Source organism: Colossoma macropomum, unplaced genomic scaffold (genome assembly GCF_904425465.1).
Source record: "Colossoma macropomum unplaced genomic scaffold, Colossoma_macropomum, whole genome shotgun sequence".
Lineage (NCBI taxonomy): Eukaryota > Metazoa > Chordata > Actinopteri > Characiformes > Serrasalmidae > Colossoma > Colossoma macropomum.
The window spans coordinates 5,285,965-5,348,106 of record NW_023494808.1 but is presented as its reverse complement, the minus strand read 5'-3'; the positions used below and the strand labels follow the sequence as shown (position 1 = coordinate 5,348,106).

Sequence of the window (62,142 nt, the reverse complement as noted above, 5' to 3'; positions counted from 1 at the left end):
ACAGAAAAGGTTCTTTCCCAAACTGTTCCCACAAAGTTGGAAGCATAGAATTGTCCAGAATGTCTTGATCTGCTGAAGCATTAAGATTTTCCTTCACTGGTTCTAGACCAACCCCTAAAAAAACAACCCCATAGCATTATTCCTCCTCCACCAAACTTTACAGTTGAGGTAACACACCTCAGTCATTTGGTGTAATATTTTGTTAGAGGCTTAATTAGAAGGCATTTACCCCATTCGCTCAGTGTTAGATATTCTGAAAGAAATGGCCGAACACGGCCATAGGAGAAAAGAACTGCGTCGTCAAAGAAACATTAAAAGTCTGAAAGCAAAGTTTAAAGAAACCAAGAATGCAACCAACTATGATGCTGGCAAAGATAAAACTGAAACCTCCACTGCACATAAACATGAGCATTAACTTTAGGCCATGGGTATCACTGCTGACTCCATTTTGATTGTTTACCTCTGGATGAGCGCGCCTTGTGAAGCATTATGATCTATTCAGGCCAATTCAGATGTAGGTCACATTTAAAAGGTACTGTGAACAGCCTAACAAAAAAAAATAGATTTGGTGAGAAAATTGAATTTGGGCCACTTTTACCTGCTGTGTGAAAGTAGTCTTAAAAAGGCTGTTCATGCTGAAAAGCCCTTTAATGTGGCTGAATTGAAGCAATTCCGCAGTGAAGAGTGGGTCTAGAGTCCTCCACAATGATTTGGCAGAGTGATCTTGTAGGAAGTGTTATTAAGTGACCAGTTATTAAGATTAAGGGGGGAATAACATTTTCACATGGGTGATATGTGTTGCAAAACTTTTTGTCCTTCAGTTAATAAAATTATCATTTACATGATTATTGTTTTGTGTTTCTTCATGTTACATTTCAGATATAATGTGACAACTACACAAAAATAGAGGGAAAATTGGGGAAATCTGGAGGTGAATAGTTTTTCACTGTACTGGTCATGGTGTCCACACCATACATCAAAGGGCTGACATCAGAAATAACACAGGAAAGGGCAAAAATGCCCTCATATTCAATATTTTTTGTCAATTCTTTGATTTACAATGTAGATGTCCTGGCTAGCACTGTCTAACATTCAGTACAGAATATACAAGCCATTATTCAGGTCTCATATAGTACACTATACAGAGAGTAAGGTGTCATGTTCAGAATTAGCCACAGGTTCTATTCCCTTTCTGCAGATTCCTTTATAGGTCAGAACAACTCAACCCAGCATGTTCCACTCAGCCTTGGTATAAGAGCAAAAAGACAGGACCTGTGTGCACAGTGCTGGGCTTAAATAGCCCACACCGGTCAGAACGCTGAGAGCATGGGCGGCCAACCTCATATGCCACCTTTTCTGTAATCCTCAGAGAGACTTAGACGTTTGTGTGCACAAACCATTCTTCTAGTCACCCGACAAGTAGGAGATAAAAACTTTTTATTTATCGTTTTATTCACTTATTGTTCATAAAATTCTTGAAATACTGAATAAAACATATACAAATACATTTTGGTGAATAGTTATATAATTTAGTTAAAACTGTTATATATACAGTGCTGTGAATTTTTTCTGTATTTGCTGTATCACATTTACGTTTCAGATCATTCAACTAATATAAATAAAAAATAAAGACAACACAAGTAAACACAAGATGCAACTTTTAAATGATCATTCCACGTATTGAGGATTAACATTTATATAAAATCTATATCACCCAAGTGAAAAAATAATTGCGGCCCTAAATGTAATAACAGGTTGCAACAACTGCAATCAAACGTCTGCAATAACTTGCTTTAACCTGTGATAACTTGAGTCTTTTAGATTGCTTTGGATGAACTGTGGAGGAACTCACTGTTCCATCAATTATGCCAAGTCGTCCATGTCGTCCAGGTCCTGCAGTAGCCCAGACCATCACACTACCATCACAATGTTTGACTGTTGGTATGATGTTCTTGGTGGAACGCAGTGGTGGAATGCATTATGTTGGAATGCAGTCCACAGAATATTCTCCTGGGGGTCATCTAGACATTTTTTTGGCAAATGCAAGAGCAGTGGTTTGCACCTTGAAACTCTCCCATGGATGCCATTTTCATCCTTTGTTTCGTCTTTCTTACTGTGGAATCGTGTACATTGATCTTAACTTAGTCAAGTGAGGCCTTCAGCTCTTTAGATGTTCATCTGGATTCTTTTGTGACCACCTGGATGAGATGTCAATGCACTCTTAGTGATTTTTTTGGTAGCCTGGCCACCTGAGAAGGTTCACTGCTGTTCCAAGTTTTCTCCATTTGTGCATAATGGCCCTCACTTCGGTTCTCTGGAGTCCCCAAAGCTTAGCAATGGCTTTGTAACAGAAGGTAGATTTCAATGACTGTTTCGCATCTGTACTTGAATCTCCAGAATGTCACACCATGTGCTGCTTTTTGAGACTCTCTAGCCGCTTCACATTGCCGGACAGGTTCTATTTAAGTGTAGTTTACATTCAGCAGGTCTGGCAGTGATCATACCTGGGTGTGGCTGGTGGAATTGAACCCTATAATCAATTGAATTTGGTTAACTGATTGATTTAGTAGCTAAGCGGGCAGTTACTTTTGCACATAGGGCCAGCTAGGGCTGACCAGCATTTCTTTAATACATGAAATCATCTTTTAAAAACAGCTGTATTTACTTGGGTTATCTTTCACTAATATTAAAATGAGTTTGATGATCTGAAACATACAAGTGTGACAAATATGCAAAAAATATAATAAACTGGGAAGGGGGAAATACTTTCTCACAGCACTGTATATAATATATACATTCTTAAGTGTGCAGTCGTGTATGTAAGAAATGTATTAAACATGTAAATGAATAAATATATGTACATGTGTACATAAAGCAATTCCAAATAATTGCAATTAAATTTATAGTAAAAATGTACCTCAGACTTCTATGGGTTAAGTTGGACTAGACCAGTTTGCACAGAGTCACAGTGGTATCAATCACCATAAAGCCTGTGTAGAGTGGCTCGGTGAACGTGGCGAAGAAAGTGTGAAGGTGACTGAGTTTCTGCTTTTGTGTGTCAGACGAGACGTCGTAGAAGGACAGCCTCCCTGCTGGCCAGTCCAGATACACTCCGATCTTATAGGAGCAGCGACCAGTGGCTGAAATAATGGTCTTATTACTGCTGTGCCTGGCCGTGTATTTCTCCTTCGTGCAGTCCAGACTCCAGGACTTATCATTTTGACCAAACCAGCACTCGTTACCTTTACCTTTCCTGCTGATTCCTTTATAGGTCACTCCGATATGAACTCCCATGTCGCTCCATGCCACCTCCCAGTAACAGCGCCCAGACAGGCGTTCTCTGCACAGCACTTGGGACCAGCCATCGAATCTGTCAGGATTATCAGGACTCGGGGGCTTTTCTTTCAGCCATTTCACCGTTCTGTTCTCGTCAGACACTGACAGATCTGTGTGTGCAGTGTCTGCGTCCAGTGTGAGCTCACAGGCATCTAAAGATCGAGGAGGAAAAAACATCAGAAATTACATTGATTCCACTGTTTTTTTTTCTTTTAATTTCTACATAATTTTACGGTTGAGTTACAAACTTACAGACTCAAATTTCTTTAGAGTGCCGTATTACAGAAACATCCAAACTCCGATATCTTATCTTACCTATTTAATCACCACTTCAGTTAGGATTAAAATGAGCTACTACACACTAATAGTTCCTAACTTCATAATCTTATTCTAATTCCAGATAAGAAAACAGTATTACACAGACATCCTAACTAGACTAAACCTCCTAAATACTGTCCTAACTTTAGGATGAACCCCAACAGTGTCCTAACTTCTGTTTAAGCGTCCATTTCTATGGTTTTTAGGCTGCTGTGTCATGCAGCATAGTTCACTACCAGTATAATGAGCTACATTTATTTCTACTGTAAAACGCTGCTTTCACTGTGAGATGTTTTTCTTTTCTAACTCTACATTTTAAAGATCTCAGACGCTGCAGACTCGATCTCCACCGTCCCTCTGATTACCTTTGTGTGTTAATGTTGATGATGAAATATTACAGTGATGGTGGTGAATAATGAGGAGACGGAGCTGAACGTGTGTCTGTTTATTAGGAGAAATAATGTTAGCGCGCTCGGCTAAAGTGTTTGGGAAATGGAGACTGAAACTGGGGAGCGGTGACGCTCTGATAAACAGCAGGGGGCGCTCTCACAGTATTCACAACTTATAGTTAATCACACTTTAGTTCTGTTTTGTCCTTTTTTACATCAGTAACTGTAGGTGTCTGGCTGACTAACATATTTTTAACATTATTTAACATTTTGATTACATGTTTATGTTTGAGCTGTGCGCATATCATCAGTTGCTACATAACAGAAATGACAGTTGATTGAACTTCGATTGAGTAGGTTAAGATTTCCTTACTTGAGATAAGATGCTGTGAGACAAGAAATTTACTACACTCAGATAAGATTTGCATCTGTAACACAAATTTGTGAAAAATCTTATCTTGACCTTCTTAGACTAAATCTTAGGACAAAAGACAGGAATTTGTAATACGGCGCCAGGGGTCATGATGTCTACAACGCAAATATAGCTCTTTTATTTACTATGACAATGAATGAGCTTTATAAATAATACTGATATGGGTCCTGTAAGGGGGATTTTGGACATCTGGTTCCTATTACCACCACGGTGAACAACTGTGACTCTCATTTGTTTCTCATTTACTCATGTTCCAGAAAGCACATTTAATGTTTAATGTGTCTTTTTCCTACATTTCTGCAGTCCTGGTTTGACCCTCTCTTCTCCTCCATGGTCAGTGCTGAATCAAAAAGAAAAAATAAACAAAACAAAGCAAAAAAAGTCAGAAGAGTGCACTCTCAAAAATATGCTGTGTTAGTTAACAACACTTGGGAACTGTGGACTGATGCTGACAAAATGTTTATAAAATGCAGAACTGAGACTAAATCTATCTGGATTAGCATTATAGAACACAGTATTTACATTACCATTTATTTGCTGAGTCTTACAAGCACAGTAAAATGAAAAAAATAATACATTTTAGAGCAGTAATGCAGCATCACCTAAACATTCTGCTCTTCCAGAGTATAACAAATACATCATTAGATATCACTTTCAAATATCAGTCAAGTCTAAACATCTGTCCAATGCCATCATTCTGTTTTTAAAGTAAATATCTGACAATAAAGATAAGATTCTAATATTGTGCAAACCTAAGAAACAGTACATGAAATAATCATTATTTCAGACACACTTCCCATATAGGTGCACATTAACTCAAAACTGTTGTAAAACAATGTCTTAGACATCAAGCAGCGTAAACATTTCATATAATGACTCTATTGTAGTTTTTAGAAGCACTGAATCGTTCAGACTTCTGGGTCCTATCACCACAACTGTGAACAATTTGGACTTGGCAAGTTTCTTTAGAACGGAGCATTTCACATGAACCCTCTTTATATGACCTTGTTTACATCTTAACTATTGAATAATCTGAGCCATTCCCCTTTTACCTTAGTAACAAAGAGTTTTTTTTTGGCTATTTCAAAAATAGAAAATCAAATCAAGACAGCAAAATTAGGATTAGACAAATATCTCTTAAATCATGGAGACATTTATGAAAAAAAAAGGAAAGTACACACAGACTTTACGTACTTGAGTATCTCCAATTTAAAATTTGGATCATTCCGTCTCTCGTTTAGCTGTCTCACTCCTGACTCTCCTGGGTGATTATAGCTCAGATCTAGCTCTGTCAGGTGGGAGGGGTTTGAATCCAGAGCTGAAGCCAGAGATGAACAGCCTTCCTCTGTGATCATACAACCAGACAACCTACAGAGAGAATTAAAAAAAACCCATAAATTGTATTGAAATTCCATGACAGGAAAAGAAACTGAACAATCCAACCTATAAAAATGTGACCTTTTACAAACATACAAAGTCACAATTTTGAGATCAGGTGTGACTCGTTTAATTTTGCTAGCTAATTAACTAGTGTCTTAGCCTATATGTGGCTGAAGATTTGGCATTTTCCCTGTCAGACTTGCTATATATACCAATGTGACAGTAGAAACAGATAGCTTGCAAGCAGGGATGCACAATGAGACTGGAATCAGTATTGGTGGATAATTGCTCATTAAATCTCATTAAAAATATCACTGAGCTCTATTAGTTAAGCTATGAGTATATAACAAAACACTACATCCAACTGACACTCAGCACTACACCCAACTGACCTTACTGTTCTGAGTATGTATTACCACAAACAAACTCTTAATGGTCTTCTAAAGAGAATGTTTTGTTAAGATAACACTTAATTATTATTTGAATGTGAATCTAATTTATTATGTAACTATGTCATTGATTATGCCACTATTTAATCACATTTATATTATGGTGCCATGTAAATAAAGTATATGGAATAAGGACAAAAACTTCAGAATTCTAAAAGTTAATAAAAAATGAATGTTACAAGTTAATAAAACTGAAGTAAATTAATTGCATTTTATTGAATACTTTGTATCCAACTTATGAAGAGATTCAATACTAAATATCCATAATAAAGCACTGCCAATGTACTGACGGTACAGCTACGTACTTTAGTGTCTTCAGTTTACATTGTGAACTCCTGAGCCCCTCCGAGAGCTGCCCCACTCCTGAATCCTGCAGGTCATTATTACTGAGGTCCAGCTCTATAAGATATGAAGAATTTGAGCTGAGGACTGAGGCCAGTAATCCACAGCTCACTTCAGTGAGATGGCAGCAGTCAAGCCTGTGTAGAAGAAGACTTTTCATTAAGAACTTTTAAAGACATATGCATGTGCAGCTACTATATGCTTTTGTACATTTAAAAGGTGTGGCATTGAGTTTCGGCAGGGTGGCAGTGTGAATGTGCAAGGGGGAGGGTGGAGAGAGGTTGGATAGTTGTTCCGCAGATCACCAATAATGAAACAATTCTCCTCTTAAAGGCACAAACACCTGCCCCACAGCAAGGGGAAAGCCAAAGATGTGGCAGGTATTTTATGGTGGCAGCTGGGGTAGCCAATCAGATTTCAGGGATGGTACTGGACACCCCAGCCACCCCTATGCTTTTGTGGCATCAATTTTGTAAAAAATATATAGCTTTTCAGTTGAGAAAACAAAAGTATTATATAGAGAAGAAGAATACAAAGCAATTTTACTCCAGCAAGCCCTACCTTGACGGCATTGGCAGTGTTGCTGTTTACTGTTATAAATGCATTATTTTTACTACTGTTTTTCATTTATGTAGTATGATTGTTCCTGCTTTGTAACAAAAATCCAGTCAACTCCTCTTTGTTCTTATGTAACTGGCTGTTTGTCATCACCACCATGTGCACATACATGAAGATTAATCACACCCACTTTGTATCTAAACCTGAGTTAACAGACAAAGTTGTAAAATGAGTCAACCATGACTGCATTTGTTTGGTTTTGTGAAGCTGAAACTTAGTAAGATGTCTATCTAAGTTTAATATGTTTCAGGAGATAAATCAAAACAGGTGTTTGCAAACTAAATAAATGGTAGAAACAAAAAAAAAAACAAAATAAATGGTAGAAATTCAGGACTCACTAATAAAAAATGAACAAGTATGAAAGCTGCTACGTATACAGTATTTTTATTATAAAGTATTATTATTTGGGCAAGACTTTATTTTGATAGTCCCTTGTGGATTACCTACAGATACATTAATTGTTAACAAACATATCTATTATAGTACAGAGGTCAGATTTAAGATACGACTTAGATTCTGGGTTGAAGTTATGGTTAGGGTTAAATATAATATATATTTACATCAAGTTCAGTTGCATTTGACAGATATTTTGTTGAACGTTAGTTAAAGGGAATGTGAGCATCTAATAAACATCTACATGGTGTTAACAGTACTGCATTGTTAATAATAAAATGATCATTATTATTATTGCATCCCACAGAGGAATACTATATGCTTGCTATGTACTTACAATCCATTTTTTGTGTTTTTTACCACTGGCAGTAGTTTCCTCAATCCTTCGTCTGATTCTCCGTATTTATTCAGCTCAAACTTCTCCTGCATCTCATCTGACATCAGCAGCACAAACACCAGAGCTGACCACTGTGTGGATGAGAGATCCTTTATGGCAAGATCTCCTGACTTCAGGAAGTTCTGGATCTCACTCACAAGAGAATCATCTTCCAGTTCACTCAGACAGTGGAAGAGATTGAAGCTCCTCTCTGATGATTCAGACATTCTGATTTTCTTCTTGATGTAGTTGACTGTGTTCTTCATGCTCGCTGATCTGATCCTCATTCCAGGTAGAAGTTCTTCCAGGTTTGTCTCGTTGGACTTCACAGAGAGACCCAGGAGAAAACGGAGGAAAAGGTCCAAGTGTCCGTTCTCACTCTGCAAAGCCCTCTTAACTGCACCTTTGTGAAGTTCATAGCTGGAATGTTTGAACCACCATTTCAATCCTGCTTTCAGAGTCTGGACAAATGGGCTTTTTTTATGAAATCTGTGTGAATGAAACACATGGACAGCGGCGAGTGCTTCCTGAACACTCAGATGTACAAAGCTGTACACCATTTGTTCAGAAGACCTCTTTTCCATCTTGAAGATTTGAGTGCATACTCCCGAGTACACTGAACCTCCACTGATGTCGATCCCACATGCTTCAAGGTCCTTCTTGTAGAATACCAGGTTTCCCTTTTCAAGCTGGCAAAATGCTAGTTCGCCAAGCTTTAGGATGATGTCTTTGTGAGAGCCAGGGTATTTATTCTTCATTTGGTTTGCCTGCTGAACTAAGAAGTGTATGTACATACCAGTCAGAGTGGTAGGTGTTTTCAGATTACTGTCTTGGGTCAGTGGCTGAAGGACTGTGGCCGAGATCCAACAGAAGACTGGAATGTGGCACATGATGTAAAGGCTCCTGGATTTTTTGATGTGCATCATTATTTTATTTGCAAGGTCTTCACCACAATACCTCTTAAAATATTCTTCCTTTTGCTTTTCGCTGAACCCTCGCACCTCCGTCACCTGGTCAATGTGGTCTCGGGGTATCAGATGGGCTGCAGCAGGCCGGGAAGTTATCCAAACCAGAGAAGATGGAAGAAGGTTTCTTTTAAGGAGGTTTGTAATTATTGAGCCCACTGATGCTTTCTTCTTGACATCCTTTAGTTTCTCACTGTCGTTAAAGTTCAAATGGAAGCGGCATTCGTCAAGCCCATCGAAAATGAACATGACTTTACCATCACCCAGTGGAAGAGAGTCAAATTCTGTAGAACCTGGGAGACAATCCTGGAGCAGGTCCATCAAACTGACGTTTGTGTCTTTCCTTAGGTTCAGATCGCGGAAGGGAAGGGGGAAAATTAAGACAATGTCTTGGTTCTCCTTTTTCTCAGCCCAGTCCAGTATGAATTTGTTGACTGAGACAGTTTTGCCCACTCCTGCAATCCCCATTGTCAGAACTTTTCTGTTACGTTTACCATCAGCTTGAATTTTGAAAATGTCATTGCAGTGGATTGGAACTTCCTCCCCAGCAGGTCTGCTGGAAAATGCTTCCATTTGCCTCACTTCATGCCCCTGAATAACTCCTCCTGTCTCATTCTCCACTATGTAGAGATCAGTGTAAACTTCGTTCAGGTATCTTCTGTGGCCAGTCAGGGAATTCCCATCGAGTATGCGCTCATATTCCACTTTCAGGCTGCCTTTCAGGTTGGTGCTGACATCTGTGTAATTTTGACAGTTGTCACCACCTTATTATTAGAAATAAAAAAAATATATGAATGGATGGTAACATTAATTAAAGATATAAATAAAGGTACAAGTGTTTACAGCAGAACATGATAGAATAGATTGGAACAGCAGAAGTTGTAGGCACAACTAGCATAATTCTAATTAAAATTGAACATTAACAGTAACATCAGTGATTGAATGAATAATAATAACAATATAAAAATAAATACTACTACTATTACTTCCACTACTATTATTACTACTAATAATAAAAGTTATTTATTCATCATCTAAACCACTTAATCTTCCTGGGCTGTGGGGGTGCTGGAGCCTATCCCAGCGCTCATGGAAACTCCATGAGTGTTTCTTTTTATGTCTGTAAAAACCCTGACTCAATGTAAGGCTTTGTCGTCCCCCATTGGCACAAATGGGAACTGTTCTAGATATACTGAACTTGTTACTGTAAAATATTCATAGATTTAAACAAGAAAAAAATTAAATTTATCAAGACTTTTTTCCCAATTTAGCAATTTTACAAACTGTTTATTGTCCAAGACTAATAATAATCATAATGAAAATCATCATCATCATCATCATCATCTTCATCATCATCATCATCATCATCATTTAGTCATATAAGACACATAAGTTCTGTTCGCATTGGATTACTTGTAGAAGTCTGATGCAGCGGAGCAGCCTGGACTGGAGTGAAAGTAGCTCCCTCAGTGATTACTGTGTGTAAAAGAGAAAGATTAGATTTGACAACTTAAATACAGAGGTTAAAAATTCAAAAAGATGATCACTAACTGAAAAAGAACCATGACATGCTTAATTTCACTGAATGACAAACGGCTTATCAAACATCTGATGAAGAGTCCACGCTTGTTACCTTTGTGTTTGCTGGAGTCAGAGCTGATGATGCACAGACTGTTAAACACATTTCCAACAATCATGGGAGCAAAAACTTTTCCTTCATCCTGAACAGTGATGTTAGCCCGGACGGGGCCAGATATGGAGGCCATCCTCTCATTATCTTATGACTACCTTCCTGCTAAAAGAGAAAGAAAGAGACAGAGTTTTCATAATTTGATTTATATTTGATCTATTCATTGAAAAGTGCCAGTAGATGATTCTAAAACAACTGAGAAAAGCTGTATATATATCACATTCCAAAAGTAGAGATCAACTCATAAGGTAGAAAATTTAAATACATAAACACAAAAATACAGTATATGATTCATCATTTACATTTTATTAATTCTGTGTTCAGGTATCTCTTAAATTTTTAAGTAAAAAGTCTAAAATAAATGTTGAGGAACAGTGCATAACACTTACTTAAATTCACATGGTATAAGACACAGTATAAGAATAATTATCACTGCATTATAATTATTATAGCAAGTTATTCCGAGCTTAACTGCACGTGATCAGTTCTGTCAGTATATGAAAAATGACAGGAGGAGTGAACAGAGACAGCAGATCATAATAAAACACACTTTAATACTAATATGACTTTTTAACTCTTATACTGTATGAATTGCATCTATTAGTTTGAGCTTACCTTCACTCACATGAGCGTTTACTTTCACTTTGCTTTGCCAGCCGCTCCGAACTCGAGCTGATGTTATAAAGTCCAAAGTGAAGTTTTAACTGTTAATATTTTGTTTTCAGTCACGGAGCTTCTTTCGATACAGCTCTGATAGAACCGTCACACCAGCACGTTTATTAGATCTTCTTGTTCACCTTCAGTGTAAACATCGCGAGTTCATGTGCATACTGCCCTCTATTGGTTAGGAAGAGTACAGGACTAGCGTTCAGCACAAGTAATGCTTTAAAAGCACTTTATATAATAACCTCTGCGATTTTTCTGTTCTGCTGTATTATAGTCATCTATAATATTTGTAGCTATATTAATATTCCCAGTTTACTGTAAGAATCTTAAGAATCCTGTTATGATTTCTGCCTCATCCATATGGAAAAGAATATATAGATATATATTGTATATATATTTGAAATACTTGTCAAATAGATTGCAGTCCATGCTAAAAACATTCCAAACACTAAAATGTATTTCAGAATATATGGCCATATTAACTAAATATATTTTAAAATACATTTATTTTAAAAATGTTTGTGGAAATATTACACATAGAAATGTACCATACAGACATAAATGTATGTAAATGTGTTTATCAAAGCCGTTTATAAATGTATGAAAATATCCAAAATCCTGTCTGATGCACTTCACTGTCTGATACCTTTAGAAATGAATTTGTATTCCAGTATCTTCATTTCAAATATGATCAAATGATCCTTTAACAGGACAGAAGCAAGTGTTGTGGGTATGGATACTCTGTGAAAATGCAGTTATGATCTGATATCTTGTTTATGTGAAATATATTGTGTCTGAGAGTCTCACTGCAGACATACATGGTTAATGTAAAGTACAATGCAGATCACAGAAGTCAGTGCTGTTCATTTAGCTCATGAATATTCAGTTATACATGGAATCTTTATTAAAACTACACGCAATTGAAAAATACAAATATAACTAAATGCATGTAAAAAAAATCTATTTAATGATTACATTTCTTTTGGTTATTTTCATATATTGCAAAATAAATTTAATACAAATATCTGGAAGATAAATTTGAAATGCATTTAAAAGAATATATTTAACAAATATTTTGGCCATTTTCATACATTGCAAAAATATACATCATAAATACATATGGAATATTAATATCATTGAAAAGTTTCTATTGGTTCCTGGAGGTATTCAATAGTCAGTGATGTTTTCCTGAAGGATGGATATCACAGTGTGAAGGATTCTAATGGTCTAACAAGATGCATTTGATGTTTTTTCAGGATCTAAAGCTGCTCCTACAGGAAAATAGTGGTGTCTATAAGTAACCATTAGGGCAATTCCCATTAGGGAGCAAACCCATCAGGTTTTTATTTTAATGGTTCTAATGGTCTTTTTTTCAGCAGGGCACCTATACAGTAAATTTAAAAGGGAACTGAAATAATCCAATCAATAAAAAATAAATTATTGTCATAAAGATTTAAAAGCAATGAAATATTTCATCTGAATCAAAGGAAGTGAGAATCGAGATCAGTGCTAATGTGGTTGAGCTTTGTGGCCCCTTGGAGGCAGCACTGATCTTCAGATTAAATGTGCATTCCACTCATCTTTCACTTAGTACTTCCGCTCACTGGCTACTTTATTAGAAACACCTACCTTGTGCTTCCACTCACTGTCCACATTATGAGCTCACCTACTTTATAGATCCATTTTATCTGTGTACGGTTACTGATTTCAGCAGGAAAAATGAAATCAGTTTTGTGCTCATAACTACACTTCTGCTAATTTTAAGGGCTATCTTAATTTTAAAAAACTCATATTTTGCTTTTTCATCTACAGAAGAAAAAGGCAAACGATTTGAACATAAACAAGAATAGCAGCAGAATTACCATGGGGATTGAGTTATAAGGAGTTATGATATAACTTTAACTGCAATATAACTCTTTTTGTGTTTGTTTTGTGTTAAAAAACAGAAAATCAAAAGTTTTTTTTTTGAGTTACAATGATGTACAATGAGTTATGATATAATATTATAATGTAATATAAAGCAGATAATTTCTTCAAATATTAGTCTAGTGGAATATGTACTAGACCAGATAAAAGAATGAACCAGCAATGTAAAAGCTTACTTCATTCAGTTCAAATGACTCAAAATTTAAATATGACTGTTTCTACAAAATGTGACTTTATTAATATTTCTTAAACTCAAATGAACTAACTTGCTGCATGCTGCCTAAAAAGGCAGAAGAAGGGTTTATTTTTGTGTTCAGTGCTAAAAATTCTTTAGTATATCTAGTTGGTTGGTGTTGTTTTTTAGACTTTGATGGACTAAATTTAATTGGCTGGTGTTTGTGTTTAGACTCTAGTGGACTGAATAGAATAGGTCGGTGTTGGGGTTTAGATTCTTGTAGATTGAATATGATTGGTTGGTGTTGGGGTTTAGATTCAGGTGGACTCAATATGATTAGTTGGTGATGACATTTACACTCTGGTAGATTGATTCTAATTGGTTGGTGTTTGGGTTTAGACTCTGGTAGACTGAATCTGATTGGTTGGTGTTGAGGTTTAGGGTCTGGGAGACTGAATTTGATTGGTTGGTGTTGGGTTGTAGACTCTGTTATAATGAATCTGGTTGTTCTTTAGTGTTGTTCTTTAGAGTCTGGTAGACTGACTCTGGTTCTCTGGTTTTGGGGTCCAGGCTCTGGTAGACTGAATCTGATTGGTTGGTGTTGGGGTTTAGGGTCTGAGAGACTGAATCTGATTGGTTGGTGATGCGGTTTAGGGTCTGGGAGACTGAATTTGATTGGTTGGTGTTGGGTTGTAGACTCTGTGATACTGAATCTGGTTGTTTCCTCAGTGTTGTTCTTTAGAGTCTGGTAGACTGACTCTGGTTCTCTGGTTTTGGGGTCCAGGCTCTGGTAGACTGATTCTGATTGGCGGGTGTTGGATGCCCTGTTCTGGTAGACTGGACCCATCCTGATGCTGCTCTGCTTTCCTGGCGGATCATTTTCATAATCATCATCATTCTGCTATCGGAAACACAGTACAGACTGGTAAAGCATAGAGATAAAATCCATGATCATCATTTCACATAATTTTCTGCTAAATGGGTCATTGATATGATGTGCATTTTTATGTGTCCATGTCCATTATTTTCCCAAAAATAATTTCAATAAAAACGTCACATATATCATATTATTCAACATTATCTCTTTTATGTCAAATGATTTTCAGTGTGTTTATATATAAAATTCATTTTGGTTTCTTTTCGCCTTCAAAATCTAAAAAGGTCAGGTGGTGCAGCCGTCCAACCATATATGATGATTAAGGCAAACAAAAAATTAATTTAATGATATAAAATTCTAAATAAAATAGTTTGGCATGATTCTATGTTTAAAAACTTTTAAATAAAACCCATGTTATAAAGTATGGCAACTTTAAAAGTGCTCAACTCACTGAAAAACTTCTTAGTATGTACTTCCCAAACTTTCGGGCAGCACAACCAAAAACAGGACTTTTATTCTCACACGCTTTTATAAAAGAGAGGCCAGGATTTGCATCATAAAGAAGACCCCAAGTGACCTTCATGGTGCAATGCCAACATTAGAATGGCTCAGTTTATCCAGTCAGGTGGTCTGACCTCAGGAAATCCATGAAAATGTGCAATTATTACAATGTTTATTCATTAGAAAAAATTTAATTATAAACTAAACTTCAGGGACAATTTCTATGGATGTCTAAGTAGATACCTTAGTTTAATTTGAAATTAGTATATAAAGTCAGGTGGCTGAAACTGTAGGTCAAATCGAGCAACCAGAGAAGCACAGCTTTGATAAATGAAATAAGCAATTAAAAGCTTTGATAACACTCATTATATTTAAGATGATGTAAAGCATATAGGTCTAAAAGCATATATATATATATATATATATATATATATATATATATGCAGATATAAAAATCTACATCATGTTTTTTTCAATGTGATGTTTAAAACTTGCGATTTTTGCAAACCTTATTTGTCACTGACCCAAATACAGTTAGAATGTAGGCATATGAGAGAAATTTGAACTCTCTATAGTGTTAATCATCAAAACCTCTGACACCTCTGACCTCTGACAACTGCCCACACTCTTAAAAAAGATGGTACTTTAAAGGTTCTTTAGTCAAGAAAATGGTTCTATATAGAACCATGAACACTCAAAGAACCCTTTGCATGATTTAAGGGTTTTCTGAATCATGAAAGTGTTCTTCAGTTTGATGGAGAATTGATGTACATTTTTTTGGTACTATATAGAACCCTTTTTTTCTAAGAGTGTAGATCAGACTCCTACATGCTACACTCTTAGCAAGAAGAGTTCTATATAGTACAAAAAGGGTTCTTTGGTAGGTAACAATAGTGCAACCCTCTTTTCTACAGCTCATTCTCCATCAATCTGAAGTTTCACAATGCAAAGAATCCTTTAATCATAAACACTCAAAGATGAAAGAATAATTTTCTTTACTATAGAATAATTTTCTTTCCTAAAGAACTCCTGAAAACACATCTTTTTTAAGAGTGTACAATAGAAGAGACAACTGTCTATTTCACTGTTCATCACTGCAGTCTATTAATAGTGGAAAATGTTTTTTATAGTTATTCAGGTGTTTTACTTTATCAACCCCAATCACTTACTGTATCTTGTGTTTCTGATTGTCTGCTGTTAAAGGCAGAGTCTGCAGAAAGAAACAAATATGAGTCATACAAAATATTCTATTCATTTTCTCTCCACTAGAGGGAGTCAGTGGCATTAAGAAGGTAAGAAAGGGTTATGCCGGGATCAGACTACATGACATTTTTGTTTTTCACAATCATGACTGTGTCAGATTAGGCAGTCATAGTGCCATAAATCTGTTCTGGTTCTTGGTCCAGGGACTGACAACACTATAAGTTTGGCACCGACCAATCATCTTTCACATTCTTGCACAAGTTTATAGGTCATCAGGGAGGAGGGTCAAGACCTATCAGTCAGAAGCACTATGTGTGATGCTGGCAGTTTTGTGTTCTGAAGAGAAGTAGAAATAAAAGAAAAAATGATTAGCTGTTCCTGAGTGTCACAAAGAGGACAGTATGGGCTGTCCATCCTTCAGAGAGAGCTTGAAGTAATGAACATTTTAACATATTAAGAACATTACATAAATGTAACTAGCTACCAGGTTCTCTGTCTGTAAACAGATGCTATTAATGCTATTTCTCACCGACATTTATCTTTTTGGACTCTTATTTCTCCTTGAAGGAGATGTCAAATAGGCAGGGATATTATAGGCAGAGAACCTTTCTTCTGTTTCGTTGTTCCTCATGACAGCTGCAACAGCAGCATCCCTCTTTCTCTTTGCTGTGTTGACACTTGCCAGATGGTGCTCTGTTATCCCATTGGATAATGTGTAGGCACATGTCATAAGAGATATAACTAGGCAGAAAAATACAAAACAGTCTGACATGCTAGACTTTTTGTTGGGAGGTCATGGGGTGTCCCAGACTCCACATCACTGTTCTTTAATTAAGTCACACTATGGCCCAATGCCATTTCTTCTTTTTAACCCTACCCCTTGTTTTCGAGTGTCACCCTAACCCCTTGGAATTGAGTCACAAGGGGTAGTGGTTGAAATCTTGCCCTATGAAATAGGACCCTCAAATAACAAAAAAAAAAAAAAATCATAGCTTCATTAACAGGCTACTAGCAGTGCTCTGTAGATGACGCAACCAGTCTGCAGTGATAGCAGAGGAGGGTAAAGTTCAGCTCCTCACTGCTGGGCTTTAGTTACATTTAGGGAATCATATGACTTCAAAGAGGGGGGCAATTATTTATTATTGCCCACCGCTAATTCATTGGTGATACGAAGTAGAATCAGATATTCACCAGCTTCTTGTTGGAATTTTCCCATTCCACCTTAAATGGAGCAGCAGTTACATTTTGGCGCTTCAGGTGTCAGAACTGCTGGACTATTTAAGGTGGAAGGGGAAAGCTAGCTAGCTAGCTACCAAGACATTAGCATGATATTAGCAATTTTTTATGCTTGTTATGAAGAAAACGACCATAATACATTGAAACAACATTAAACTAAGATAATACAATGGTTATCGTAATTTTTTAACAGAGAAATTCTCACATTTGTGTGTTTCTTTGGTCTCTTGTTCAGCCATCTTGCCAGTTTTTCTTTTTTCTCATATCACTCTGTTTGGAGTCTCTGAAAAACCTCCATTTGAAGGGTCATGTAGCCCAAACACTTTGCCCTACCCCTCTATCTCAACAAGAATCAGGACACCCTAACCCTAGATGTGAACACGCAAACCAAAGGGCTAAGGTCTAAGTGGTAGGGGCAAGGGGTGAAATGGGATTGGGCCTATAAGACCCATCCATCGCTCCTGATGCTCATATTCAGGCTCCGCATTGGACAAAATCATGTCAAAATCGGGCTGAATTTGTGTAGTCTGATTCCGGCATTAAAGGGTTTCTGCTACTATCATGAAATCAATGCAGTTCTGGTCCTAGAGGGACAGAGTCCAGAACAGTTAACTGATTTCCCTGTTCAGACACACCTCATTCATATATACCTGTTGGACACCAATCTTCCAGGACCAGAATTCATTACCCCAATCTACTGTGTCTCAGGCCAACAGGTGGTCTGTATCATCAATAGTTGTATGTGTATATGATTGTATGTGTATGTATGAACAGTACTTTGTGTCTTCCTGCATCTCAGTTTGTAGACAGTCAGTGTTAAACCTCCAATCAGTAGCAGTGCCACACAAACACACACAGTGATGAAGATAAGGAGAGAGAAACCTGGAGATGAAACACAGAGAAAATACTGAAAAAAAAACACAGCATTTTAAAATAAGACAACAAACATTTCTCTATTTTTTATAAACAGCACTGCAACTGGCCAGTCTCTGCTCTATTTCAAGGCCTGTATGCAGGTGTAGTGGTCATGTACATGTCAGGTAAAGTCATAGACCACAGTTCATTCATTTAATTTCCTTTTAAAACCATCATTAATTACAGGTTATTCATTTTTAAGCATCAGAAAAAAATGAGTAAACATATTTCCAGTGCAGCTATTTACATGAAATTTAGACCAGACGTTGGTGTTAAATTAGTAAAACTACACAGCTAAAGAAATTGTAATATCACAACTAATAAAAAGTAATGTGTAATAAAGTGGAATGACACAGAAAGAAAATATTTAACATGCTAAGAGAAAGCACTAAACCAGCTGATTCCAATAAGTTGTACTCCTATCTGTGCTTATTAGAATTAGCTGGGATATTGAATGTTGGTATGTTAGTTAGTCTTTGAAAATAGGGGTAAATCATTTGTCACCAAGCTGTCACACAAGAAACATCTTATGATCGGTAGAAGCAAAGAGCTCTCCCAAGACTTGTGCAACAAAATAGTTGAGCAATTTAGCCATGGCACTGGTTGACAACAGATTGCTTAACTCCTAAATGTTAGTATAAGGATTGGGGCCATTATCTGCAAGTGGAAAGAACATGACTTGACCATCAACCGGCCACACATAGGAACTCCTCGCAAGATTTTCTGGCTGGTCAGTCAGAAAGTTAGTGAGATTAGTAGCCCAGTAGCCAAGGACCACTTGAAAAGAACTCTAGAAAGAGCAAAGCCAATATGACTTCACAGTCATAGTCACTCCAAATCAAAATTACTGAAGTGAAGATGAATTGATGGCTTGCCCCCTGCAGGTAAGGGGAAAGGACCTGCCTCAGGTGGAGGAGTTTAAGTATCTCAGGGTCTTGTTCACAAGCGATACATAGAGGGATTGTGAGATCGCCTGCAGGCTGGGACAGGTGGCAGCAGTAATGCAGTCACTGTACCTGACTGTAGTGGTGAAGAGGGAGCTGAGCCATAAGGCAAAGTTCTCTGTTTACCGGTCGGTCTACATCCCAAACCTCACTTGTGGTTATGAGTTATGGGTAATGACCAGAAGAATGAGATTGCAGATAGAAGTAGTGGAAGGCAACAGTCTATTTGATAGTAAAGAGGATCCAGTTGAGATGGTTTCGGCATCTGATTAGGATGCCCCACTGGCTGCCTCTCATTGGAGGTTCACCAGGCATGGGAATGAGACTTCAAGGTTGTCCTAGGACCCGCTGGATGGATGAATAAATAAAAAAGATCAATGATTGAATGAATGAAGGAAGGAACCCATGTACCAGCAAATTCGTAAGAAGAATCTGTTGCCATCCACAAGGACAATTACAATGACACAGGGCTGGACCTTCCAGCAGGACAATGATCCAGAAGATACTGCAAAAGGTACTCTCAATTAGTTCCATAGGAAGAAGTTAAAGGCTTTGTAAAGGCCCAGTCAATCACCAGACATTTCCAATAGAAAATTTGTGGAAAGAACTGAAGATCAAGATTCACCATTGGGCCTCCTGGAATCTTCAAGATTTAAAGACTGCCTGTGTAAAAGAAGAGGCCCAAATCCCACGTGAATACTGTGAGAGATTAGTTTCTTTGTACTGGAAGCATCTTGAAGCTTTTATTGCAAACAAAGGCATCTCCACCAAGTATTACAAACATTTCAGTTAGAATGTTCAATACATTTTTTCATGTGTCATTGGATACATCTTATTGGAAGGTTATGATTTCTTTAGCTGTGTAGTTTTTAAGTGTTTATATCAATGTTTGGTCTACATTTCATGTGAATAGCTACATTGGAAATAAGTTTCATTAAAAAAAATGTTGACATGTTAAATTCTTATTTCCCACATTGTAGTGTGTATTTTGTTTGTATTTATTGCAGCTTCCATTTTTTGGGAAGGGATATATTTTTCCAAGCCTCCAAAGTTTAGTCTTAGGTCGTGGTTGAATTTTCTGCTTTTGACAATTGAAGTAATCCCAAACACATTTAATGAGCTGAAGCAAAATTTTCTCTGCTTTCTCAAAGATGAAAGCTTTAAGTACTATGTATCCAAATGTTGACAGTTTAAGTGGTCTACCAGATCTTTCACATTTGTTTGGAATTCAGTATTCTCTGTATCTTTTAGTCAGTCAACTCCAAAAAAACATAGAGCCTAAACCATTGAACCCTGTCCTGTACACATTAACACGAATATAGAATTAAAGAGAGAGTTGTGAATAAATACTGAGTTCTTACTGAAATGTTTTTCATCAGATGTAAATACTGTTGGTGCTGTTGATGTGGTCCTGTAGGTTATTGGTGCTGTTGATGTGGTCCTGTAGGTTATTGGTGCTGATGCAGTCCTATAGGTTGATGTTGGTGCTGTCACCGAATTATAAAAGAATGGGTTCAGATTACTTTCTACCTTTTGGTAACAAGGTCAGCAGATTTACTGAAAAAGATGCTAATCATAAACAGCCTCCTAAGACACCTGTGGTGGGTGGCCAATTTAGCAGGTTATCAACAAAGAACATGAACACTGCAACTTTATACTTAACATATAAACAGAGTTATATAAACTCCTGCTGACTGACATGCTTTTTTTATGATAGAACATTTTTTGCTAGGTAGAAAAAGAAAACAATCATTCTTTTAACGTTCTGTTTCGAAACATGTCAATCTTTGCCTGGTGGGATAAGCACACTTTGCATGATTTTGGTGCCAAGTGCATTTGGAGCTTGCACTGCTGTAAATTCTCTGCTTAATTTCACAACTCAAGTTCTTGCCATTCTTGCATCATAGGTAGTAACATTTCTGAAAGGACTTACAGCAACATTATGCAACAACTTTAGCTTAAAATAACAGCTTCAGAATCATTCTGATGGTACACTGACTAAATAGAAAGAATGGCATCTCTGTCATTGCCACTCCCGGCCTGGAACACCTCCTATAGTGCTATGAAACTTTGGAGGAGCAGGCGCAAGACCTCGAGAGAACTGCGTAACGCTTAACAGCACCACATCACACACCAACAACTATGGCTCCTCAGCTAGCTATGAGAAGAAGCTAGCTTGGTATTTTCAGTGTGGACATCATGGCAGAGGCTGCCATGCCAGAAAGTTTGGTCAGTCTTTGTCAAATTTACATGTTTCTTTTTTTTCTGATGTCATCTTCTGACACAGAAGATTTTGAGCATTAAGGAGGGCCTGCCAGGAATTTTACAAGATTGATTCGGCAATTGAAGTTAGAAATGTTTACAAGCATGAAAATTAAAAAAAGCTAAACTTACATTTTTGTCTTATTATGTAAAAAACAATTTGCCCCAGTAGTTACTAATAACTTGTCAATTACCATTCTCCCAGTAACTACAAAAGCTACATGAGCAGTGGCAATACATGAACTGAAAAAGTTATAAAATGTATCTCACCGGTGACCTGTAGCTGAATCTCTGTGTAGAGGGAGGAATAGCTGACTGACTCTCCTTCATTCCACACTCCACAGAAATAAACTCCTCTATCATCTTCTCCCACATCACTGATTCTCACTCTGAAAGCTTTAGAGCTTCTGTTATCAGAAATGGAGAATCTGCCTCTCTGAGTCTCTCTGGTATGAACAACTACAGCAAAATGTTGACCGTCCAGTTTATAGAAACGCTTGTCACTTGTTTTAAACTCCTCTGGATATGAACAGCTGATGGTGACAGTCTCTCCGAAATGACGAGCGACAGTCTTTGGCCTCAAACAACACGGACCTGTCAATCACCAAATGAATGAACATTTCATTTAATTTTTGGTGGAGAATCTCAAGTACCTCAAGTTCTTAGTCATTCAGAAAGAACTCAATAAATATTAAATAGCATCATGTATTTTACAGATCAATAATAAGTGGGTAACAATATGGCAATATTATGGTAACAAGAGGTTCTAACTTAAATATTCCATCCTAATGTTCTAGTTGTCAAAAAATTATTTTAGTAATTGTAGTAGTAACAAAGCAGTTATCAATTGGCAAGTAATGGTAAATACTTGTTCTACTAACATATATATATATATATATATATATATATATATATATATATATATATATAGTTATATATATATAAATATATATATAGTTATATATATAGTTATTAAGTTAAAATAATAGTTATTAAAAAATAAAACTATATAAGATATATGTGTTGTGGTGTGAGTTTCTTTGCATCAGTGAACTCGAGTCTTATATGAGATCTGATCTGGCCTTTATAATGCTGTCACATTTTGTCATTTGCTAATAACAGATAATACAATGCAATGTTGCATTTTCTAGCTCAAATTCCGTGTAATCTCAGTACATTTACCTCATCTGTTCCTGGTAATAATGCTTGTCTTTAGGCAAAATTAGTAGAGTGATTATAATGCAATTATTTAGTCATAACTTCAGTGCAGTTACCCACGCTGATGACAAAACCTGATGCTAACATGTGAGACGCAGTAACTGAGGAACTGAGATGGAATGAAATATGTTTGTATTTAACAGCACTAGTAGCAAGATGCGAAATACATGAGGTCATAGGGGATCCCCTACTTAACCTCTTAACCTCTTGGACTTGTAACGTCTCAAAATCTAAATTCTAGGGGGTCCTTGACCATGAATGGGGAACTCTGTGTTTAACCCATTAACATTCCAGGTTTATTTTATACAAAGGCTTATCCTTTAGTAGATACGGGCACTTCAAAACTATGCAAACTAATTGAGCTATTCTTAGGTTATAGAATTGTGTAATAAAACTTTGGGCCTGCTCATGGCTTATTAAGGGGTTAATGTTCTCTACTACCTTCATAGCCTAGCAAGTATGCTCAGGATTCCACTGAAAAACATTACAATGTGCCGCAGCATATTAGTACATCTGAAAACTCGCCCAGTTTCCCAAGAGTTTGGTGTAAAGAGTGACTGTTCCTCATTTCTCATGCTAAAGACAGAAGAGGAGATGAGGAAGATCTCAGTAAATGTCATGGGAACCATACTAGAACAGAGCATTTCCAAACAAAGAATTGATGAGCTAAACATTTTGGTGCCACTAAAGCATCAGTGTCACTATGGTGAGTGAGTTAGCAGTGAGACAACATGGGGCACCCTGAATATCAGTGGATATTTCACACACTGACTAGTTGCATTTAGTTTTACTGTAATTACAGCCTGTAACTGAGTCTGTACATCATACTACACCTGACCATTTAAAAACATGACAGGTAGTAGACAAAGAACAAAGTCAATTACTATTTTACAGCACGAATGTCATGTAATTTTAGGAAAACTACTTCATTGTTTATGGAGTGACAATTCTAATTTTATACAACCCTAAAATGATTTAAAATAATTGAGCTGATATGTTGATTAAGTAGATATTGCTGTAAGAGCTGGACTGCACTGACTGACTACTTGTTTAGTACCTACTGTAATAGTTACTAATTGATTATACTGCTTCAACCAAATAAATTAATATTTTATTTATGGGTAATTAGACATTATTGCCATTATTTGTCCATTTTATTACCAACTATTTACTGCTACAATCACTGACTTCATTATTTTTTTCCCAAGTGGAAAATTAGCACGTAATTTTAGATAGATACATCTTATTACCATACTATTACCATGTCATTACCCACTTATTATTGCTCTCTAAAATGCTACCATTATAATTTCACAGTTCCTCACCTGTGTTCACTTTCAGGTTCACAGTATGATTCCATATTCCAGTTGATCCACACTGATAGGCTCTAGAATCCTCTAAAGCCAGTCGCCTGAAGATCACTGTAAGATTTCCAGGAATGTTATGGATGGAAACTTTGTTTTTATATTTCCATGTTGTCTGCAGTAGAGCAGGTGGTATACGGACACACTGCTTTGATGCCTTCTCACAAAAATAATTCTTAAATTGTTCAGGCTGATGGTACAAGCAGGTGATTATGACGCTTCCTCCTGGGTAGCCAATCACGTCAAAGCAGCCCACTGGACCTGCCAAACAAATGAAACATCCTCACTCATCTCTCTGAAATTGTACCAAATTCTGACACTGAAATAACTGCAGCACAAAACCTTTTTATCCTAAATAGAATATCTGACCTGAGATCAGGCAGAGGGTGAAGATGAGGAGGATCTTCATCCTGAACTGAACTTCAGTCCATTCTTCAAAATTCTGTACGTTTGCTTTTGGTCTCCTCAAGGTGACATCCTACTTTTGTTGTTTAACACTCTCTTGTGCATTTGTCTTTTGCCATGCCCTCTTTCCTGATTTTTTGGTTCCTCTTTCAGTAGTAGGGTTGCTTACAGCTCCTCCCACCAGCTTCATTGAACACATATCAAAATAGATACCAAGGATATGAGATCATTTCTGTGTTGTGATTTTTATACATGACAACATTGCCACAGGACCATAGTTACCAGTAGATTTAACACCTTAAATGGCCACCAGCAGACCCAAAGTTTCATTACACACTTCTATAACCTAAGAATAGCTTAGCCAGTTTGCATGGATGTCCCTGTAATTACTTAATAATAAGCCTTAATATACAGGTTAAACAGCAATAATACATATTTCACATTTACTGTGACCAACTCTTATCATATTCATTAATAATCTCATATTTCTTACTAATTCCTCAATAATTAAAAGATTTGCAGTCAGTTGTTGAGTCATTGTTGATTGTGTTTATCCCCCCTCTTCCAGTTTCTGCTATCGTATTTGCTGTCACATAAAAACATCACATAACTAAACACATGATGGTGTTTTTTCAAGCCAAAACAACATCTAATGGACCTATCCAAAAATTTCAAGTTATTTTTTTGCTACTGAAGAAATGCAAATGTAAGTTGCAGTGAAAAAAAACAAAAACAAAAAACAAAAACAAAAACATTTGTTTGGCTTTGAAATTGCCAAATCTATAAAATTTGACAGAAAAGTCTGATGCCATTCAAAAATGTGCTGGAGGACAACAGTAAGGCTTGTTGTAATAGCAGACTACAATGACTGGCTTAGATATCGAGATTGCCAGTGCAAGTTCTTCATATTCTTAATTTATTTTTGAATCTAATGAAGATTATGAATCATCAGTGGTTGCTGGGGATGAGAGTGGACCCTAATAAATCAAAAGAGCCCTTTAAGTTTGAGCCCGAGGAGACAAAGCTGCACCAGAGAACTACGCTCAACCACCTGACCCTGTAACGTTAGTAATTAGCAATAGAGATTTCTGAAACCATTATGTTAAGCTACCCTTATTAGTCCCACAACAGGGAAATTTCACTTACACATTTTAACCCATCCATGCAGTGAAACACCACATACACACTAGAGAATGTACACACACTAGGGGGCAGTGAGCACACTTGCCCAGAGCGGTGGGCAGCCCTAGCCACAGAGCCTGGGAGAGCGGGTGGAGGTTAGGTGTCTTGCTCAAGGGCAATTCAGTCACGTACTGTCGGCTCAGTGGATCAAACCAGCGATGTTCCGGTCACAAGGCTGGTTTTCTGACCTCTGGCCCATGACTGCCCCCATCTCAGGCAACACTGGAGTACACTACATTGGTTAAGACGTTTAGTTGAGAACTTCAATTTTTAATATTGCAGCCATAACATCTCACTTGCCTCAAAATGGGTGGTAAGAGATCATCGTATATTAGATACATTAGACATCATATATTATTAGTACTGCAGCATTGAGGGACATTTGAAACAGCTGCATTCAGTACAACCAATGACGATTGTCTTCAAGATCTAATTTAAAAATAATACAATCTCTTACACTATTCATTCTGCTTCATCATTCAAGCCTGAAATTGTAGACATTTGCAAGTGCTAGCAGATACTGTAAACATAATCTTTTTTAGGAATGCAATGAGATTGTGTTTAAGCTATAATGCACATGACAAGCAGGAAAACAAAGCTCACAAGCTTCAAATGGGTGGTGCCAGAGAGCCTTCTTGGGGGAGAATTGTGGAGAAAATTCATTGCAAAGGAACCATGTATATATTGCAAACTGTTATCTAATCCACATGCCAAAGCTGACTGCACACCATGGTTATTCTCCTGATTGCCAATATGGGCCCTAATGAAGGAAAGTGACTGGTGATGTCTGTGGTCACGACTAAAAATGACTACAATCATATAAGGCTCTAAAATTGAACTCATGGACAGTTCTAAATATTGTGGCACATTTATAGATAAAAAACCTTGCTTTGAACAGAATGCAGATTTTATTTGTAAGAAAGCACAGCAGCACCTCCTCTTTCTCAGCAAGATAAATTCTTGTAATGCTTGTACCTGCATGTTGACATGTTGACACTTGAAAAGTTTTATTCAGCTGTTTTAACCTTTTGTATTGTGGCTTAGTATGGCAACCTCAACATGACTACAAAGAATACAGTCAACAGCCTTATCTAGGTAGATTGGTTAAATTATGGGGATACCAGTCAATGTTTTGTAGCCTTCACCTGACGAAGTTATATCAGGGGGCACTACATTTTTGTCCATTCATCCAGAAGAGCATTTGTGAGGTCACTGATGTTGGATGAGAGGGCCTGGTTCGTAATCTTCGTTCTAGTTCAGTTAAAGGTGTTTGGTGGGGTTGAGGTCAGGTCTCTGTGAGGGCCACTGAAGCTCTTCCAGACCAAACTCACCCAGCCAGGCCATTATGGACCCTGCTTTGTGCACTGGGGCTCAGTCATGCTGGAACAGAAAAGGTTCTTCCCCAAACTGTTCCCACAAAGTTGGAAGTGTACAATTGTCCAAAATGTCTTGTTCTGCTGAAGCATTAAGATTTAAGATAGAACTAAGGGTTCTAGGCCAACTCCTGAAAAACTGCCCCATATCATCATCTCTCCTCCACCAAACTTTACAGCTGGCACAGTGCAGTCAGGCAGGTAACGTTCTCCTGGCATTCGCCAAACCCAGACTCATCCATCAGACTGACAGATAGAGAAGCTGATTATCACTCCACAGAATACGTTTCCACTGCTCCAGAATCCAGTGGTGGTACTTTACACCACTCCACCCTGATGCTTGGCATTGTGCATAGTGATCTAAGGCTTGTTTGTAGTTGCTCAGCCAAAAAAAAATAAATAAATAAAATAAAATACTGTCCTGCTGAAGGTTAAAGTATAGAAAAGTGAAGAAAATAACAATAACAACTAGCATTACCCACATTATCACATGAGTATTAAAAGTCATCAGGTCACAAAATATGAGAAGATACAAACAGAAGTTGTATATAAAGAAATGTGAGATAAAAAAGGACTTCTTAATAAAATTAAACAAGTTAGATTTTCAAAAGAACGGTACATAAAAGCTATTCCTCGTCAATGGCCTATGGTGCCCAATGCTGGGGCATATAACTAGAACCAGAGGAATTATTTGGTTTAACTGTGACTCAAAAACTTATCCGAATCTGGCTGCTTGTTTAAAACCTAGTCTCTAGTAGTGTCAATCCTAAGACAGATTCGGACTATGTTTCCCAGAAGGACCTGGGAAATCACGTGGATGAGAGCGGACTCCATTGCCCATACTCCTTTGAGTAATCACCTGACTCATGACAATCGTTCATGCACCTGTCAGCGTTCCCAATCACCTGAATATTGACTTAGAACACCTGTGTTTTGAATCATATGACTCTCAGAGAATAGTATATCAGCCCGGGCTTTAGTTAGGGTATTTGCAAGGTCTTGCTTCTCCGGAACTTACTGAGCATTTTTTCTGATCTGTTTATGAGTGCTTGTTTTCGACCCACGTTTGTTATATTGACCTTGATTTTTGCCTACTCCTTTTGTACCTCTGCTGATTCTGTATTGGATTTGTGTTTTTGACGTTTCTGTCTGCCTTTTTGACGACAATTTCGACTTTCCCCTTTGTTTTTGTCTGCCCTGTGTTATGATCACTTCGGTGATCTTCTGCTGCCTTTTGATCAAGACACACACTTGTTTTTCGACCACGCTTTTGTCACCTGATAATAAAACACTGTTTGCATTTTTCATCCATGAGCGTCTGAATTCTGTTGCCGCGTCACAAGTAGTAGGTGTTGAGGTTTAGTCTCTTGGTGATCTTAATCTGCATGATTGGTGGTAGACTGTATGTTTTGGCAGAATGAATCTGATTGGTCATAGGGTTTAGACTCTAATGTATTAAATTTGATTGGTTTTAGAGTTAAAGCTGAATTAGAATGAATCTAAATGGTTAGTATTGGGGTTAAAACTGCATTGAACTGTATGTAATTTGTTGGTGGTTTAGGCTCTGGTAGACTGAACCTGATTAGTTGGTGTTGGGGTTTAGGCTCTAGACTGAATGTTTTTGTTGGTAATGGGGTGTAGCATCGGAAGAAGGAATCTAATTGGTTAATGTTGTGGTTTAGGCTTTGTAAGACTGAAATCTCATAGGCTTTGTTAGACTAAATTTGATTGGTTGGTTGTGGGGTTTAGGCTCTGGTAGACTGAATCAGACTGACTAATATTAGGGCCTAAACTTTGATAGATTAAATCTGATTGGTCGGTATTGGAGTTTTGGCTCTCATAGACTGAATCTGATTGGTTGGTGTTATAATACAGGAGCTGGGGGACTGCATTTGACTCGTTGTTGGGCTCCAGGTTGTTATAGATTTGATCCATCCTGATGTTGTCCTGGTTCCTTGTTGAATCATTTTCACAATCACCATTAGCCTGAAATTAGAGCAACACATGTAAAGTACAGATTTGCAATGCATAGTAATCATGATCACCAGTTCACAATTATCTGCTACATACAGTTACAGTATATATTACAATAAGTTTTACTACACACTTCTGTAACCTAAGAATAGCTCAGCCAGTTTGCACTTAATCTGATTAGTTGCTGAAAATCATAAGCCTTAGTACACAACAAACCTGGGATTTTAAACTTTCGGTTAAAACTCAGCTTGTCTCCGAATTAAAAAAAAAAAAGTTTAATATCTAACTGCTATTCTTTTTTGTGCTTATTCTATATAATGTACATATGGTAATTTAGCTGTCAATTAAGAAAAAAAAAGCACTGGATGTAAGACTGTATATTGAGTGGGACGAAGGCACAGCAGTCTCTTTACTCCTCATGTACGGTGTCTGTTTATAGTGAAAATGCTTTGTTTAACAAAACAAAAACTCTAACAATCTTACTCTAACAATCCCACTCACTCACTTACTGGGACATTTGTTCCTGATGGGTTTCTAATAAAGTCTGCAGAAAGAGAGAAAACATCAATCATTTAAATGTTCTATTCACTTATTCTCCACTAGAGGGAGTGTTTGTCATTATCCCTCCAAGCCAGAAACTATGACAAGGTTTTCAATGCATACTTACATACTATATATATATATATATATATATATACATATATATATATATATATATATATATATATATATGAATAGCACCTTGTATCATCTTGTAAAAGATCAGTGTTGAACCTCCAATCAGTAGCACAGCCAAACAGACACATACAGTGATGATGATCACAGAGGAACCTGGAGAGATGGAACAGACCATGATCAACTTTATCGCATCAAATGACTACAAACACCTCCTCAATCAAATCAGGAACCCTCCGGTTCCACATCTGTTCCAGTTGATCAATGAATAATGCCATGGTTCTTACTGAAATGTTCTTCATCAGTTGTGGTTGCTCTAGGTAATAAGGTGGTCTCGTAGGTTTGTCCTTTCATAGCTGGTTGCAGGTAGTTTGGTGTAGTTGATGTTTGTTTTGCTTATTTAAAAAAAAATATATATATAAAAAACACAATAAAACATGAAACCCTTATGAGACAAATATTAATTTCACATGGCTTTGTCAGCAGCCACAATTTTGACAAATATGAAAAACAGAACATACAAGGCAAACTTTAACAGAAGACAGCTTGGGATCACCAGCAGTGACTCTACATCATTAAACAAGAAATACATGAACACAAGAAAACTGCCCAAAATTGTGTCTCACCAGTGACCTGTAGCTGAACCTCTGTGAAGGAGGAGAAATAGCTGACCAACTTCCCTCCTTTCCCCACCACACAGAAATAAACTCCTCCATCATCTCCTCTCGCATCACTGATGTTCACACTGAGAACTTTAGAGCTTCTGTCATCAGAGATGGAGAATCTGCTGTTCTGAGACTCTGTGGTTCTGATGATTTCAGTAAAATGTTGTCCATCTTGTTTGAACAAGAGCTTGATGTTTGTCTCAAACTCCTCTGGATATGAACAGCTGATGGTCACAGTCTCTCCCAGATAGACAGTCATATTCTTTGGCTCCAAACAACATGGATCTGTCGATTAGTACAAAACATATCCAGCATTTTAGATGGAGTACCTGAAGAACCTCACAGAACCTATAGTCAGTCGAACATGACTAATCCTCACCTCTGTTCACTGTCAGTTTCACAGCATGATTCCACACTCCGGTCTCTCCACACTGATATGATCCAGTGTCCTGTAAACTCAGTTGTCTAACGTTCACCAGAAGACCTCCAGGAGATCCACGTAAAGAATATCTGTCTTTATGAACCCATGTACTCTGTGTTTCATTGGATTGTAGATAAACACACTCGTTGGGTGTTGTCTTACAAAAGTATTTGTCACGCAGTCCATACTCTTCATGTTCACAGTAGATCATCACACTGCCCCCTATTTGACCAAGCACATCAAAGCAGCTGACTGGACCTGCCAAACAGATTAAAGACTCTTATTCATCCTAGCTATAGTTCTGCATTACGATAATGGCAGAACAAACACTGACGGTATCAAACACATATAACAGTATTTTGATTTGGCCAAAGGGCTGTGCGATGGCACGGTGGGTAGGGCTGTTGCCTCACAGCAAGAAGGACCTGGGTTCAGTTTCCCTGGCCAGGTGACCACGGTCCTTTCTGTGTGGAGTTTGCATGTTCTCCCCTCGTCAGTCCAAAGACATGCACTCAGGCTAATTAGACATACTAAAATGCCCCTCGGTGTGATTGACTGGTGACCTGTCCAGGGTGTTTCCTGCTTTCTGCCCAATGACCCCCCCCCCAGAAGGATAAGCTGCTTAGAAAATATGTATGTGTGATTTGGTTGTAAACATTTTGTCCATCCAGTTCACATTTTCAAAAGAGAGGTGGGAACTCAAGTCAATGAACCCATTTACATGCACTTAGTAATCCGATGACTGCCGAAAATCAGATTTTGTCAGTTATCCAATCAATGCATTCACATGTGCCTGAATAATCAGATAATGGGGAAACTTCAGGTCTACACGAGTCAGACAGTAATCAGATTTCTGCTTTACAACCAGCCAATAAACTCACAGAAGAAGACCTGATGTAAATGTAAAATTCAAACTTCATGCCGTGGCTTTTTTTTTTCAAAACACCGCATCACTTTACCTGAAAATATGAACATACATCATCTAGAAAATTTCAAAGAAGAAAAAAATTTCAAAGAAGAAAATATAAGTCCTTCATTTCGTCAAGCATGTAGTCTTTTTCAACATCGCTCCGAAAGTGTTTTGCTGTGTCTTGCGGAAACACTGCTCACTTTTACACACATGCACAGACTGAGAAATCCGAAAGAAATCAGAGTAAGAGTTTACATGCACTGAGAAATCTGATTACTGAGCTAAAATCCAGCCTCTTTATCAGATTTCTTAATCATATTTCTAGAACTTTCTCCGATCTAAGAAATCAGAGTGTGTTTACATGATAATTTGAATAATCAGATAACTGCAGAAATCTGATTATGATTATTAAGTGCATGTAAATGCATTCATTGACTCATACACAAAAGTGCATGTTGACTGACTTGTGCTGAATTCTGGCTGCCCGCATTATTGCTGTAAATGAAGAAAACCTGCCCAGCTTTACGGGTGACACTGTTTCCTGTTTCAATCTGAAAAATAATGTGAAACCAGCATAGTACCAAAAGACAAAAGCAGGCTAATGAAATCGTGGCTGGCTGACCAACACATGACTCATTTCTGTGACTGACACAAGACAAAAACTCACTTTCAGCACTATTGCGTAAGTCATGGTTTAAAAACTGCCTCTCAGACAGGCAACAATGTGTGGCACAGGGTAACTACAAACTAATGCCAGACACTACAGGGCTCCCACAGGGTTCAGTCTATGGTCCAGGTTAATTTAATATCTTAATCTGCGTGCCAACTGCAAAGTGCACCTGAATGCAGATGACACTGTTCTGTATTGTTTAGCTGACTGTTCATGCAGCTGTAGAAGCTGTGCCTTTGTTTTCTTGTACCATGTGCCTTTGTTGTTGTTTTGGTCTGTCTCTTCCCTGGTCCTGCCCCCTTGTCACCCACTCCACCTGTCTGTGGTCTGTAGCCCCACCCTCTTATTAGTCTCAGGTGTTTCTTGTTTCCCCTCAATGTATTTATACCCCTATGTTTGCTCAGTCCCTTTGTCTTGCATTGTCTATATACCCTGTTGCTTGTTTTCTCTAGTCTTAGGTTTTGTTTCTGGTTTAGTTCTGTTTTCCTTTGTTTTGTCTCACCATGGATTTATCTGTTCTATGTACCTTTGCTGCTGATTTTCTGGACTCTTCACCTCATACGTTACAGCTGTAGTGACTGGAGCACCTGTCAGGGTCCTAGAGGGTCCTGAACTGGAAAAATCTGCTTGCTGGTGTCATTCAACTGTATTAAAAAATTTAAATCTCTAACCACCGTCACTCAGCCTGAAGCTGTTTATTGTGTATAGCTCTTCTGTATTCAATTTAATTTTACTATAGTATTGTATAATTGCATTTGTTGGAGCAGATTTTTAGTTTATCTTATTGTCTGTCATTTTAGTAAGTTATTTTACTTCTTTTTGTGTTTTCATTACATATTTATTGCTAATTTATATCTGTCTTATTTAAGCTTTTATTTTGTTAATTTATTTTTGGTGGTTTGCATGGTTTGTTTGATTTTAGTTTTTCATTGATTTTTTCAATCCCTGTTTAACTTGTTTGGCTACACTGAAAATGAGGGTCACCCTCAATGTATTTCCGATTTTAAATAAAAATGTACTTTTCTTTGTAATTTGAAGTTCTCTGTCTGTTTCTTTTTCTGTTGAGGGTCAGAGTCGCTCAAACTCACAGATCCTCCCACCAGCATCACTGATCACAAACCAAATTAAACACAATGGATATTATGGCGTTGCTTCATTATAACATGACCAGTTGACCTCTGTTATCTATTGGTTTAATCAGCAGTTACATGTACTTTTAATCACTCGTTATATTCATAAAAAATTTGCCATTTGAACTAAAGATAGTAATTTTGTGCTGGTAGTGGTAGCTGGTTTGGTAGTAGTTGGTATAGTGTAGTGGGTAACGTCTCTGCTGTAGACTGGGGTTCAATCCTCTGTCTGGGTAAGCACCCTACACTATACTAGTAAGAGTGCTTGGGCAAGACTCCGAACACTACCTGTGTAAAATGACCAAATTCTAAGTCCGTCTGGATAAGAGTGTCTGCCGAATGCGGTAATTGTGTTTTATTCTTTTTTGGAGTTCTTTTTTTCTTTTTAGGTGTTGTCACAAAGCAGTTTTACAGAAAAATCCAGGTCTTAGCCCCCATGAGCATCGCCAACGGCAACAGTGGCAAGGAAAAACTCCCTAAGACTAAGAGGAAGAAAACTTGAGAGGAACCAAGGGGAACCCATGTTTCTCTGGTCAACACTAGATAGCAAAAAATAACAAAAAAGCAATACAAACAGAGAATAAGGTATTATAGTCCACCTTTGCTGCTGGCTTGGTGTAGTATAGCCTTATTCCCAGTGTTAATTACTCAATGTTCTCAACACTGAACAGTTTTGACTTTTTGATTGCATTGTGTCTTATAAATCAATCTTGTTAGCCTGTTACATGTTTATGCTATTGATGCTGCTTATCTGGATATTTTCTGTTCATTTATTGTCAAGTCAAGTCACATCAAGAGGCTTTTGTCATTCCACATATGTACAAGTACACAATGGAGTGAAATTACATTCCTCCAGGACCAACATGGTGCAACATGGAACAAAATAGACAGTAGAGACAAAGTGCAAACGTGCAGACATAAGTGTGCAAAACATTAAACTACAGACAATACAATAAATACGATTAAAACAGATATTAGACACACTAAACAGACAGGACAGTGCAGCGCCAACACAGCACTCATTTCTGAACATGAGGTAGTGAGCATAAGGTGCAGAGATGTTTACCATGCTGTGATATGTAGGCAGCCAGATTATAACAAACGTGAGCACAACAGTAAGTGAGGTAGAAATATACAGTACTTGAGTGGAATACACTATTAGTAGCAATGTTCCAGACGGTACAAGTAGATCTCTTTCTTCTGCTTCACTAAAACCCGTTTATGGTGAATGTTGTGCAATATTCTATTATCCTCCCTTTTCTGGAAACCAAAGCATCATCTAGACGTGGTTTTCCAGTTGTCTGTGTTTCTCCCTTCAATCCTCTTGTTACATCCTTGGTACATTTAAAGGGGAACGTAACAACACTAAACACACAGAGGTTTTCATGACAAAAATAAAACAGAAAATACAATGTGGGATGCTTTTTGGAGGCTGCCCAATAAATTTTAATTATGGCAATGACTAAAATAATGATGCAGAGCTTACGATGATAAATGCTAAATGATAAGCACCCTTCTTGTGATTATTGAAGATAGTTACATTTTATTGTTTTCTGTCACTCAAAGAGCAAAACAGCATGAAACATGTTATTGGAATAATATTTTTGGAGGTACAAGGTTTTTTTGTTCCGACAGCAGCCATATATACTTTTCATGGTTGTTTTATTATATTCTACTTTATATATGCATCTGTGTAATAATGTATGGTAATACTTTGCTTTTTACTGTACTTTATGATGCTGTAATACATGACTTTCCCTCAAGATTAATAAAGTGATCTATCTATCTATCTATCTATCTCATTTTACAATGTTCCATTTCTGCTATACTCACTCTACTAGTATGAATGTGTTCAAAGCTTATTTGTTGGTATGTTTATGTTGTACTATCAGCTGATACTTTACTGTAAGTGTTCCTAGTATGTTCTTAAGTGTAAGAATAGATTAGACTAGCTAAGATGTCTTTTGGCAAATATTTTTCAATACTCACAAAAACTATAAACCTGAATCTTATGCTGCCATGTAGAAGAACCTCTATGTTAAACATATCAGATTTTTAATATGAACAGAATATCTGACCTGAGATCAGGTAGAGGGTGAACATGAGAAAGATCTTCATCCTGAACTGAACTTCAGCTTTAGAGTAGTTTAAACAAACTCTCGCTCTCACTCTATTTATGTCTGGCACCCTGGTTGGTTCCTGTTTCTCTGGTAAGTGTCAGAGTTGCTCAAATTCACAAATCCTCCCACCAGCATCACTGACCACAGACCAAATTAAACACAGGGGATATTATGGCGTTTCTTCATTATAACATGACCAGTTGACTTCTGTTATCTATTATGTTTAATCAGCAGTTATTACATGTACTTTTCATCACTCATCAGACATATATAAAAAAATCTTCAGGTGACAGTTTAACTAAATATAGTATGTTTGCACAAAATTCAAAGCTGTTTTTAGAGTTTTTTCTGTTGTGAGTCAGTGTATGTGATACACAATTAAACACTTTAAGAAAATGTTAATATTAAATTACAAAGTATAATTACATTAACTAAAAAGTTACCGTGGTCAGTTTTCTGCTGTTTTGCCAAAGTGTCTCGTTTGAGGGTCTAGTAGTAGTCTAGTTGGCAAGTATACTAGGCTGCTATTTCTTGTTTACTGCTTTTCCGTGTTGGAAAAGTTGATGAAATCACTGGCCATGCTCGTCATTTCCAGCACTGAGTCTCTTAGGGGAAAAATGCAAAGTCCAGAAAATGTATTTTTTAAGCTCTGTATGATGCAAATTGCTTACTCAACCTTTCACAGTGACTTCTTTCAAATTTCTCACTAAGTCAGTAGTAATATTCTTAAACGATGGTCAGTCTGTTTTTTATTTTCATTCTTTCAAGTGATCTAAATACAAATATCAGTTGGAAGCTATTTAGTATTCACTTGTGGTTTATGTTCAGCTTTATTCTCTGCTGAACCTTTATAGTAAATTAGGAGTAAAATATTCATGCACATCACATGACACAAAATCTAGAATTTTGGCAAATAAAACTTAATCAGGTGAGTTAATTCAATGACAAAAATAAAACAGAAAACACAATGTTGAATACTTTTGCATGTATTTTTAAAGCTCTGTATGATGCAAATAGCTGACTCAATATTTCTCAGTAATTTCTTTAGAATTTCTCAAAAAGTCACTCGTAATGCTTCTTGAATGACAGCCAGTCTGCATTCTGTGATTGACTCAACTTGAAACTCCTCATCTTGTACCACTTCTCTAATATGAGGACCTACAAAAATCCTTTCTTTGATCCTTGGAATTCAGAGACCAAGTATAAGTTATCCACTTTTCAGTTTTTAGTGTGTCCAAGCTTTGCCTTTATGGCAGCTTCCATTCTTTAAGAAGATTTTCAGTTTTAAGAAAAATTGTAGAGATATTTTTCCACACGTCCAAAGTTTTAGAAGTTGGTTTAGCATTTTATGCTCCTCACAACCAAGTTGTCATGCATCCCTCCCACAGGGACTCCAATTCCCATAACCCCTTGGATGATCACGTGACTGTCTCCTCAACACACAATCTGTCTGAGATCAGCCTCACCTGAATACTGATAATGTTCACCTGTTCTGTCTGTCATGTGGTCTCTTTAGCTTAGACACTTTGCAAGGTATTGCTGCCAGAGCTACTGAGCATTTCATTGTTTATTTCAATTTTTTTCCTGTTTATGGACATATTGCCTGTTTATTACAACTCTGCCTTTTTGGCTTTTCCCCTTGACTTTGTTATGATAGTGTTTTCCTTGTTTTGGATTGGTTTGGACTTGACCGTGGTCTGTATTTTGGCCTTCTTACTAGTAAAAGCTCTTCATTTTTTATAGTCCGCATCGTCTGTCCTGTTACAAAAGTAATCTCAAGAACATTCAGTGATGTTGATGTCTGGACTCTGGGGTGGCCAGTCATGTCTGTAAAGAATAATAGCAAATAACAGTGGAATTAATCTTAATATGGCATTGATACCATTGTATGAGTCCACTCCCACCAATGTATATCATGGATCTACATACTGCATGCATATTGGTGAATGCTCTTTTATTCTGAACAACAGCTTCAAAAAGCAGCTAGAAATGCCCAGCCCAGTGCTATGCCCAACCCGAAACCCAGGAGGTGGGTAATGTGGAAGGACACAACATTCAAAGAGAGTGGACACTTCTAACCACAAGAACTAAAATCACTACTACACTACAGAGCCCACCCTCCTCCGACACAGTTTACTCTAAGCAACACAACTACACTTAAACAAAAACAACAGCAGCAACTTTTCGAGAGCCCTCCTATATATATATATATATATATATATATATATATATATATATAAAACCCCATTTCCGAAAAAGTTGGGATGCTGTGCAAAATGTAAATATATAAACATTTAATTGAAAATAGTACAAAAATCACATTTCAAATGTTGAAACTGAGAATTGTTATTGTTTTTGGAAAATATTTGCCCATTTTGAATTTGATGCCAACTACAAGGCTGGTAAAGTTGTGTAATGCTAATAAAAACACCTTGTGGCTGATTGGCAACAGGTCAGTAACATGGTTGGCTATAAAAAGCATCTCAGAGAGGCTGGGTCTTTCAGAAGTAAAGATGAGGAGGGGTTCACCACCAGACTGCATGATCAAATAGTGCAACAATTCAAGAACAAAGTTTCACAATGCAAAATAAGAGTCAAGAAGCTTTTATTGTCCTTCCATCTATGTACAAGTACACAGTGGAGTGAAATTATGTTCCTCCAGGAACAACACGGTGCAACAAGGAACAAAAAGTACAAAGTGCAAACGTGCAGACGTGTGTGTGTGTGTGTGTGGAGTATGTGTGTGTGTATAGCAAAGAACGTTTGCTTTTCATCATCTACAGTACATAATAACATTAAAAGATTCAGAGAATCTGGAGAAAACTCTGTATGCAAGAGACAAGGCCAAAAAGTAGTATTTTCTGGCTGTTATCTTTGGGCCCTGCATTAAAAACAGACAAGATTCTGTAGTGGAAATCACTACATGGGCTCAGAAACACTTCTGAAAAACAATCTCTATGAAAACAGTTTGTCACTGCATCCACAAATGGAAGTTAAAACTTTAAAACAAAAGAAAAAAACATATATAAACAGGATCCAGAAACACTGCCACCTTCTCTTGGCCTGAGCTCATTTAAAATGGACTGAGGGGAAGGGGAAAAGTGTCCTGTGGTCTGACAAATCAACATTTGAAATTCTTTTTGGAAATCATGGACAATGTGTCCTCTGGGCTAAAAAACACTCAGCATGTTATCAGTGCACAGTTCAAAAGCCAGTATTCATGATGGTATAAGGGTGCATTAGTGCACATGGCGTGGGTGACATGCACATCTGTGAAGGCACCATTAATGCTGAACGATATATACATGTTTTGGCAACCATCTGTTCTACTACTGTTCGATCTCAGTGCTGCCTTTGATACCATTGACCAGACTTAAGAACTTTGTTAGTCTATCAGGAACTGTGCTAAAATAGTTTAGTTCATACCTGCAAGGAAGGGACTACTTTGATGAAATAGAAGATAATATTTCTGAGAGAGTGCCAGTGACCCAGGGTTCAATTCTTAGGTCACTCTTATTTAATTTATACATGACTATGGGATATCTTACCACAGCTATGCAGATGATACTCAGATCTGCTCGGCTCTCTCCCCAAACAACTAAGGTTCCCTTAACTCACTTTGCAGGTGCCTTGAGCACATCACTAACTGGATGTGACAGAACTTTCTGCAGTTGAATAAAGATAAAACGAAGATTATTTTATTCGGCAATAGCAATGAGAGGCACAGAGTAGCTGCCTATCTGCATGCAAGAGCCCTAAAATCTGTTGCACTAATGGACTCTGATCTCAGTTTTAGCAGTTGTGTCAAAGCAGTTACTAAATCAGCTTTTTATCACAGTATGGACATGAACAAGGTCTGAGATGTTCTGACTAAAGCAGACCTGCAGAAACTCATCCACACCATTATTTCTAGCTGGATTGATCACTGTAATGGTCTTCTAATTGGACTCCCCAAAAAGACAATCAAACAGCTTCAGCTGATTCAGAATGCAGCTGCCAGAGTTTCACTTGGAGTAAAAGAAGGGAACACATCACAGCAGCTGCTCTGATTGTAGAGACTAAGGTCTGGAAGACTGAATCTGATCGGATGTTCCTGAGCTGCAGTTTCTGCAGTAAATTGGTCTTGACTCATTCATGTTGGGGTTTAATTCCTTAAATCTGATTGGTTGGTGGTGGGCTTTGGACTATGGTAAACTGAACCTGGTTCTCTGGTTTCAGGGGTTTAGAGTCTGGTACACTGAATCTGATTGGTTGGTGTTGTTCTTTGGTCTCTGGTAGACTGAATCTGATCAGTTGGAGTCGGGGCTTAGACTCTGGTAGACCGAATTTGATTAGTTGGTGTTGGGGTTTAGGCTCTGGTAGACTGAACCTGATTGGTTGGTGTTGGAGTTTAATCCCTGCCGAACTTAATCAGATTGGTTGGTGTTGTGTTCATGTAAATGTAAACATGTAAATACAAACCCATTTAAATACAAGCATCCCAGAGAGGTTGAGTCTTTCAGAAATAAAGATGAGGAGGGGTTCACCACTCTGTGAAAGACTGCACAAGCAAATAGTGCTTCTCAACATAAAATAGCAAAGAACTTTTGCTTTTCATCATCTACGGTACATAATATCATTAAAAGATACAGAGAATCTGGAGAAATCTCTGTATGTAATGGACAAGGCCAAAAACCAGTATTTGCTGGCTGTGATCTTTGGGCCCTCAGGCAGCACTGCATTAAAAACAGACATGATTCTGCAGTGGAAATCACTACATGGGCTCAGAAACACTTCTGAAAACCACTGTCTGTGAAAACAGTTTGGTGCTGTATCCACAAATGCTAATTAACACTCTAAAACACAAAGAAGAAACCATATATAAACAGGGTCCAGAAACGCTGCCACCTTCTTTGAGCCAGGGCTCATTTAAAATGGGCTGAGGGGAAGTGGAAAAGTGTCCTGTGGTCTGACAAATCAACGTTTGAAATTCTTTTTGGAAATCATGGACACTGCATCCTCTGGGCAGAAGTGTTTCTGAGTTTCTGAGCTTGTTATCAGTGCACAGTTCAAAAGCCAGTATTCATGATGGTATAGGGGGGCATTAGTGCACATGGCATGGGCGATGTGCACATCTGTGAAGGCCCCATTAATGCTGAATGATATATACATGTTTTGGCAACATATGCTGCCATCTAGACAACGCCTTTTTCAGGGAAGGCTTTGATTATTTCAGCAAGACAGTGTCAAACCACATTCTGCATGCATTACAGCAGCATTGCTCTGTATTAAAAGAGTGCAGGTGCTAAACTGGCCTGCCTGCAGTGCAGTGTATTCTGTAAAGAATGGCTTCAAGTAAGTTTTATTCAAGTAAATTTTATTCAACCTAAATAAATACTTTAAATGCACCTTTTGAACCAAATGAACCAAAGTATTCTTCTTTAGTTGAATAAAACTAGTGTAATTGCTTTTTAACACATGAAGTCATTTTTAGGTTGAACAGAATTTTCACATACAGATTGTGATTCTCATAAAGATGACCTCTTTGTTTTATTCTATAAATATTAAGTGCTGTCCTCCCTTCTGCCCAATGACTGCTGGGATAGGCCTAAGCTTCCTCCGCGACCCAGAAGGTTAAGCTACTTAGAAGTAGAAGATGTATGTGTGCGTGTGTGTGTGTGTGTGTGTGGGTATTAAGTGCTGTCATCATTGAAACCTCTTATAAGAACCAAGAACAATACACAAAAAAACTGTATCTTCATTATTCAAAATATTTTACGTTCATTTTAACAGATTAAAAATCAGTTTAGAATCTGCTCTGAGAAAACATATTAGACTCACCAGTAACCTGTAGCGGAATCTCTGTGTAGAGGGAGTAATAACTGACTGACTCTCCTTCATTCCACACTCCACAGAAATAAACTCCTCCATCATCTTCACTCACATCACTGATTCTCACACTGACAATTTTAGAGCTTCTGTCATCAGAGATGGAGAATCTGCCAATTTGAGTCTCTATTGTATGAATCACGTCAGTGAAATGAAGACCATCCAGTTTAAAGAGAACCTTGGTGTGTCTCCCAAACTGCTCTGGATATGAACAGCTGATGGTGACAGTCTCTCCCAGAAAACCAGACACAGTCTTTAGCCTCAAACAACCTGGATCTGGCAACCATAGCAAATAAATGAACTCCTCCATTTATGTGAGATGGAGAAAGACTTTAAAGCAACAGAAGTCAGAGAGGCCATGAGGTAGTTATAATTTTCTGGATTGGTATCTTGAGATAACGAATTAATTTTCTTGTGATCTCAAGATACCAGAAGTTATCATGAGATAACAAGTTCATTATCTTGTGCTTCAAGATAACAATCCAGAGCCCATGATGTAGTTATAATTTTCTGGATTGTTATCTTGAGATAACGAGTTAATTATCTTGTTTTCTCAAGATAACAAAAGTTATTATCTTGAGATAACAAATTAAATTTCTTGTGATCTCATAATAACAAAGTTGTTGTCTTGAAATAACAAGTTAATTATCTTGTGATCTCAAGATAACAATCCAGAAAACTATAGCAACAGTTTATGGCCAGATGTCTGTAGGCACAGGTACACATTCAGATGTAGCTCTTATCAGTAATTTTTGACAAAAATAATTTCTTAAGTGTTTCTCACCTGTTTTCACTGTCAGATTCACCTCACGTTTCCACACTCCAGCTTCTCCACACTGATATAATCCTGAATCCTGTAAACTCAGTTTTCTGTAGATCACTGTAATAACTCCAGCAGAGTTTTGTAGAGAAAGTCTTTCTTTATGAATCCATGTGTTCTGTATTTGACTAGATTTCATATGAACACATTAATTTGTTGTCATCTTACAAAAATATATATCCGATGGTCTGTACTGTTGGTGTTTGCAGTAAATTATGACACTACCTCCTGGATATCCAATCACATTGAAGCATCTCACTGGACCTGCCAATCAAATTGAAGATGCTCACTCATCTCTCTAATCTCATTGCTTTCCTCCAAATTTTCTCACTTCTACAGTTTTGCATTGAAGAAACTGATTCATAAATATGTAAATGCTCATACACACACACAGCTGTCAGGGAAAAAAAAATAAACATATAACTTTTTTTTTTTATTTGAAGTAGAATAACTGACCTGAGATCAGGACGACGATGAAGATGATCTTCATCCTGTACTGAACTTCAGCTTCATAGATGTTCATCTAAATTAAGTCCAATATCTACAACACTTTTTTTTTATGTGTAGGTCTTCCTGTGTGTCTGTCACTGTTTGGTTGGTTCCTCTTTATCTGGTGTCAGAGTTGCTTAACCTCACAGCTCCTCCCACCAAATAAAACACTAAGGACTTCATATCATTTTATGATATTCCTACATAACAACATAGCAGTGGGACCACTGTGGGCAGTAAGATTAAACAGCAATACCACATTGCTTACATGATGGTGTGCTGTTACAGCCCCAATTAAATTAATAAATAACTGAAAAATGTTGCAATCAGTCTTGGTTCAGTTTGGCAATCCCCCTTCCACCATCTCTGCTGTTTTGTATAGGCCTAGTTCTATAAATGTCTGATGATTCAGATTTAAAAGTTTTTTCCCTTCCACACTGATCCAGGACCTGCTTGTGCTAAAATGACCTAATCCCTAATTCAGCTTTTCACAACTCTGGTCCTGGAGACACTGCTTTACACAATTTAGTGCTTTTCCTGTTTTAACACTCTCAGTACAACTCTAAGCAGTTAGATCAGGTGTGTTGGGAGCAGTGAAAGTGTGCAAAATCCACATACAATCATACCAAAATAACTTCAGCTGGTCTCAGATCATTAAAAGGAGACCCTCAACCATCAGACTGGAGAACAAAATCTGAGAGAAAGTGAGCATGAAAAAGATATTACTCTGTTTTTCTAGGGCTGGCCAATATATACGTCATTATCTTTGCCTTTCTGTTTTTCTTTTTGTACTTATCCTTCTCTCCCTTCCTGTAGTAAGTATTAAAGTAATGGGTTGACTACTGGTTTGGTCGTGAGGATATTTGTTTAGGGAATAATCTGTTAATGTAGGTCATGCCTCACCAGCAAATTTTCTGGAGTTAGACCTTAGTTTGGATAAATTACTCACACACAGTATTTTGTGTCATTACTAAATGTCATTTATTGGCATAATTTTTAGGTGTCATGGGTTGAAATAAAAAACAGTTTGGGTAGCTGTGGTGTTCTGGAGGTGTCCTGGACAAGAGAGTTTGGGGTAAGCTGGTGGTAGCTCCAGTGTGTGAACAGGGTCTTCTCTTTAATCTCATCCTAGTTACTCTCAGAGCTGGAAATTTGAAGACAGCAAGAAATTATCAGAAGAAACACATAGATACACAGAGACACATGAATGAATACAGTCATGTGCAAAAGTTATAACACCCCTGGTCTTATAGCATGCTTTGCTGATTTTCACAATTTCTGTTTATTTGCTGACTTAAATATGCTGGAAAAATTAAAACTTTTTTATGCGACATGGTTGATTTTTTATTTCTACGTGTTTGATGCTTGATCTGCCCCGGTCAACTGTAAGTGCTGTTATTGTGAATTGGAACAACATCTCACGAAGCAGTAGACTCAGAGCAGGGCCACTGAGTGCTGAAGTGTGTAGCACATAAAAGTCTCCTATGATCTGATTCATCACTCACTGCAGAGCTCCAAACTACCTCTGGAAGCAATGTCAGCACAAGAACTGTGCATCAGGAGCTTCATGAAATGAGTTTCCATGGCCAAGCATCTGCACACAAGCCTAAGATCACTATGGGCAATGCCAAGCATTAACTGGAGTGGTGTAAAGCATGCTGTCACTGCGCCATCTCTGTATTTATGCCCATGGTTATGGAATGGGATGTCCAACAAGCTCATATAGGTGTAATGGTAAGGTGTCCAAATACTTTCGGTCATATATTGTTATAGTGGTGTTTTTTGGCTTAGAATAGCCAGATAAAAACACATTAAGTTAAAATGTAAGGTTCAGAATCTAATGCACTGAAAAGATGCTTATATATTTTATCATTGTCTCCGTCCCTTTAACACAATATATATTTTCTCAGTATCTTTTATGACATAGAGGTGGACACAGAGGGCCAGATGTAATAAACCTTTCAGGAACAAATCAGACACATTCTCTCTGTATGTTTTGTACAAAACTGGGAATTGAGCCTCGATGCACAATTTAACGGACTTGCATGGATATCATTGTGTAAGTGGTGTGGATTGGGGAGTGGAGCAGCACGTTTTTGCCCGGTCTTATAGAAAGTCAGATGTAAGTCAGTGTTCTCTCTCACTCCAAAATCATTCCAAAACTGCTCCATCCCATAAGCAAGTCCTTTTTTTCCACACTTTAGATTCCCCCTGACCTTAAGGCCCCTCCAGCCTAATTTCGTTTTCCTGCCTGAAGCGAGGATCCAATTCATCTTGTAATTTTAACAAATTCTCTACGCTTAGAGGGATTAAGGGGATAGAAAGGTCAAGAACAGTTTGTTTTTGCATACATAGGCATTTTCCTCTTTTTCTCCTTTAAGGCCCTTCTCCTGCTGACAGATTTAGACTCACACCAGACATGTTTCAATCAGATTTCTAATGTCAAACAGTTGTGCGCAATGATTCTAATGTTAGACTTAGAAATGTTAGACACAGTTTGCATTTTTCCATTACAACTATCTCTGTTTGACCTGAGTGATCTGGCAGCATGACTGCTACAGCTCACACACTGGCCATTCATACAGTGTTTACTGTGCCGAATCATTCTCAACAATCAAAACAAAGTTGTATAGATATTACACAAAGTCTTGTGTCATCCATTTTACCGCATGAGTGACAGAGAAGATTGTGTTAAAAGCTTGTGCATTTGTTTACCCTCAGCTGTTTTCTGACCTGTGATTGAACCATTGTTTTAAGCCAATATCTACTGAAAAAAGCCTGTGTACACAGAACAAGATTAAGTAGTTTTTCCTTAATGGTCATAAATGATATAATTAATGAAATTAAAGACGTAATGTCTTGTCCATATGATTCCTCCATGATATTTATAGTCTTAAACATATGGACAAGACATTAGTGCAGCCAGTTTTGCATCAATATTAATCTGCCTTTTAGAACCAGGTGTAAATTTGCATTATGGTCACAAAAGACCTGCTGCTGAAAGACTTAACAATGGCAGCAGACACTATGGTGAGACCAAGACACCAGTGGCATAGGCAGAAATAAATTTTTGTTAAAGTCTTTGAAAAATTAGATAGGCCAACTTCATGCATTGTGTATTGTGGTATGTCCCGCAATGTCATAACATCAGACTACAGTCTATTGCAGTGCAGTCATCACCCTATCCAGTCCAACACTTCCACCCTGTGGTGATACAAAACACTAACAAGACTGTGAGCATATTAACCAGAATACTGGATTCAGACATAGTACAAGCACTATGTCTGGCAAAAGAAAGAAAAGAAAGGAAAGAAAGAAAATCATTATGGTGAAACATACACGTGAAATACAGGAAGACTTGCAGCAGTAATTGCTGCCAAAGTAGCTTTAACAAAGTATTGAATAAAGGGTCTGAATGCTTTTCTGAATTAGTCTTTTTTTTATTAAAAAAACTCTAAAAACATGTTTTCACTTCATCATTCTGGATTATTAAGTGTACACTGGTGGGTAAAATGGAATTAGATCCATTCAAAGTCAAATCCACAACAAATTAAACTGTGCAAACAACAAGGGGTCTAAATATTTTCTTAATCTAATGTACATCTATAAAGTTAACAATTTAAAAGTAGAATTACTGACCTGACCAGGTCATGGTACAGAAGAGAAGAATCTTCATCCTGAACTCAACTTCAGCTTCACTGATGCTCAATAAACTCCAGCCAATGTTTCCTTTTGTTCTACTCAGAGGTCAATTCTACTTTCCTTTCATCCAGAATTGTTTGAACCCACAGTTTCTCCCACCCACATCAGTGACCACATATCACAAACATAGACAGCACCCTTATAGTCACACTTACAGAGCAATAATAAATGGTCCACATGTATATTCATTCACTATTAAAGTTAATTTAATTAGACTGTGTCATTATTATTATTATTATTATTATTAGTAGTAGTAGTAGTAGTATTATAAAACTTCAGTCTTGGTGCTGCCATTTTGGCCTTTTTATAAAAATAGCTGATGACTCAAACTGAATGGAAGTTAGTAGTGATGTCATTTAGGCCATTTTAACACATGCAGTCAGGGTGTCAAAATGTTTACAATTACAGCCTCTGTAAGTCAAAATGTGTCACAATTACAGTCAGGTCCATAAGTCTTTGAAGAGTGACACAGACACAACTTTCTGTCAGCAACTCCCCCTCTGGCCTCCAGAGGTCTCTCTCTCTCTTGAGTACTAGCCCTGCTTCCAGGATCAAGCCACTTGCACCTTGTTACTTCTCTAATCAGTCTCACCTTAAATATTCCCCAAACTCAGCCAGCTGGTGCAAAGTATTGGCAGCTCCTTTAAGTCTGACTACTGAGTGTTTGTTTGACCCTTTTTTGCTTGGAAACTTTGTCTGTCTTTTTGGGATCTGTCTTTAGGCTTTTGCCCTTTTTATATCACTGCCTGAGTTGTTGGACTGATTTACTGTCATGACTGTTTTGCTCTGCCTTTTTTCTATGAGTGTTTGATTGCCCTGTTGTTACTAAATCTGCAAATTAATGCCTCACAACTCTCTGAGTCTACAATGTTACACTTTGCCTCACCACCACAATGGACTTGAAATGAAGCAGTCAAGATATGGTTAAAGTGTAGACTTCCAGCTTTAATTCAAGGTGTGTAACAAAAATAAAAAAAAGCCATTGTTTACGTGGTCCCTCTATTTTCACAGTCTCAAAAGTAACCAAACAGTTGACTGATAAGCAGTTTCATGGTCAGGTGTGGCCTGTTCCCTCATTATTTCATAACAAATTGAGGTGATAAAAGGTCTGGAGTTCCAAGTGTTGAAAATGCAGTTGCTAGCTGTTCAAGGGAACTCTCATTTAATGATATCCAAAAACCTCATATCCCTTTACATTATGTGTAAGTTTCATGATGAATGGACCAAAAGAAACGGCCCAAAATGACTGGTTCCATTGACTTACATTAAAAGTGAAGCATGTTTTTTTCCTTCTCCTGTAAAGTTACCATTTTGGAGATACAAGGTTTTCTTCCGACAACAGCAATATATATATATATATATATATATATATATATATATATATATATATATATATATATATATATAAATCTAAAGCTTAACAGAGAATATTATTAGAGTAGCCTTTCAGTCTGTTTGCCATCTGTCTAGATCAACTACACTCTTAGAAAAGATGGTTCTAGAACCATGAACACTTAAAGAACCCTTTGCATTATGAAAGGGTTCTTCATATTGGTGGAGAATGTGCATGAATGTGCTGTAGATAGTTCTATATACAACCTCTTTAAAAAGAGTTCTGTATGGCACCCATAAGGGTTCTTCTGTTGTTACAAGCTTGACATCATAACAATAGAAGAACACTTTTGGGTGCTACATAAAGCCATTTTATATAGAACCATCTACAGTGCATTGTCCATCAATCTGAAGAACTATTTCAGCATGCAAAAGGGCCCTTTAATCATGCATAGGGTTCTTTGAGTGTTCATGGTTCTGTATAGAACCATTTTCTGTACTAAAGAACCCTTGAAGAACCCTGAAGATCTTTTGTAAGAGTGTAGGTTAAAAAATTGGTACAACAGGATTGATAGATAAGCCTTTATTTAATACAAGTTTCAGTTTCATCGTTGTTGTTGTAACTCAGATTTAAAGTTTAAAGTTAATACTTACTTGACCTTAGTTGTATTCATGTATTTATTGTTGTTTTGGTCTGTAAAACTTGGACTCTGAGTGAAAAGGCTATCCAGCTTTGTTGCCCCCATCTGACCCAAAGGGGAACTGCCCTAGATGTATTGAATGTTACTGTAAAATATCTATATTAATCAACTATTTTGTCCTGACTTTATTTTTTTCAAATAGGTATCGATTAAATTCCAGGGTGACATAATTAGGCTAAAAAAACCCCAAACCTATCAGAGAGAGCAAAAAAATTCTGGAGTGGCCAAATTACTTGGCAAATTCTTAAAACAAGAGAATGCACTGGAAAGCTTAGTAACACCAAAAGCCCTGAAAGATAAATCTATCTTGTAGGATAGTTAATGGTGTCAATATTCAGTAGTCAATTCCAGACTTGGGTGAGGGCTGTCAGTTGCATGTTCAGTAGAAGATTCCTCCATACTGAAGGTCACCATGGCATCAATTGGAGAATATGGATTCCTCTGGAAACTCACAGTGGCGTATGTGTGGGCTTCAGTGGTGAGTTTAGGAAGTTGGACCATGCTGTAGATGTTCTGGACAGGAGGGTTTGAGGGGAGTAGTGCAGTAACGTACACCGTGTTTGGGGGATCAGATGGGGCTGTTGGGAGTCGGAGAGTTGAATAAAGTGGAGTAGCTCTGGTGTCGGAATGGGGTCTTATGTCTCTAATCTCCTCATAGTCACATGTAGTATGAGAAATCTGAGGACACAGACAAAATGTTACAAGAAAACAACAATAAAAACATAACACACAAGCATGCGTGTATTTGTCCGTACACATAAACACAGCTACTCACTTTATTGTTGTCCTCCTTCGTGTTTGGTGAAGAAGTGGAGCCATGGATGACAAAATTTCAGAACAAGCCAAACCATTAATCTTCTACATTAAAAATGTTGACAAAATGTTTACATTAGCAACAAATAGTGTTTAAACAGATGAAAAATTTTTATAAATCTCATATCTTTTAATCAATATACTGAAATAACTGAAGATTAGGAGAAACATCATTCCATTAAAATGCTCCTCCATTGATCCATACTACTTCCTATGATACTCCTTCATGCCCCTCCACCATGTCTCCAGCACATTCTTCCAGACTTCTGTGCATCTGTGCTATGAATTATACACTGCTGTCAGAGCAAAATCTTCTTCTTTTTTTTTTTTTTTTACATAATTTAAAAATGCCAGCTGGCCTTTACATTGTGTTAAAATTATGTTATGGATGGACCAAGCAAACCTGACCAAAATGCCTTACAAAAAATATTTTTACTTTAACTTACATTGAAAGTTAAGAATGTTTTTGCCTTCTCCGGTAAATTTAAGATTTTGGAGATATGAGGTTTTGTTCCGACAGTGATGATGTGTTAAGCAGGAGCCACAATGAACTCATAAGCAGTCTCCAGTAATCTCAGCATTTTATAAGCTGTTGCTATTGTTTTAATAACAGTAATGTTACATCATGAAATATCTTTTAATATATGATTTCTTTAATAGTCATTTGTCAGTATATTTCAAGCAGCAAAAACTGAAAATCTTTGACATATTTTTGAATAAAGTCAAATCATATTGTTATTCCTCCACTGATTCCATTATTTTCTGACTACCACACATGAGATGATTATTGTGTCCAGTTGTTCTGTTTGTGAGAGTGTACCTTGTGTTTTCTTGCATTTTAGTTTGTAGATCAGTGCTGATCCTCCAATCAGCAGCAGAGCCACACAGACACACACGGTGATGTAGAGAAAGGCACCTGAGCCAGAAAGAACAGACCATAACCAACTTTATCACATCACATGACTACAAACACTTTCTCAGTCGAAACAGGAACTTCCAGTTCCACATAAATTCCACTTTCTGGTGTGGAACCTGAGCCACTGAACCCCTGCCTGAATGCTTTCAACATAAAATGCATTTGACGTAAATATACCCCATTTCCATAAAAAGTTGGGACTGCGCAAAATGTAAATAAAAACAGAATGTAATGATGTGCAAACAGTATAAATTATTCAGTGTAAACTTGGAAATATTATTTTTTGAAAACTGTGTGCTCATTTTAAATCTGATGCTAGCAACACATTTTGAAAATTTGGAACGGGGTAAAAAGACTAGTAAATTTGTCTTAAGCTAAAAAAAAAGCATCAGAACAAATTGTGGCTAATTGTCAACAGGTCACTTATATGATTGGGTATGAAAAGAGCATCTCAGAGAGGCTGAGTCTTTCAGAAGTAAAGATGAGGAGGGGTTCACCACTCTGTGAAAGACTATCTGTATGTAAGGGACAAGGCTGAAAACCTTTCCGCTCTCAGACAGCACCGCATTAAAAACAGACATGATTCTGTAGTGGAAATCACTGCATGGGCTCAGGAACAATTCCAAAAACCATTGTTTGTGAACATAGTTGTTGCTGCAACTAAAAATTCAAGTTAAAACTCTACTATGCAAAGAAACCATATATAAACAGGATCCAGAAACACCGCCGCCTTCTCTGAGACTGAGCTCATTTAAGATGGACTGAAGTGAAGCGGAAAAGTGTCATGTGGTCCAACGAATCAAAATTTTAATGTCTTATTGGAAATCATAGATGCTGCGTCTCTGGGTTGGGACTCTGGGTTATCAGCATACAGTCTAAAGCCAGGCCTGTGAGGAAGGGGGCCAGGCACATGCATGGGTGACTGCACATCTGTGAAGGCATCATTAATTCTGAACAATATATTCAGGCTTTAGAGCAACATACACTGCCGTCCAGATGACGTCTGCTTCAGTGACGCCCTTGCTTATTTCGGCAAGACAATGCCAAATGACATTCTACTAGTATTACAACAGTACAGCTCTGTAATAGGACAAAGGAGACCTTGAACTGTACAGCAGCTGAAATCATTTATCAAGCAAGAATGGGAAAAATATTTCACTTTCAAAACTACTGTAGTTGGTCTCCTCAGTTCTGTCCTCAGAGTGTCACTTTTTTTTTTTTTGAAACATGGTGCTGGCATCCAATATAAAAAAATATATATATTTCTAAGTTTTGATACTTGATATATTGTCTTTGTGCTATTTTCAATTAAATATAGGGTTTAAATGATTTGCACATCATTACATTCTGCTTTTATTTACATTTTGCACATCATCCCAACTATTTTGGAAATGGGGTTGTAGAATAAAATAGGGAGTTTATTTCTTAATTAAATGTCCCTCAGCAGATGAGGTTATGCTTGGAATTGTGTGGCAGGTGGTTTGGACCTGATTCTTTCATTATTTCTTGAAAAATACAGTAAAATAAATAAACAAATAAATAACCCTCTTATATGGCCAGGGCCCACTGGCAGGCCTGAAGCTTTTATTACACATTTCTATAAAATAAGGATATCTCAGGCAGTTTACATAGAAGTCCCTTAAGTTACTGAATAATATTCCCTAGTATGTAATAAGCCTAGAATTTTAAGGGGTTAAAAAAATGTTTTGATGTTTGATCTCACTGACTTTAACTATCAGTTTGTATATGTATATTCATATATGGATGGACCAATGTGAGATGGTTGAATATAGCTGTTGTTGGTGGTGCTGTTGATGTGCTCCTGTAAGACACTGTTGTTGGTGGTGCTGTTGATGTGCTCCTGTAAGACGCTGTTGTTGGTGTCATAGTCGTAGTTGGACCTGATGACATAAAGATATATAAAGATAGAGCAAATACAATATGATAAAAGTGAAAGCCTTATAAAGACATAGTTTAGCCCCACTGACTGGCCTTTCTGACTTTAACTATTAGAAAATACATTTCTTCTTATCTGGACAGACACAGTTGGAACAAATGACCAAACAGACAAACCACATCTAAACTGAGAGTCATGTTTTCCTCAAACTCCTCTGGATATGAGCAGCTGATGGTGACAGTCTCTCCCAGATAACCAGTCAAAGTCTTTGATCCCAAACAACATGGATCTGTTAATCATACAAAATAAATGAACTCATCCAATAATGTCAGATGGAGCATCTCGAGGTCATCATTAATTAATAAATAACTTTATGACTTATTATTTTAGGTTCACTTTCAGGTTCACAGTCTGATCCCACACTCCAGTCTCTCCACACAGATATGATCCAGCATCCTGTAAACTCAAGTTTCTATATCTCACAAGAAGACCTTCAGCATAGTGAAGTAAAGATAATCTGTCTTTTTGACTCCATGGGTTCTGGTTGTCTACGTACACACACTCACTTGGTGTCACTTTACAAAAAAATTAATTGAAGATGCCATGATTATGGTGATTGCAGTAGATCTGGACAGTACCTCCTTGGTAGCCATTCACATCAGAGCAGCCCGCTTGATCTGCCAATCAAATTGTACATTTTCACCCATATCTTCAAACAATAAATTCAAACAATTTCTTTGAACTCTACAGGTTTGCATCAAAATAACTGCAACTAAATGCTTCTATCAATAACAAAAAATCTGAATTGCATGTTCTTTTGTAAAATTTGTTGTAATTTAAATACACAAATCACCAATTTGAAGTAGAAAAACTGACCTGAGATCAGGTATAGGGTGAAGATGATGAGGATCTTCATCCTAAACGGAACTTCAGCATCACTGATCTTCACACAAACTCCAACCAGTGTTTTCTTTTGTTCTCCTCAGAAGTAAATTCTACGTTTCTCTTTAGTGTGTTGTCCTCTGCATGGTGTCTCTCTCTGGTTTGGTTGTTTCCTGTTTCTCTGGTAAGAGTCAGAGTTACTCAAACTCACAGCTCCTCCCAGCAGCCTCACTGACCACAGACTAAATTAAACACACAGGATATTATGAGATCATTTTTGTGCTGAGATATTGCTAAATATCATACCACAGTAAACACAGAGACTATAATAGACACATTTTAAGCGCAAAAAAGCTCTAATATTAGACTAAGAATTCATTATTATTATTATTGTCATTAAATCTCTGTCCTGCAGGTCTTGCGGCTGCCATGTTGACCTTTTTATAATAATAGCTGACGACTCAGACTGAACTGAAGTCAGTGATGATGATGTTAATAAAGAAATTTTAACAAATGGAAGAATACAGATAAAGAGTTATACAGTAAGATTAATTTAAAATGTACCACTATCAATTACAATTACTTAAAATGGACTACAAGCCCAACATCATTATTTCACCAGACCTTTCTACTACCTTCTACTACTTTCTACTGCATAACAAATATGACCTAGACAGGGCGCTGCAGTTCAGCTTTAGTAACTGCACTACAGTAGGTGGAGAGATTTTGGCCCATGTATGTGTCTGAAAATAAATGAACAGTCCTGTATAAATAAATAAATAAAATAATAAGAAATAATTAGAATAAAATAAAGCTACTTCATAGGTGGGTTACATAGTAGCCCAGCATTTAGTTTTAACATGGCCCTCAACATCTGGTCTCTGAACTATACAGTGACCCAGCATTTAATATGTAAATCACTGAATGAGTAGAATTAGCAACTTTCTTAGTGTATCTGTAAAAGACTTTATTTAGGTGAGCATTACTACACAACTTTTTAAATATTTAATTTCATAAATAAAATCAAGTTAAACATAAAAATGTCAGGTTAATGAGAGTTTCTACTTCTAGAGTGTCCCTGATATCCTTATTATCCTGAAGAGCAGCCAGAAGGAAGTTTGCTTTTCAGTAATTTTTAGTCATTAGTCTTCATCTTGAACATTCATGAATTTTCTTTGGCTTGAATCATTTGGCTCCAATCATTAAGAGTTTTAAATACAGTTGCAGTGTTTGCACTGTCTTTTAATATCAAAAGAAAATTTCCTCAAGCAATGAGGCCTTTAACAGCAGTATGTTGACTAAATGGAAGGCAGCTCTGTTTCCATCTAGTGGCCCATGTTAGTAATGGACATATTTCATACTGTCCTGTACAAACTAAACTTATATTTAGTTGGTCACAGAGGTACAAAGGAACTTGGATTTGAGTAATAATGTTGTGAAGTAAGAGTTTGCAGAGCATCAAAGACAAAGACAAATTGGTACATTACATCTGTAAAAGAAAAATGATTAAGAAACTTCCAAGTCTATTCATGTGTTTCCTTATTGAATGTAGGTGCAGTGGACAAGAGATAAAATATGAAATTGTGCCACCCCCCCCAGGCCCCGATGATGGCCACGAGGACAGCAGTAAGAGGATGAAATCCATGAGAGAGTGGTGGATGGCACACAAGTCCCCAATAGGGACAAGTGGAGCTGCTTACTGCGGCTAGTGGATGACATCAGCACAGTGGACAACATAGAAAACATAAGAAAAGGAGCACTGCTGCTGTTGTCATCCCCCCCAAGCAAGAGCGGATCTGATGCAGTGGACAATAAGGAGTCCCGCCACACTCAGGAGGACAGAGATCTCTCTTCTCCCTCTGCTGTGGTGCACCAGTGTACAGAGTTCAAGTCCAAGGTTGGAGCAAGGCAGCATGCCTTTAATGGAGTCCATTGAGGGACCACCCTGGTGACAAAATGGCTCTGAGTGGTCCTGTTTGGGAGCATGGCCAAGAAGACGAGTGTGGCCTGTGGCATTTGTGTGGAATAGGACAATGGATTTTTTAAAGCCGCTGCTCTCTGGAGGGACTGTGAGCAGGGCAGCATGCCCTGTGTAGCCCAGGGACTTTGTTTGGACTGTGTTGGGTCACCAGGATGTCAGACTATTGAGGAGGGTGAGGAGGCTTATGGGAGGCACACAGCTCAGTTAAAAGAGGTACTGTTTATGTTGTTTATGTTGTTGTTTGTGAGTTAAAAGGTATGTAATGTGTTGTGTTATTCTGTGTCAGAAGTGTGAGTGTTTATGTCTGTGGGGGGGCGGTGTCACCAGTAATGTCAAGGGTGTGGTCAGTGGTGACCTCCCCCAGAGGTTGGCATTATGTAAGGTGCCTTTCTGCCTGCTGGGTTTAATAAAAGGGCTGTTCACAGAGCAAAATCATGGCTTCACTCTGCTCTTCATTTGACCACTGCTACAGTACTGACATGAGGCAAACCATAACCCTGGGGGAGAGACACTGCACATTGTCTAAATTGTTTGGCATTGGCAAAGCTTCTGTTTGCTTGATCAAGGTTCCCCAAGGAGATGACCTCCAGGACATCCTACCAGGCTTTCAACCAAGATGGGGGTGCCCACAGTTCACTGGAGCTATCGATGGGAGTCATATTCCCATCATTGCTCCTGAAAGCAATCACAGTGACTACTTCAACCCTTTGTAAGGAATACTGTTCATTTGAATCATCAGTTCTGATAAGCTTGTTCTATATGAAAGATAAATTATTTTTCTTGCTGTTCCTTTTCACTGACTCCAGAGTATCAACTAGTCTTCATTTAGCACGCTGCTGAAAAAAACAGCTTAGATCAGCATGAAATCTAAGTTAGTATATGCTAGTTAGTGATGGACTGGTGCTAATGTAGCTGGTCATCTAGCTGGTGACCAGCCCATCAATGTCCAAAACACAGCATAAGTACAGCATTTGGCCAGCTATGCTGATTTATGCTGTTTTTTTTCTAGCAGGGAATCAGTGTAATTCAAGCATTATTAAGAGCCATGCTCAATGTGATACAACAATTTATTATCATTTTATAGGATTTTTTATGTTGGTAAATGATTTTACTAGCTATCATTTCTATTCTCTAAGTCTGTCTTTACACTTCTTAATCATGTGATTTAAATGTTAAAAGGACTTTCAAATATATCACTGTACAGTATCACTTTAATGATTAGACATTAGCATTTTAATCATAATGCTTGGACATCCATGTTCATTGTTCTGCTCTTGACAGTTTCATTGACATACAGTATGTTGGATGGCCTTGCAGTGTCCACAATACCAAGGTTAAAACTCAAGAATCTATAATATGGAAGAAGGAGAAGAACTGTTCCCTCAAGTAGGTTTTTTTTTCTATATCCTTCAAGTACATGCAACATTCATCTTCTTGGTAGATTATAACCATTAGGGATGTGAAATAAAATTATTACTACAACCCAGTGTCCCAAAAAGTTGGGATGCTGTGCAAAATGTAAATAAAAACAGAATGCAACAATGTGCAAATCATTTAAATCATTTCACCCTATATTTAATTGAAAATAGTACAAAGAAAACATATAAAATGTTGAAACTGAGAAAAGTTTTTTTTAATATATGCCCATTTTGAATTTGATGCCAGCAACACATTTTAAAAGAAGTTGGGATGGGGGCATGGTGCTGTAAAGCGTTACGCAGTTCTCGCAAGAGGTCTCATGCTGCTCCTCCAAAGTTACATAGCGCTATAGCAGGTGTTCCAGGCCTTGGCAATGACAGAGATGCTGTTCTCACAACTATAAGACACTATACCATCAAAATGATTTTAAAGCTGTTATTTTAAGGTAAAATTGTTACATAATGTTGCTTTAAATTCTGCTCCACACTCACAGCATTTCAGCACCAGGAACTGAAACATCCTGTCAGATTGCAGCACGTATAACAGCCACCAAAATAAATCACTGCAGTGTCTTCAACTGCTTTTGGAGATTATTTTAGATTTATTACACAATTTCATTTATCAATAAAAATAACGTCACAATAATAGTATTATACATCAACAGAGTCGTGTAGCAAATGTTTAATAAACGCTGTATCAGGTGTTTTTGAAAAAAAAAATGATACAGTCGGTTGAATCTGATCATTTGGTTAGAGTATGGAGGACTCATTGGTTGTTTAGATGCATTTTCTTGTATATTGAATCTGAATGACTACCATAGCTGTGTCTCTGAGTAGGCAACAGCACTATCAGAATGGTACTGTTTCCACATTAAACCTCATGAGTGGAAACAAGTTAAATAAAAAAAATAAATAAACAAAATAACCTTTCAGAAATAACTATGGTCCGGATCCCAGTGTCCTCATAGCTAGCGGTATAACAGTAATTACAGCCATGCTGAACAGCTCTCTTTCTGTCCGAAAACAAAGTTAGTTTTGAGAGTGTAGCGACAAACTTTGTTTTCCTCCCATTTTTGCATTTCCCTGCTGTATTTGGATGATTTTGTAATATAGTTAAGAGCTTTAGCATTATTCTGTCTTTATGGAGGTTTGTCATCACATAACTCCAAGGAATGGTCTATTGTAACTGTATATAAGGGGTGGGGGCCGCATGGAACTTCCTGAAATATATGCTGATTGGTTGTTGTTGGGGTTTAGGCTCTGGTACATTTAATCTGACTAATTGGTGTTGGGGTTTAGACTCTGGCAGGCTGAATCTGATTGGGTGCTATTGGTGTTTAGGCTCTGGTAGGCTAAATCTGATTGGTTGGTGTTGGGGTATAGGCTGTGGTAGACTTAATACTGATTGGTTGGTGTTGCGATTTAGGCTCTGGTAGAATGAATCTGATTGGTTGTTGGGATTTATAGACTGAATCTGATTGGTTGGTGTTGGGATTTAGACTGGTAGGCTGTATCTGATTGATTGGTGTTGGGATATAGATTCTGGTAGACTGAGTCTGATTGGTTGGTGTCGGGATATAGATTCTGGTAGACTGAATCTGATTGATTGGTGTTGGGATTTAGACTCTGGAAGGTTGAATCTGATTGGTTGGTGTTGTGGACTAGGTTCTGGTAGACTGGACTTATTATGATGTTCTGATTTCTAGGTGAATCATTTTCATAATCATTATCAGCCTGAAAGCAGAGTAAAATAAGTAAAATTAGAATACAAACATTGCATAATCTGCCACATAACCTCACATCTTACATAACCTGCCTGCACTACACTTTTAGAATTTAGAAATATTCTGTGTGTGATAGAAATGTGTCTACTGTCTGGATCAAAGACCAGTATTTCCAATAAGATAATGTCAATGTGGGCATTATACAATCAATTGTGACCTATTCTGTGTATGTGATGAATCTCTATACCTGATGTTTACATTTGTAAAAGACACCAGATTTGAGGTTGTAGGTTTAAAGTTGTGACAGGGGCAACTGTTGATATCTTTTTTCCGCTAATTCTGAAAATTTTCTTTCATAATTATTCAGATGTTTTTGTACTTCACCTTTGCACTTACTATTTCATTTCTTCTTGATTCTCTGCAGAAAAATCCAGAGTCTGCAAAAAGAGAGAAAATATCAGCTGTACAAAATCTTTACTAGAAGGAATCCATGGTATTTATAAAGTGTGAGAAATTGGAAAGCTCCACACCACACTGCACTGACTGGTGTCCTTCCAAAATGTAAAAGTCAGAGAGTGAGATGCACTCAAGAAGTTTTTTAATACTTCCACTGGAGAACAACTAGAGTAAAGCAAAGATTCAAAACTCGAGACAGATACTGAGATTACCAGCTGAGTCAGAGCAACGTGCTCGTAGGAACGTGAACTCGAGACTGAACACCAAGCGGCATGTGAGCACACTTTAAGTAGGGTGTCCACAGCTGCTACCACTCAGCCCTAATTACTCAGTCCTGGCTCTCTGGCCCCTTCTAGCAGCTGGAGGTGGCCTAGCAGGCTGCCTAGATGTTACAGTACCCCGCCCCTAGAAATGGCTCCCGACATTCCCAAAGCATCCTCTTGGTCCCTTGGTCCGGCCCATACCCCTTACCCCTCCCAGTCTACTAGGTACTGGGTCCTACCCCATACCTGATGGGAATCCAGAAACCATCGTACAAGATAAGCCAGGGACCCGGCAATTGTCTGTGGTGGCGGAGGGACGGGAGCAGAGTTCAGGGGCCTACAGAGGACTGGTTTCAGCATAGTTTGGGGAAGGAGGAGCTGAGAAGACACCAGATTCACCTGTTTTACCACTTGGAAAGGTCCCATGTATCGTGGGGCAAGGGCTGCAGGGACCTCGATATTGGACTCCTGTCCTGGGACCATGGGCAGACGGTACCTGAACTGACACACAAAAGGAGACATGCCCAGTGTGCCAAAGGGCTTTATGAGCATACTCTGCTCAGAACAGGTGCTCAGACCACGTAGTGGGTTGTGAAAAGGCCAATCACCTTAGGGTCCGTTCAAGGTCCTGATTTACAACTGACAACCCGGTGATAAAGTCTGTGGAGATCCCCACCCAAGGCCACAATGGTAATGGCAGAGGCTGGAGCAAGCCTGCCGGTGGGGTCCTGGGCTCCTTGTTCTGCACACACACTTGGCAGGCTGCTACATAGCCTCATACTTTCCTCTTCATGTTAGGCCACTAGAAGTGTCTTTTTAATAACTCCAGGGTGAAAGACCCTACTGGAGGACCTGGGCTCTAACTAAAGAAGGAACATACTGTCCGTCCATGGGGCCACCAGGGTCTGGTTCAACCTGAAATGCATCCTGGATGGTGGTTTCCAGCCAGAGAGAGAGCATCTGGCTTGATGTTCTTTGAGCCTGGTGAGTAAGAAAGAACAAAATCAAACTGACTAAAAAACAATGCCCACCTGGCCTGATAGGAGTTAAGCCATCTGGCCTGTTGGAAATAGGCCAGGTTCTTGTGGTCCATCCAGACCAGGAAAGGGATGTTTGGTGCCCTCCAGCCAGTGTCTCCACTCTTCCAGAGCCAAATTCACCGCTAGCAACTCACAATCCCCTACATTGTAGTTGCGCTCGGTTGGGGAAAGCAGGTAGGAATAACATGTGGATGGGAGTTTATGATCCTCCCTGGAGCGCTGAGATAAGACTGCACCTATGCCTATGTCAGAAGTGTCAACCTCTAATATAAACGGTACTGTGGAGTCGGGGAGTCGCAGTACTGAAGCAGATGTCAAGAGACACTTGAGTTCATCAAAAGCCTTCTGGGCTTCCGAGGTCCATCAAAAATGCCCCATGCCCTTCTTGGTCGACGCAGTTAGTGGGGCGGCTAATATTTTGTATGAACCTATGGAAAAAGTTGGCAAAGCCCAGAAAGCTTTGGACTAGGTGAACAGATATGGTGCAGGGCCATTTAGTGATGACTTGAATTTTCACTGAGTCTATGCTCAGCTGGTTCCTGGACACTATGAACTCGAGAAAACTAACCAACTGTGTATGGAAAATGGACTTCTTCAGCTTCACATAGAGGTGTTCTCAAGTAAGAGCTGGAGTAGCGAACATGAACTATGTGCTCGTCTACCAAACTAACATAGATAAGGATGTCATCTAGAAAGAAAAACACATAGTGGTCAAGGGTCTCATGGAGCAGCTTGTTTATGACTTCATCATTGCGGCCAGGGGAACCCTAAGACTAGCTGCTACTCTGGCACCTGGATAAGCAGAAAGGAAATTACAATGCTGTCCTACACGAAGACTGGCTGGGTGGCTCTGCTGGGTAACCTGCCCGTCCCCCAAAGGGTGACTGTCAATGGCATACACAGAAACTGCTTTCTCCAGTTTAACCTTCCAGGTGTTCAGGGTCAGGGTCAGATTCAGGGTTGTGGCAAGGGAGATATTGATAAAGTAAGGTAACTGTGAGGAATCATTGTAGCATTGTAGGAGGAACCCCCTGCAATATCTAAGTTCACCATTATAACGCTCAAGAGCAGGTAGACTAGATTTGGCTCTAATAGCTAGGTGGCTGAGCTTATGGAACCTCTCCAGGAGGAGTTTCCACCAGCTGGGCTTGAGCAAGGGCCCCTGCAGCTGGGGGGTTCACCCTGAGTGAGGATCAAACTCATGACCTTTATGTTAGATGTCAGGAGCACTACGGGAAGAACCACCTGGCGGATGCTAAAGGACAACCTCAGATGCTCACATGCAGAGTGACAGAGTAGGAAAAAGGGTGCAACTCAGAAAAGAAATGAAAGGGGGTAAGAGCTAGGGAAAAAAAATAGACACGGAATTAATTAAAAAGGGAATGCAGTAAAGGAAAGTAACTGGTCATGGGTGAGGAAAATTGAATCCTCAATCAACTTGTTGCCAGACAAACATGCTACACAGCGTGCCACTAAAGGGGGATACTGACCATTTAAACTAATGGCACGCTAACATGCTAAATACACCATCGCCTTTTTCCTAAACTGAAAGAGTAAGACTCTAATCATTTTTTATTATTATTTTTTTATTATTGCTTAGCTGGAGAACTTTTAGAGAAAAGCAAACACTCGAAACTTGAGACAGATACTGAAATTACCAGCTGTGTCAGAGAAGTATGCTCGTAGCAGTGTAAACTCAAGATGGAGTGCCAAGCGGCATGGGAGCACCCCTTATGTAGCCGTAATTACTCAGTTCTGGCTCTCTGGCCCCACCTAGTGGCTGGAGGTGGCCTAGCAGGTTGTCTGTTAGACAATGAATGAGATGTTGCTGTCCTACATTAAGAGTTAAAGATCTTCTGGAACAATATTACAAGTGAAACACATGATATCTCATTACTAATGAACAAGATGTTACTGTGTTCTACAATAGGAGTTAATGATGATCAGGAACAGAATTATAAAGGGAAACAAAAAAGTAGTTTGGATTTAGCTAACTGTGTCTCTATATCAGTGCTGTGGTGCTGGAGTCTGAATAAAACAACTAAGTGTGTCTCTACATTAGCACTGTAGTGAATCTGAATAAAACAACTAACTGTGTTTCTACATCACGTTTGTCTATAGATTTTATGAAGGACCTCCCTTGCTTCCAGGGCCACAGCCATCATGGTGGTTATTGACCGTTTCTTCAAAGGGTGTTGACTCATTCCTCTTAATAAGTTACCTACAGCCATGGAAACTGCAGATACTTTGTTTCATGAAATATTCAGGTTTTATGGTCTCCCAGAAAACATTGTGTCAGACTGAGGTCCCCAGTTTACCTCCCATGTCTGGCAAGCCTT

General features: G+C 38.0%; 1 protein-coding gene across 4 annotated transcripts; it reads right to left on the bottom strand.

Moving 5' to 3' along the window:
- Positions 1-1,452: 1,452 nt before the first annotated feature.
- On the bottom strand, positions 1,453-11,473 carry LOC118798387 (NLR family CARD domain-containing protein 3-like). Of its 4 annotated transcripts, none has more exons than XM_036557817.1 (8): positions 11,305-11,473; positions 10,633-10,794; positions 10,413-10,475; positions 7,996-9,763; positions 6,611-6,784; positions 5,671-5,844; positions 4,770-4,816; positions 1,453-3,488 (listed from the first exon to the last, which is right to left on the bottom strand). In XM_036557817.1, the coding sequence occupies exons 2-8, from the start codon at positions 10,763-10,765 to the stop codon at positions 2,944-2,946; spliced, it is 2,904 nt and encodes a 967-aa protein (XP_036413710.1). In that variant the 5' UTR covers positions 10,766-10,794; positions 11,305-11,473; the 3' UTR covers positions 1,453-2,943. The 4 variants fall into 4 exon arrangements, with proteins under 4 accessions (XP_036413710.1, XP_036413711.1, XP_036413712.1 ...); XM_036557818.1 differs by having other exon boundaries at positions 10,633-10,791; XM_036557819.1 differs by having other exon boundaries at positions 11,315-11,473.
- Between the last annotated feature and the right edge of the window lie 50,669 nt (positions 11,474-62,142).

Excerpts from the sequence above, each read along its gene's own strand:
- LOC118798387 (XM_036557817.1), bottom strand. The coding sequence starts at position 10,765 with ATGGCCTCCATATCTGGCCCCGTCCGGGCTAACATCACTGTTCAGGAT. Across the intron at positions 5,845-6,610 it reads TGTAAACTGAAGACACTAAA|GTTGTCTGGTTGTATGATCA; the intron begins GTACGTAGCTGT and ends TTCTCTCTGTAG. Across the intron at positions 4,817-5,670 it reads TTTAAATTGGAGATACTCAA|CACTGACCATGGAGGAGAAG; the intron begins GTACGTAAAGTC and ends TTTTTGATTCAG.